The sequence below is a fragment of the Pinus tabuliformis genome, chromosome 9, assembly GCF_031772625.1.
Source record: "Pinus tabuliformis cultivar Carrire ecotype Pingquan chromosome 9, CPIR1, whole genome shotgun sequence".
Classification (NCBI taxonomy): Eukaryota; Viridiplantae; Streptophyta; class Pinopsida; order Pinales; family Pinaceae; genus Pinus; species Pinus tabuliformis.
The window spans coordinates 1,504,502,940-1,504,575,028 of record NC_142307.1 but is presented as its reverse complement, the minus strand read 5'-3'; the positions used below and the strand labels follow the sequence as shown (position 1 = coordinate 1,504,575,028).

The window sequence follows — 72,089 nt, the reverse complement described above, 5'->3', positions numbered from 1 at the left end:
TGGAGGTATGTGCCCATACATAGTTCCCCTCCAGCCTTGTTTCCAAGAATTTCCTTGTAATGATTGGGGTCCCCATTGAGAATTAGGCATATAAGGGGCCCATTATTGTTGAGTGAACAACATGTAAGGATGTTGGTACATGGAGGGGTTTTGTTGCCTCTATGGTCTCCTAAAGGGATAGGATGAATATTGTGGTTCTATCCCCCCTTTGTATATAGCTTGTAGTCCTCCTAACGAAGAAAATTATTCGCTTCATTTCTTATCGGTGCAAATTCTACAAACCTCTAGGATATTAAGGGGACATTATTTTTCAGGATGTTTCTTCCTACAATGAGGAAAAAATATAGCTAAAGAAACATTTCTCTTTTCTTTCTTCCTTTTTCCATTAAGGGAATCTAGATGGTTACTAATGGTACTAAGGATATCACTTTTAAACTTGTCCAACAGATTCCCCAATTTTATTTTTGTTACCCCACTTGTGGTTGGTTGGGCAACTCTACTTGTAAGTTCTCTAGGGCGTTTTCTAGCTTTGGCTTGACTGTGGGAGTACTTTTTACAATATTCAACAATCTCGACAAATAATTTTTGATAAAAATCCCCTGAAATCATAAGGTTAAGTACTTCTATGCAGTCATCCAGTAATCCTTTCATAAAAATGGTCTTAACTATGGCTAGGTCAAAAGAAACTTTTTTTGATTTTTGGTAGTTGTAAAAGAACCCTTCTAAATAGTCTTCTAGGATTTCATCTTCATCTTACTGCATTCTAAAGATATCATTCCAGGCATCCCTAAGTCTATAGTAGTCTTTGTATTTTTGCAGAAAGGTTGATTGCATATCATCCCAAGATGTAATATTATGTTCCCCTAGACTCATGGACCATCTTAATGTAGTGTTTTTTATGGTGGCTAGGGAAAGTTTCCGTTTTTGAGAATTATATGTATAATTATAAATTCTACACAATATATAAAATTAAAATAAAAATGAATCCGGATCTTCAGATGTCATACCATTGAAATGAGGTAATGCTAACAAGGGAATGTTCCTCATATTGACATTCCTAGTAATGTCAAGGACTGGAAATCCAAATGTTTCTAGTTCAATGTTTTTCGGGTTGTCGAATATTTCTCCTTCTCCTTCCATTATTCCTTCCCACACTTTAATATTTGTGGCAGTTGGAGATGTATCATGTTGGGTGTGGAGCCTGATTATCTTCTATAGTACCGGCATATTGGACCCCAATTCAAAATGGGGCGGCAACGCCGCCCGTAAAATAATCACTGCCATGGGGGGTCACTTTTGGGAGTCCCCCCTGGCGGGGGGTTTCGGGGGCAGCGCCCCCGAAGCTAAAAACAACTGTAAAATTGCCTTTTAAAAGTATAGTAATTTCTAGTCAATCTGGGCCATTCATTAGGCGGATGATCTGACGGTAGAACTTATGTTTAGTTTAGGGTTTTTTGCCCTAGAAGGCAACCCCTCTCTTTATATGAGGGCATTGTATTTGAGGCTGTGAGATAGATGTGTATTCGGTGAGCGAGAAACATAGAGGTGAGACTGTGAGAGAAAACAGAGGATATTACAGCGGTTTTGCTGTAGGTTGTATCTCTTCATTTTGCTGGATAATAGAAAGGAAGGATTGGCTGTTCGGGGTGGACGTAGCCCAAACTGGGTGAACCATGTATATCTGTGTCTCTCTTGTTTTGTGTGTTTTCTGTGTTTATATTTCTGCAATATTTTATGTGTTCCATTGCTCCGTAATATATAATTTTTCTAACATATCACTTGCAGGAGATGATGGTTTAGTCACTACATTATCTGTAATGTTCTAAGGTATTGTCCCCATTGCAGTCTGAACTTCCTCTACCACTTGTTGATTTCTGTTGATGTCTCCTCTCCTACTATCCCCAAACTTTCCTCCTTTAGTGTTTTCCTTGCATAATTATTAACAAAATTAGTCAGGGTTAAAATTTTAGGATCGTCTATATTTTCTACGGTTTTAGATGAAATGATTTTACCTTTCCTATCTCTAATTCCTTTCATAAAAACAAAATCATCAAACTCTAACTACATACCAAAAGAGAGGAAAAATTAACTTTGGAGCGACCCCACCAAAGTGGAGGCATAGGTTCTTACCTCTTGTCTTACCGTCTTATCTCCACCCTTAGGTCATCCTCAATATTACTCATAATCCATCAACAAATCCATCACCGTTTACAACTCCCTGACAACGCAACCAAAAGTAATGTGGTAACTATATGGGTATATGTGTGTGTGTGTGTGTGTGTGTGTGTGTGTGTGTGTGTGTATGTATAAATATTTTATTCAATACTTAATTATCGACAAGGGAATTGTAATTAGTAGATATGATTCACTATATGTGCTGACAATAGATAAGTTGCGTTGTCTACTGCGTATACTATAGATAGTGAGTACTTCAAATGAACAATTCATTGTACAAGATTTAATTCATTCCATTGCACAATTAATGAAAAGCCACACAATTATCAAACACTGTAAACTAAATATTTTAAATCAGGTAATGAGTTCCTCCATTTATAGGCTCATGAACTAACAAGATGGACTTAACTTTGTTTCTTGCAAGTATTAATTTGAACCAAATCAATTCAATGCATTCAAGTATTAAACAAGGAAATCAAACCTCGTACAAGAAATAGTTGATAAGAATCTTTACTATTGGTCCATGTAGGCGAGTGGTGAGATCTCAAGTATTATCCTTCCTGTTCTTCAAACAATCAATCATTAAATTTGTAACTCAAATACAATTTAAACTAAGAAACTATCACTCATAAAGAAAAACTAGAAACACTAAACTATTTAATAACTTAAAAAAAAATAAAACTTTCCTTAATGGCTTCAGTGGGCCCTTTTCAAGCTACCATGGTAGGCTTGAAAACTTACAGAGCTAATAAGTAAGTTAACACACTGATCTTAACAACTGCTGCTCATATTATTAATCAAAAGGAAGGACTACAACTTAACAGTTCATCAACATTACAAATCGCAGAGTGTTAGTGCTCGGTTTCTAATTCTTTGATTCTATAACCTAATCTCTCTCTGAGCACTAAAATATTTAAAGAATAAGAGATTAAAATATTAACATAATCATTCGACGAACCTTTTTTTTATAAATAATATGATTGTTACAATCAAAGTTACAAGAGATAATCATCAAATCTGTATAGTTAAATTTAATTTACATTTTTAACTTCGTCCTCATGACATGAATTGTATGAGGAGGAAGTGAATCCCAACTGACTAAGTAAGGGAGATGTCTTCAACAAATTTCTTTGTTCCATCATAGATTATTTGATGAAGTACAAAGTTTGGTACCAGAATTAGACAATAGAACATTGGTACTGAAATAGAACAAAGGAATAGCTAGTACTTGAATCGAATAGGGGAACACTGGTACTGGAACAAAACAATATAACATGGTTACCAGAGTTAAATGGTAGAAGAGATGGTACTAGAATTCAATAGTGGAACAACTTGTACCAGAATAGAACAATATGATGAGCGCAATAGCCAAGAGATCGGGCCACTGGTCAAGTGCCAGATGGGTGCACGCATGTGGTGATCATGGTTGTTGAGAACATGACTATTGGCCAAGTACGGGATGGGTGCACGTAAATTTACAAAAACCCGATTGCCAGGTTGTTGAAGAGGCTGGACAAATAAGAACATAGGTACCATATCATTGAGCTACTCGAGTACCAGAATGATGAACTACCCAAGTGTTTGAATGTTGAATGTGTACTAGATGAATAGGAGTGGAGATCCAAAGATCAATAGGAACCAATCAGAGAAATTAGAGAGTAAAAGATCACATAATGTTATTTTTACTACAAGAAAACATAGAAATTGAATTTTGAAATATATATTACCTCATATAGACATCATAAGGCTAAAAGGGCATATACTTGAAGAAAATAGCTGAATAGTACATATATTCGAGGCAAAATAGGTAAAAAAGAGACATCAATTAGGGCAATATAAGTATCAAAAGGGAGACCCGACGTGGATGTTGATAGTAATGATAGTATATGTATAAGTTGCAATTGTGATATATATATATCTATATATATATATATATATATATATATATATATATATATATATATATATATATATATATATATATATATATATATATATATATATATATATATATATATATATATATATATATATATATATATATATATATATATATATATATATATATATATATATATATATATATATATATATATATATATATATATAATCTCCCAAGATGCATACTTTGTTTCATTTTTGTTTTCATTCTAAAGCTAGCATGTCAAGAGAGTTGGTTCCCTCTTGGCTCTTTCTAAATCCATGTCTATAATGAATCATACTAGTTTATTATTTTGAAAATATAATTTGTCAACTAGATAATAATGCGTTCTTTATTTTCCTAAATATATTTCTTTATAAAAGGGAATATTTATGTCTAGAAAATAACATATTCTTAAAAATTATTTTGCAATAGTAATTTCTAAAACATTTATCCATATATTTTGGTTTCAGGGATCTTTCTTATAAATATTAATATAAGTATTTTCCTACATTCACATTTCCCTACAATTTAGAAGGAGTCTTATTTAGAGCAATTATATTTTTAACAAGTAGTCAATTTATATTGGGTAATCTATTTATAAAATATCATTTTAAAACATGTCTATTTTTAATGGGTGTTCTATCTATAATAGGTCCATTTTTAGCAAATCAAGTCATTAATGCATGAGTTGCACACCAGTTCAGTTCTATGTACATGAGTTATCACTTATGCATGGCTAACTCCATTTATTGCTAGCTTTAATCATGACTAGTTACATTGTAAGGCATTTCTTTTTTAAAGAAACTCCCTTAGCTTCCACCATGTACTGGTCTGTTGTGTAGGATCAAATTGTAGAAGATTAAATAATCCTCTGTTATTAGATTGAAATGGTTATAGAAAAATTCCTGAGTTGGATAAAATGATTAACGATTAAAGCATCCTCTACCATCGAATTGAAATGGTTATAGAGACCATCTGCAGTTAGAGAGAATGTTTAGCAAGAGATATGCATCACACAAGAACCCACATGAGCCATACTAACAACGAGAAATCATTATTCTCGGTTTGACACAATAGGCATTGAACCTGAACACTGAAGGGATCTTACGAAAGTGTGATGAGTCACAGAGCTGCGCCATCCCTATTCGATTGGTAGCTTCACCATTTTCCTCTTCCTCGATTCTTCGCTGGTCTTTCTCTTTTCTGGTTTCTCTTTTTCTATTTCTAACCAAATAGAATAACATGTATTCATTTATTTATGTGGTTATTATTGTAAGAATTATTGCTGATGCGCCAATATAGGTAGGTGTGTTCCAATAACCAGCATGGGTTATTTGCCAAGTTGACCTCTTCCTTTTACCGATGTTTAAAGGATCAAATATGGATGGAAGGTGATAGGGGTAGCCCCTCATTATAACTAAAAGGGTGGAACCTATCTCTAAGGCATACACCTATCTTTTCCATTCATCTATACAAATGATGATATACATTAACACCTTGTATAAAAGTTCCCTCTTTTTGAAAATTTGACATTTCAACACTATACAGAGCTAAGCAATGTGAAAATTTTTGTGGCCAATCTCTAGTGTATGGATTTCAATGGAGTTGAGTGTGAAAGCTCAATGACAGTTAACTACCTAAAGCTGGTAAATGTCATAGTGCATAATTGTCTTTGGATGTGAATGTTTTAGCTCAAGCCTTATCTGTATCTGCATCTGTGCAAGATGAAGCTTGTTGTATTTAAAGGATTTATTGTAATAAACTCATTGAAGAAATTTTCCCTTCATGGGATTGGTAGAAAAGCCCCTTTTCTTGTAGTTCTCGAAAGTTTGGTCTCTCTTGAAGAACTCTCAATAGAAAGTAAATGTTTTAAGGTTAGTAATTGTCTTACTTTTAGCATCATGTTAATAGTGTTTTGAACACCATAATTTTATTATATAGGGAGATTTATCATACCAAGTTTGGATTGCAGAACCACACAGTAAGCCTCGAGGCATTAAGTTTAACCCTTTCACTCAATAATTTGAAAGTTGTTTGCATGAAAGTTTCCAATTTCTCTAATAGGTTTCATGTTCAGAAGTTTTCCTTTGTTGCAAACAATGACACTTACCCTGCCAAGATGATCCCTATTTACTCATGAGAAGAGCTTCTTAAAACAACTTCTCAGTTTGAAGAGAACTAGTGAAGCATGTGTGTATATATCAGAAGAACATGGAGACTACTGCCAGACATGTATTGGAGATGATTTACAAATGATTCCTGATTGAGTTTTTAATTGATTGAAATATGCCATACAAAGAATGAATTGATTTTTGAGGTCAAGATACATTCTCATCTTTTGTTAAAATTTTATGGAAAATGAATTCTCCCATTTTGTCCTTCACCTACATATACCATACCGACCTTATATGGCCAATGTTGTTAGTTATTAAGAATCATAGGTGATGTCTTGTTGGGGCTAGTTTATTTTGTCATGGCTTCATCGTTGTAAGTTTTGATCACTTTAAATCATATTTTCCTTCTCGTCTTGTTCATGTGAAAGCCCACTTCATTCATGTAAGGCATCTGAATTGTTCTAAAATTACATGAATTTGATTTCTTCTAAAATATTAATTTATTTCAAATGTACAAGCTCACTTGGCTCCAGATAGCAAGTTTGATTTTCAAGAATATATCAAGAGATATTTGGATGCTGACTTCAATAGTCGGGTTGGAATCAGGTTAGTAACATTTTCTGTGGTCACAAAAACTTTTGGTTTGTGAAAGAATTATGTATATAGAATTTCCCTTGTCTCACCTTGCTCTGTCATCCTCCAGTTTCTTTTGAAATCCTATTCTTGAATTTTAACTAACACAGACCCTTGATGCATTATTTGCAGTCCTCCTATGCGACATTTTTCTATAATCTTTATGCTTCGTAATGTGAATGGTAAAACTTCAACACTCTACCCTTCTTCTAAAGTCTTCATTCTACATATCCACAATTATTTAAACTATCATTCTCCTTGTGATTGGATGGACTCCTTTGAGAAGGGTGGTATACACTCTTTTGGTCCTATGTAATGCTAGAGTAGTGACTCCCCATAAATTGAAATAAGAAGCAATGTTTTTCTTTAGAATTCAAGTGCCATTTCATAAGCTTAGGCCCTAAATTAGAAATAAATTATTTGTTTTTACTATACAACTATAGGTATCAAAATAAATTAACATAAGTAATAAATTCATTACTTCGAATGAGGGACAAGAGGAATTAGTACAACTCACCTCGTGAGTTGTCCTATATAACTACAAGTATGGAAATCAGTAAATATATATGGAAATTAGTGAATGTAAATCATCAATTATTTCTAATAGAAATCACCATGGGCAAGACAAAATAGTTTCCAGAATATTCTCCTTTCACTAAATCTTTGAAACAATTGTGATCTATGTTAGTGGAAAATGCTTACGGGTATGGATACTCGATCCGGACCTATCAAACCATTGACAAATATTACTGCAGCATGAAATAGGTAGTTGTCTGTAGGCTGTAGGTTGACTTTTGTAAAATATTCTCTCGAAGCAATTCCTATTTATTTTTGCTCTATGTCCTATATCCTTGCTGGAATGTTGGAAGAGAAGATTTTTTATCTTTATTTTCATGGAAATGAAGGAGAGAAAAATATGGAATTGCTCGTCAATTGGGAGAAATAACCAAGATCAACGTTGTTGGTGGGTGGGGTTTAAAAATATACATTAGTTTGGAAAATAATTAACTACTAAGATCTTTGGCATAATGTCATATTGCAAAAATATCTTGACCCACTGACTTTTGATCAAATTTTGATCCCAAACACTCATTAAATCTATTGCTTTGATTATCTGGAAAGCACTAGTCCTATCCTTCTCTCTTGGGAATTAGCCTGCATGGAGAATGTGGGATGAAGAGAAGGTAATACTAGGGATAGATCCCTGGATGGGATGTGTGGGGAAACATCATCTCTTGGAGCACATGTTAAATAAATTGAATGAACAAGGCATACTAGTACTAGCTGATGTTGCAAATCCAACTATTACTAATATTTGGCCAACCGAAAGAAGGATTGTTGGATTCTTAGTCTTTAGGATTGGAAGGTTTAGATGCAGACCCATAAGGACTACACTCAAAGGTTGGATGAAAATTCTATAAAATTGAAGGTGGAGGGTGATACCTTAGTATGCTCCAACAATCCTGCCATATGACTGTTGATAGCTAGCTTGCGGTACAAGGATATCTTTGATGATGAAGCAGTAGTAGTAGCTTAGTGGTGGGGAAGATTTGGAAAGTTAAATCTTCAACGAAATCCAAGATTTTTATGTGTTTTACCCTAATGAATAGTTTTTTGATGTGAGAAGTTATACAAAATAGGGCAAGGTAGGGTCCTAGAATTTTCACTCTATACAAATGTGAAGGGGAAAGAGTATAGCATGTGTTGGTTCATTTGTATTTTTGCTAAGGAGTTATGTGGTGCTATTACTGCTTACGATATTTGGGTTTTTTAATTTTATTTTCAAATGTCTAGTGCTTTGATTTCATCAAAATTTTGGATATTGATATGCATGCGGACATGAATTGAAGAATTTGGATCCTTTCCTTCTTTTGGACAAATTTGCAATTAAATTGAACCTAATTCACTTAGCAAGCAGATCATGAGATTCAAACTCTTTCCCTTCTCATCTAAGAAAATCCTTTGAGCTTGCTTGGGCTACAGTTAGGTTATGATAAACATGATTGGTCTTGATCAGACTAGAACATAAGTTTTCAATTTTGAGTTGAATGTTTGTCATTTTTCTAATGTGGTTTGTCAAGGGAACTGTTTGTTTAATGCTAAATTTAATTTGGCTTGCAATTTGTCCTCCTGCTAGCTTTCTGAACCATCCTCATAGAGGTACAATCTTTTTCCTTTTTAAAAACTCAATAGAACTTTGATTTTTCCATTGTGTGTGTGGTATCTGCTATGGAAGCCTAGATACTTTTATTTTTCTTTTACGGAAAACTAATTGTATTGTCCTTCCTTTTGTTTTTCAGGTTTTGAGACTATCACATACATGCTCAAGGTAAACCCATCCTAGAGAAGCTTCATCTGCCAATACTTGGGCCTTTCATCGATTCATCTATTCATTTACCAGACATGGATATATTTTCTTCTATATATTTTAGAAGAGGAAATGTTTGCCTTCTGCGTTGAGAAGATGGAGTAAGCACCAATACATTTTGTTGGTGAATGCATTATTTGAATAATCATGCTTACTATCATGCTCTACTTAAATTTCTTAATGGGCAGGGAATTTTTAGCATCACAGTTGACTAAAAGTTCCTTTTATAATGTAGGATGGTTTGTGTGGGACCTTGAGCCAGTTATTTGTTTATTTGAGAACCAATTTCATCAAATAACTTACAGGACATGGCTTGTCTGCATGGAGCTTTTACACATCAATATTTTGTAGGACATAAGGGTACTAACGAAGCTAGTGATCTACAAGTTGGAAAATTTTCATTCTCTTGTGGTTTTGATGAACTTTCTTTTAAGGTCAACAAGGATTGATCTAAGCATTGAGTATTAGACCTAGGTCATTGGAAGTTGTGATAACGTTCTAAGTAAAAGTTTATTATGTTTTTTAGTGCTTGAAAACTGGAAGAGGTATAGTCCACTGTGAAATTCCAGCAAGAAAAGGGGTCCATATTGGCTCCCAACTTTTGGTAAATATTTCATCAAAAGACAAAATGTATGTACCTTTGCTTATAACAAGATAATTTATTTAAGGTTCTCTATTTCCATTTCAGTTAACGACTTACAAGACATTGGTTTTTTGTATATGATTGAACCTACATATAAAGAATTGGAAGGTAAAGACATACCAAAGGTTGAGAAATAATGTGTTAGAGCAGTTGTTATAATTGGATAAGCTTTGGGCATTAAGTCCCTTGCATACACCCAAACTCCAACAATGTTCTTGGATTTCACAATGAAGCCATGAGTTGCTCTTCATCAACCTGTTCGAGAGTGTTTGAATGCATTTTTCTATGTTTGAGAAGGTGAGGCAATTTTTGGAGATCTTAGATCATCAGCTATTGGTGCTCACCAAACTATTCAATAAAGCCATGGCAATGGATTGAGTGTTTGGAACAAGTCAAATATTCCTTGCAGATTCTTCCTAATTGCGGGGAAGCCACTGAATGAACCAATCATTCAATATGGTCCCAACTTTTATGAATAATAAACAAGAAATAATTTAGGCTCTTGAACATTATCAATGTTCTAGAAATGGATTTGAGAGAGCTGTTGGATGGCGTCGTGACACTATTGCACATGGTGATGCTGAATAGACAACATATTGAATTCAAAACTACGATACCAAAATTACTGTTGTTGACATGCCTTCGAGAGCATAAGAGATAATGCTTTAGAAGTACATTCACAAAGTTGCTTCCCTATATTTTTTTGTCTGAGTTCATTGAGTTATGTTCTATTACTCCTTCCCTACATGTTATAGACATTTTTGTGCCTTACACCTATAAGCATGAAATGTCCATAATCCAAGGGATCCAAAGTCCCTAAACATGTTGTTCCTACCCCTAGAGGGACAAGGCCAGCAAACCACAGCAATTCACAGAAGTTCTCCACCAGAAACTGCTCAAAAACAAGTCAAATCAGGATCATTTCAGTGGCTCCACTCGCCACCTGCGTTGCAAAGCACCCCAGTACACTATCTAGGTGCATTGCAATGCACCCAGATGCACTACCAGGGTGCGTTGAGCGGGAAATGACAAATGGCAGGGTCCTTTGTGCGGGGTGTAAAAACTGTGGAAGCTTCCAGAATCTTCCTCCATGACACTTGCCTTGCTGAGTTCGACTAAGTGATGAGTAAGAGGCTCTTAGTCTCCAAGTGGAAGCAAGAACTGACAGAGAGAGAGGACACTAGTCAGATCAAAAGCTGACTCATCCTCTCTCCAAACATGTATGCATGGATCTCTTCTCCATGAGATCCAAAGGCTGGAATTTTGTTGTTGCAAAGAATTGCTGTTGGTTTGAGATTGAGATCATTGGGTGATTTATGCTTTGAAGGGAGGTGAAGAGAGGAATTTCATTTGCCGAGAGGTAGATGCTGGATTGGAACTCTCTTGGTTGTATCTCCTCCTGAACCTTGTTATTTCATCAATAAAGCTATTTGAGTTTCTCCTACATGCTGATGTGTCTTTGATGTATGATTGCATTAGTATGTTTAGTTTATTTCTAATCCTGAACTAGTTATGAATATGAATCTATGTCTTTGTGTAGTGTTCCCCTCTTGTGATCTTGCAGGAACTTGGTGAAGCTGGGCGAGCGAGAAGGAAAGTAGCTGGGAGCTCTCAAAGAGAAGAGAAACCGGATCGAGGGACAAACGGAAGACACCGGTTGGTCCATCTATCTCTCTTCATTCTTAATTCATAAATGAAGAATACTAGAGCATCTGTTTTTGTTTGTTGCTAAGGCACTATCACACCTTAGGTGGATAGGATCATCCTGCATAGGCATTTTTCCCCACAACAAATTGGCCACTCCGCTGGGGAGATCTGCTTAATCATTTTATTTGTGTTTCTATCATTGTTTGTTTCATAGACTCAAGAGCAGCAATCGAACTGCATCTGCTATTTTCAGATGCAAAGTAGACAACTTCTGCTTTGATCCAATCACTAGATTTGTCTATGATCTGAGAAATGGACTCACAAATGATTTGATGATCCTTTGTGATAGATCTTAGCCCTCCTTCAAATCATCCCTTTGATTGTACCTTGCTTGTTGCTTTTATTTGGCCTGAAACCGTAGATTAATCAGCAAACCGTGACCCAGAACCCGGAGAAGAACTCTCGTTTCTGCTCCAGCACAGGCTCTGTGAAGAGACTCTGCATTTCAACGTAGTTCCCAAGAGGGCTACCTGCGTTGTAATTCAGTTTCTCTATTATACAGGTGTGCTGATCAGCTTATGCCTTGTGCAGCTGGGGTTCTCTGCTCTGTTTTGCCTTGTTTTGATCTCTGATTTTTGCAGCCTGTAACCAGCATAGGTCCTGTCTGAAAACCCCTTTTCTCTGCCTTGATTCCGCCTCCTTTGTACAAAAAGACTGTGAGTGTTTTTATGTGTTTGTGGCATCATTTACAGTTTTCCTTTGCAAGAGTGAAATAGTCATCATGTAGCCCTTGATTCAGATCTGTTGATTTTGATCTTAGGAGAGAGTTCATTGGCTGATTGACAGTTGATTATACATTTGCTTTTGCTTTTGGTTTGAGTTTGTCTCTTTTAAGTGTCGAAACAGATGTTTATTTCGAAAATCGTTAAGTGTTGTAATTTCTTCTACCCTTTTTGATTTCGAAAAAGTGAACTTGTTTGTATTAGTCATTTAAAAGCAAATTCAAAGTTGTACAAGAACTTTCTTTTTAGGCATCAATATTAAGAAAGCAAAAAACAAACACATGCATTGTGCATTTGCATATTGATAGTTTGTATGCTTGATTTAGGAAACGTGCATTTAGAGTGTGCTGCTTACTCTTTGAGAAAATATGGTGTCTTTCTTTTCCCCATGTAGCTAGGATTTTCATTGTTGAGAAAGAGATAAAGATTTTCTTATCATCTTTTAGATTGCATTTAGGATTTGTATCTACATCTCGTGGTGAACCTCAAAAGGCAAACTTCTAAGAAATATCAACATAAAATAAACTGAATGAACTTAATAATGCTTTGTAACATAACGCACAACATAGAGGTCTAGGCTAGAGACGTGTTCAGGCGTCGTAAAACCTGGTATCTATTGGCCTCGCTGATGGTTGGGTGATTCCTCCTGAGAGACCAAAAGTGCCAGTACGGATTGTGCTCCCACGTACCATCGCGTATATATTGGGATACCCCTATAGGCTTAAAACCTTTATCCTTAGGAAGTTGTGTCGACTGCCCTACTGATCGCAATGCATCGAACACAACATTCGGGAAGATTGACTGCCGTACCGTAAAACGTATTCTGCAGTTTTGTGATTGGTTTGGCACACCCTGTACCTAGATCTCCAGAGCAGTTCCTTTTGGCCTTTTTCAGACTCTATAACAGAAAAAGTCCATCCGAGCATTTGTCACTTCGGGCTCGTTAAAACATCGAAGGAGACTAGATTCATCTTTTGTTTTTTATCGACTCTTTAAAATTGAAAAAACAAGTTGTGTCTAAAGCGTCGTTAAAATTTATTTTAAACGGAATAATAAATCACCCTTATTCACGCGTTGATCTTTCAGTTGAGAAAATGGAGCCCTCCAACCAAGGAATTCCCTTTGGTGGAAATCCTAGTCCCTTCTCCTCTTGGGGAGATGTTGGAGCGCCCCATATGGCCACCTTGTCGCTTCCAGGACTGTAAATTGGCCTGCCTGTCTGGCTCTTCTCAACCAATGTTGTTCAAAACACCACCGTTCCTGAACAATCGAATCAGCAGTTAGACCGGTCTAGAGTTGCCCACCAACCTTCCACTTCTTCTAATTCTTCCTCTCCTCCTTCCTCTTCGCTTGATGGAGCTGGCAAAGCCAAAAGCCAAGCTCCTAAGGAGAAGAAGGAAAAGAAGAAGAAAGAGAAGAAGAAGAAGGAGCCAAAGGCGACTGGGGGCAAATGAATGTCGTCTAACGAAAATCCACACACTGCACTGACCAGGCCTAAATCGCCATGTGTCATATGCAAGGGAGACCACTTTCACAGACATTGTCCTTGCATCCCTCGAATACTAAGGGACTGGTCTTCCCGCTTGCACAATCCGGTAGCATCAACCTCTGATAGCCATGTTGATAGCTCACCATCAACTAGTGAAAGTGAAGCCGCAGGACAGAGAGGGAAATCTAGATTTCCCTGCAAACTGTGTGAAGGCGACCATGCCATCCATCATTGTCCCTTCTTAGACGAGGCTAAAAGAGTTTTGAAAGATCGCCTGGTTTTACCAGTGTGACTTCCTCCTGGATATCAAAAACTCCTGCCAAGTCCTTCACCAGTTGAAAACCCGGCTGGCCCGCTCAGGTGGTCAGCCGAAGCACCTATCATTGAGGATAAACCGTCTGAATCCATACCTAACGAAAGTGAAAAGGTCGAGGCGGCAGTTGACCCGGTCTTGCCTTCAGAGGTTCCATCTTCGAATGATATCATCACAGAAGGGATAAAGATGACACCGTCCAAATTCTCTTCATCAACACAGACTCTGACGAACATGGGGGTAGTTTGCCCATTCCTTTATCGCAGGAAGGAACTCCATCGGAGCCATACCCGGCCATCTACTCGGTCCCACCTCCAAGAAACCTAGTTGTATGCTTTGACTGGAATCAACTAGGCAGACCCCGCTTACCAGCAAGCATACCATCCAGAATTATCGTCCAAATATATAGAATGGTCATGGCTGGTACCATCATTGATGAGGGGGCTTCTGTGAGTATCCTTTCCTCTACTGCGTGGAAAGCGCTTGGTTCGCCATCGCTTTTGCCTAAAATGAGAAATCTGACAGGCTTTGATAAAGAAACCAGTCGACATTTAGGGATTCTTCCCAATGTGCCCATAACATTGAAAAGGAAGACCATTCAAATGAACGTGATGGTCGTTCAAGGACCCTTGGATTACAACTTACTCCTTGGACGAGACTATATTTATTGCATGGGAGCCATCGTCTCATCACTCTTTAGAGTAATGTGTTTTCCGCATGAAGGAAGAATAGTCAAGCTCGTGGACCAACTTTCATTCCCCGGATCGCGCATCGCAAATAGTCATATACCATCCCTAAATGGTCTCTTCACTCAAGAAATGTCTCAACCCATGGTCCGTCCTCCCGATGAGTGCGAGTAATCCAGAAGGATATGACTGGAACCTAGGGGACATGCGTCCTGGTCTGCTTCGGCAGGAAAACTTTGGGTATAGGGTAGGTTTCCGCGGGAGAATATGACTAGTCTGTACCCCGTCCATGGATTGGAAGATGGGTTATTCTAGAATAGGATTCTCTTGTCAAAGTTACGTGTTTGGCACTAAGGTCATTCACCTTTGTCTATCTCGGTAGACACCGCCGAAGAAGTGTTTTGTTTGAAAGATTAACAGGACAATCTTTGGGTAACCTGAAAGAGGTAGGCCCCTCTCGGTAAAACAAATGTTTTGGCGGAAGTGAAGTAGAGGTAACCTTGAAACTCTATTTTATACTTGGGGGCATGCAAACCTTTTGGAGTGCAAGCAAAGGGCGACTATTTATTTTTTAAATTTTTAGGTCCTCCCTTTAAACCTGTAGGTCTAACCCTTTAAACTCGTAGGATTAGTCGTTTCCGAACTTGCATAACGAAAGGATGCGGAGCAAAGCTTTGTAAGATCTAAGCTCCATAAAAAATATCATCTTCAATGAGACATTCTTAACATATGACTGGATTAATCAAGCAGTTTTAGCACACAGTTCATGCTCATTAAAAAATAAACGCAAGACCTGAGCAGTTTTAGCACATAGTTCATGCTCGTTAAAAAATAAACATAAGACCGAGCAAATGTTTCCACCCGTGTTTAAGCTCGTTAAAAAATGAACTATTCCGGTAAATAACCACCGTTAATGCACCATTATCAGCCATTAAAGCCTTGGTCGTGTTTTCCCATCACCTCCACTTTTCTATCGGCCGATCATTCACCTCCATTTGATTGTTTACACATTTTGAGGAAGAGCTGCGAAGAGTGATTTCACTAGCCATCCTTGTGACACTGCCGTGATTTGGAAATTACGATCCTTCCCTGGAATCAGCTGCTACCCATTTTATCACTCGTTCCTCAGAAGACGAGTCTTCTTTAATCTCTTTTCATCTGACTCGTAAAATATGAAAAGATTGCCGAGTTTTGGCCTTCCAGCTCGTTAAAGTGATCGGAAGAGCTATCCCTCCTCCAGATTTTAATCTTTTTGGACCTGAGGGATTATTCCACAAAAAGATCGAGTGCTTGTTTTATTCGGCTCGTTAAAGATATCGAAGATTCATCCCTTCTGTATTGTTTTATACTTTTTCGGACTTAAGGGATTAGATGACGAAAAAGGACTTTTGGAGTTAACTTTACGTACCTTTTTAGACCCTCTAAAAATGAAAAGGACCAAGTTGTCTTTGTCGCTAGACTCGTTAAATGCATTAAATAGCGACAAACTTGTCTTTAGACGAGAATGAGTTTCACTATCGCTAGGCTCATTAAAACATAGCGATGGGTTTGCCTGAAGGACGAATTATAGAAAAAGCATATGTTATCCTCCTCAAGCTTAAAAAAAATAAAGAGGTACTGGTCAGCAATGACTGGGGAAAATTTGGGAGAAACTCAAAGAAACTTTGATGGTAGCAAGTCGCTCTTGAACATGACACTTTTCCTCCGTACCACAATCAAGTTGGGTTGTTTCATTCACCGGTCATCTCACCATGGTCTCGCCATACCATCCATATTTGGGGTAAATGCTACCAATCCATCTCATAAGTGTCGCCACATGTTCAAGAGAAGTCATTCAAAGAAGTCACCTGTGTCCCATCCACTACTATACATTATACTCTTTCATGACCGCCACCCTGAATCATATATCATCAGATCGCTTTCACCTCCATCAAAATCATTAGCTCCGTTCCGTGTCATTGATGTGGGATTCATCAAGGCCCTCCTTTGACGGATCGCTTCTTGTCGACCTCAGCTCATTATCCAAGAAGTTGATCTAGGAACACCCCCTTCAGTACTTTGAAGCTTGCATGCCTCAATGGCAAGTTTCTCACTTCCGGCGACAGGTATACATCAATGACCTTCGACCGAAAGATTTTGCGTGGTGTTCGACGCCAAGTCCTCTATTCACACCACGTGAATTGTACTGCAGTACCTTGAGGGTCACCATCATTATCGGTGATTCCTCTCGCGCTTGTTAACAGTTTACATCATTGACTGGTAAGCAAGCGATGTCTTTCCATGTTCGACTTCAAGACAATTCTCACATGGATCGACTTGTACATAGAGTGAAGATCGGACGAGATTGAAGACCCCGGATCTAGTTTCATCCATCCGGGATGCGATATATATTCAGGAAAATAAAGACATGGAAATGTACAGCTTTGCAGCACAGATAATCATCCTACCAAAAGGATGATGGCTCTATCAGAATCATCAGTCTGTCATCAGACGATTGTGTGTACTATGTACATGAAAATGAATTTATAAAGCTGAACATGGGAATGCCCGCCTCAGCTAGATCATGAAAAAGTATGAAAATAATGTACTGTATTGTATTTATTACAGGTCTCCTCCCGGCATTTAAAGAACTTCTGATCCTCCTAATAAAACATTTCACCCGATAAACGGCCTCATACTTTAGGGGGCAACTGTTATAGACATTTTTGTGCCTTACAGCTATAAGCATGAAATGTCCATAATCCAAGGGATCCAAAGTCCCTAAACATGTTGTTCCTACCCCTAGAGGAACAAGGCCAGCAAACCACAACAATTCACAAAAGTTCTCCACCAGAAACGGCTCAAAAACAAGTCAAATCAGGATCATTTCAGTGGCTCCACTGGCCACCTGCGTTGCAAAGCACCCCAGTACACTATCTAGGTGCATTGCAACGCACCCAGATGCACTACCAGGGTGCGTTGAGCGGGAAATGACAAATGGCAGGGTCCTTTGTGCGAGGTGTAAAGACTGTGGAAGCTTCCAGAATCTTCCTCCATGACACTTGCCTTGCTGAGTTCGACTAAGTGATGAGTAAGAGGCTCTTAGTCTCCAAGTGGAAGCAAGAACTGACAGAGAGAGAGGACACTAGTCAGATCACAAGCTGACTCATCCTCTCTCCAAACATCTATATATGGATCTCTTCTCCTTGAGATCCAGAGGCTGAAATTTTGTTATTGCAAAGATTTGCTGTTGGTTTGAGATTGAGATCATTGGGTTCTTTATGCTTTGAAGGGAGGTGAAGAGAGGAATTTCATTTGCCGGGAGGTAGATGCTGGATTGGAACTCTCTTGGTTGTATCTCCTCCTGAACCTTGTTATTTCATCAATAAAGCTATTTGAGTTTCTCCTACATGTTGATGTGTCTTTGATGTATGATTGCATTAGTATGTTTAGTTTATTTCTAATCCTGAACTAGTTATGAATATGAATCTATGTCTTTGTGTAGTGTTCCCCTCTTGTGATCTTGCAGGAACTTGGTGAAGTTGGGCGAGCGAGAAGACAAGTAGCTGGGAGCTCTCAAAGAGAAGAGAAACCCGATCGAGGGACAAACGGAAGACACCGGTTAGTCCATCTATCTCTCTTCATTCTTAATTCATAAAGGAAGAGTACTAGAATAGCTACTTCTGTTTGTTGCTAAGGCACTATCACACCTTAGGTGGAGAGGATCGTCCTGCATAGGCATTTTTCCCCACAACACTACAGTGCCAACATAGTGGAAACTTTAGAAATGTCCTTTGAAAGGTAAACCTTGGATTCTAGAATGAATCTATTCGACTCTTCAAACTCCATGACCAACGACTTTGGAATGAATTCTCTCAACCACTCAAAATCCATAGCCACCAACTTCGGCCTTGATAGCAACCTTAGCATATATAAAGAAAGAAGTTATAATTGGTAATCAAGATAGCTATGCTTTCCTTGAAACCCTCATAAAAGATTTATGTAATGGAACAAATTTTAAGGCATTGTTTACTACAACAATAAATCAATCGAAGGTATATTTTGCAACTACTTGATCTTGCATAGCTCTAGTATATTTACATTTTTGAGTAAATCAGGTACGGCACAAATGAGTTTCTAAAGGATACAAATATCTACATATGTCTCAATTAGATTCCATTATTAATCTTCTCTTTTCTTATTATCTAGCAAGAGAATACACAATACATATTATTGATTTTCCACACCTTAATTGGCATGAGCTGCACATATGCGAATTTAAAGGTCAACTAGATAGGCAATAATAAGTTCAACTAAACTATAACATGGTCATGACAAATAAAATAAATTTGCACAGACTTTTCAAACGCTTCAACTAAAAAGAGTTTGATTTGTTTTAGAAGTGTCCTACCTAGTCATCCGTGCTAGACCCATATTCAAATTAAATAATACATTTTGAGAAACGCCTATGACGAGGCATTTGGTTCTGAATAAAAAGACATAATTTGATCCAATATGACAGGATAGTTGACACATAAGGTTACATCAGAGATAATATTCTTACAGTAAAAGAATATATGGACTGAAAGAACCCTGTTACTAATTTACTGTAGAAACTATGATGGCTAAGAAATGTGAAAATTTTTGTGGCCAATCTCTAGTGTATGGATTTCACTGGAGTTGAGTGTGAAAGCTCAGTGATAGTTAACTACCCAAAGCTAGTAAATGTCATAGTGCATAATTGTCTTTGGATGTCAATGTTTGAGCTGAACCCTTATCTGTATCTATATCTGCATCTATTCCAGATGAAGCTTGTTGTATTTAAAGGATTTATTGTTACAAACTCTCTAAGGAAAGTTTCCCTTCATCGGCTTTGTAGCAAAGTGCCTTTTCTTGCAGTTCTCCAATGTTTCGTCTCTCTTGAATAAATCTCAATAGAATGTAAATGTTTTACGGTTAGTAATTCTCTTAATTATAGCATCATGTTAATAGTTTCTTGAAGACAATAATTTTATTATATAGGGAGACTTATCATACCAAGCTTGGATTGTAGAACCACACAGTAAGCCTTGAGGCATTAAGTTTAACCCTTTCATTCGATAGTTTGAAAGGTTTTTGCATGAAAGTTTCCAAAATTGATAAGCAGAAAATTTCTCTAATAGGTTTCATGTTCAGATGTTTTCCTTTGTTGCAAACAATGACACTTACCCAACCAAGATGATCCCTATTTACTCATGAGAAGAGCTTCTTAAACCAACTTCTGGGTTTGAAAAGACCTAGTGAAGCATGTGTGTATATATCAGAAGAACATGAAGACTGTTGTGAGACATGTATTGGAGATGATTTACAAATGATTCATGACTGAATTTGTAAGTGATTGAAATATTCCATACAAAGAATGAATTGATTTTTGAGGTCAAGATACATTCTCCTCCTTTGTTAAAATTTTATGGAAAATGAATTCTTCCATTTTGTCCTTCACCTACATATACCATACCGAGCTTATATGGAAAGTGTTGTTAATTATTAAGAATCATAGGTGATGTCTTGTTGGGGCTAGTTTATTTTTTCATGCCTTCATCATTGTAAGTTTTGATCACTTTAAATCATATTTTCCTTCTCATCTTGTTCATGTGAAAGCCCACTTCATTCATGTAAGGCATTTGATTTGTTCTAAAATTACATGAATCTGATTTGTTCTAAAATATTAATATTTTTCAAATGTACAAGCTCACTTGGATCCAGATAACAAGTTCGTATTTTTTGGAGTTTCTTTTTCTTTTTAGATGTCTAGTGTTTCGATTTCATCAAAATTTTGGATATTGATATGCATGCAGGCCTGAATTGAAGAATTTGGATCCTTTCCTTCTTTTGGACAAATTTTCAATTAAATTGAACCTAGTTCACTTAGCAAGCAGATCATGAGATTCAAACTCTTTCCCTTCTCATGTAAGAAAATAATTTGAGCTTGCTTGGGCTACTGTTGGGTTATGATAAACACTATCGATCTTGATTAGACTAGAACATAAGTTTTCAATTTTGAGTTGAATGTTTGTCATTTTGCTAATGTGGTTTGTCAAGGGAAGTATTTTTTTAATGCTAAATTTAATTTGGCTTGCAATTTCTCCTCCTGCTAGCTTTTCGAACCATCCTCACAGAGGTACAATCTTTTTCCTTTTTAAAAACTCAATAACACTTCGATTTTTCCATTGTGTGTGTGGTATCTACTATGGAAGCCTAGGTACAATTCTTTTTCTTTTACGGAAAACTAATTGTATTGTCCTTCCTTTTGTTGTTCAGGTTTTGACACTATCACATACATGCTCAAGGTAAACCCATCCTATAGAAGCTTCATCTGCCAATACTTGGGCCTTTAATGGAATCATATATTTATTTACCAGACATGGATATATTTTCTTCTGTATATTTTAGAAGAGGAAATGGTTGCCTTCTGCATTGAGAAGATGGGGTAAGCACCAATACATTTCGTTGGTGACTGGATTATTTCGAGAATCATGCTTACTGTCATGCTCTGCTTAAATTTCTTAATGGGAAGGGAATTTATAGCATGACAGTTGACTAAAATAAGTTCCATTTATAATGTTTGATCATTTGTGTGGGGCCTTCAACCCGTTATTTGTCTATTTGAGAGCCAATTTCGTCAAATAACTTACAGGACATGTCTTGTCTACATGGAGCTTTTACACATCAATATTTTGCAGGACATCAGGGTACTGATGAAGCTAGTGATCTGCAGGTTGGACAATTTTCATTCTCTTGTGGTTTTGATGAACTTTCTTTTAAGGTCAAGAAGGATTGATCTAAGCATTGAGTATTAGACCTAGGTCATTGGAAGTTGTGATAACATTCTAAGTAAAAGTTTATTATGTTTTTTAGTGCATGAAAACTGGAAGAGGTATAGTCCACTGTGAAATTCCAGCAAGAAAAGGGGTCCATATTGGCTCCCAACTTTTGGTAAATATTTCATCAAAAGACAAAATGTATCTACCTTTGTTTCTAACAAGATAATTTATTTAAGGTTCTCTATTTCCAATTCAGTTAACGACTTACAAGACATTGGTTTTTTGTATATGATTGAACCTACATATAAAGAATTGGAAGGTAAAGATATACCAAAGGTTGAGAAATATGGTGTTAGAGCAGTTTTTATAATTGGAGAAGCTTTGGGCATTATGTCCCTTGCATACACCCAAACTCCAACAATGTTCTTGGATTTCACAATGAAGCCAGGAGTTGTTCTTCATCAACCTATTCTAGAGTGTTTGAATGCATTTGTCTATGTTGGAGAAGGTGAGGTAATTTTTGGAGATCTTAGTTCATGAGATATTGGTGCTCACCAAACTACTCAATAAAGCTATGGCAATGGATTGAGTGTTTAGAACAAGTCAAATATTCCCTGAAGATTCTTCCTAATTGCGGGGAATCCACTGAATGAACCAGTCATTCAATATTGTCCCTTTTTTATGAATAATCAACAAGAAATAATGCAGGCTCTTGAATATTATCAATGTTCTAGAAATGGATTTGAGAGAGCTGTTGGATGGCGTCGTGAGACTCTTGGGCTCAGTGATGCCGAATAGACAACATATTGAATTCAAAACTATGACACCTAAATTACTTTTGCTGACACGCCTTCAAGAGCATAAGAGATAATGCTTTATAAGTACATTCACAAAGTTGCTTCCCTATATTTTTTTGTCTGAGTTCATTGAGTTATGTTCTATTACTCCTTCCCTAGAGTGCCAACATAGTGCAAACTTTAGAAATTTCCCTTTCAATGGTAAACCTTGGATTCTGGAATGAACCTATTTGACTCTTCAAACTCCATGACCAACGACTTTGGAATGAATTTTCTCAACCACTCAAAATCCATAGCCACCAACTTGGGCCTCGATAGCAACCTTAGCATATATAAAGAAAGAAGTTATAATTCTTTCCTTGTAACCCTCATCAAAGATTTATGTAATGGAACAAATTTTAAGGAATTATTTACTATAACAATAAATCAATCCAAAGTATATTTTGCAACTACCTTATCTTGCATAGCTCTAGTAGATTTACATTTTTAGAGTAAATAAGGTATGGCACAAATGACTTTCTAAAGGATACAAATATCTACATATTTCTCAATTAGATTCCATTATTAATCTTCCCTTTTCTTATTATCTAGCAAGAGAATACACAATACATATTATTGATTTTCCCACACCTTAATTGGCACGAGGCACACATATGCTAACTTAAAGGTGAACTAGATAGGCAATACTAAGTTCAACTAAACTATAACATGGTCATGACAAATAAAATAAATTTGCACACACTTGTCAAGTGCTTCAACTAAAGAGACTTTGATTTATTTTAGAAGTGTCCTACCTAGTCATCCGTTGTAGATCCATATTCCAATTAAATAATACATTTTGACAAATGCCTACGACGAGGTATTTGGTTCTGAATAAAAAGACATAATTTGATCCAATATGATAGGATAGTTGACACATAAGGTTACATCGGAGATAATATTCTTATAGTAAAAGAATATATGGACTGAAAGAACCCTGTTACTAATTTACTGTAAAAACCAAGAGGTCTATACGAGACAAATGGTTTCTAAAGCCTTCACCTACAAACATGAAATTTTTAGCACTCAAATTTGTTCCATCCAAGTGCCTCTTGAACATGAACTTGAAGAAAGAATTAATCACTGACATACCTGAACAGAAAGTCGTAAAGAAAAATTCTCAATTATCATAAGTCAAGGTTATTAGAACATTAGCAATGCCGGAAATAGTAAAAGTAATATTAATGATGGTTGGAAGTTTTTGGAGTGCTTGGAAATGATAATATCTTAGTTGATTAAGATATGAAGAAATTCTTGTTGAAGATTTAGTTTGTTATTTTGATGAGTTGGAGACTACTTTTGAAAAATACATGGGGTATAAGTTACGTATTCAGAAGTAAAATTAAATTGGGCATGGGAAATTAATAGCATAATGGTTTCTATTGAAAGAGGAAAAATAATGATCAAGCTAGAGAATAGGGCAAGGAAATTACATTCTATGAACACGAATTTCAACAAGCAAATATAGAATAGGATTATGAAATCTAAGAACACAGTAAAATTTAATGATTCAAGTTTGATTTTTTTTTTTTTAATTAAGATTTACTCTACATCTAATTTGTTCTAAAATATTAATTTATTTTAAATGTACAGGCTCACTTGGCTCCAAATAGCCAGTTTGATTTCAGAAATATATCAAGAGACCTTTGGATGATGACTTGAACAACGTGGTTGGAATCCGATTAGTAACATTTTCTATGTGCACAACAACTTTGGTCTCAAAAAGAATTATGTATGCAATATTTCCCTTGGTCTGACCTTGCTTTGTCATCCTCTGTCTTTTTTTAAAACCTATTCTTGAATTATAACTGATACACACCCCTGATGCATTATCTGCTATCCTATTTTGTGGTATTTTGCTATAGGATTTATGATTCTTAATGTGAATGGTAAATCTTTAGTACTCTACGCTTCTTCCAAAGTCATCATTCTACATATCCATTGTTGTTTAAGCTAATATTCTCCTTCTGATTTGATGTATTTGTCTGAGCAGGGTGGTATACATAAGTAGGACATGGAGACTGTTTTGAGAGATGTATTGGAAATGCTTTACAATTGATTGATGTTTCACTTTGTAATTGATTGAAATATTCCATATGAAAAATGAATTGATTTTTGAGGTCAAGATACATTCTCCTATATCTTTGTTGTGATCCAAAGATATAAGATACCAATTATAATCTAGTACTGTGTTGTGTGAAAATCTATCGCTAAGGAGATAGAATCTCCCAATACTTAATTCTTTGGGGGAATATTAGATAAGATCAATGAGAGGAAAACCTTAGGATGAGCATATTTTGAAAAATAGAACAAGTGCTCCAAGGTTTCATTTTTGCTACATGGTAGGCATTTAAGGTGTATAATTAGTAGGTGTTCAAACTCAAGTTATTCTTCTTGAATTCAGGCCTTACTGCATTTCCTTTGCAACATCTGGTGCAATTGATAATTAACTCATAGTAAGTGGCTAATTATTCTTAGTTTTACATGTAAATAAATAATAAACTACGACATAATGTGTAATGTCTCTCTCCTATAGGGTATAATAAATATCTACTAAAGACTTTAATTCCTTATTGACATAGTGTTATTCTCAAACTAAGCAATAGCGAATCATTTTTATCTTTGTCTACAGTGGCTCCCGTAACTGCAGTGGATCTATGTCATCTAAAACGAGCGAGTAGTTTACTCTCTTCAAGTGACGGGATGTAATAATTGCGCTCCCAGACTTCATGGTATCCAAAGATGATGTTTAAGAGATTTGCATTTTGATGAGAAATCCTTGCTCCCTCTGCTTGCGTTCTTTATTTCTGTTTAATTGTAATTATTATTTTTTTATATTTAAGTTCACTAAATTCTTTATTTGTATTTTGTTTTTTAAGTTCATCAAATTCTTTTTGTTTTCTTTAAAAGCTACATTTTCAATTTTTATTTTTCTTTGTGTTTTTAGCTTTTAAACTTTCCGTTTACTTTTGTTGAGTTTTACCCCAACACTCGATGGTAAGCCAGCTATTTGATAGAACACGCATCTCAGGGAAAACGTAACCTCATCTATGTTATTCTCTCTATACATGAATGAATATTAATATCTCAAAGTTGTGTTTTATGAGGATTCGATATTAGCCTGGATTGAAGTAGATATTATACAGACAAACGTATGTTGAAAGCGGAAAGGTAGCTGTTTTATTGTTTCTTGATGTAGTTCAAAGCGATAGGAGGACCACAATGTTAAGCTCCATTAATTTAACAAAAAATCTGACTTGATTTATGGAGTTGCGGCTTTTCTTAACTTATGGAAACCAGTTTCCTTAAGTTAAGAAAATCAACTGCAATTACTAAATTAATAATTGGGAGCTACTAAAGTGGTCCATTACTTTGATCTCATCTCTACATCGATTTGTGTTTTTTCTAACACATAGTATTTAGAAGCTTGATGGAAGCTTAGCTATATGTTTATCTGTTGGTCCCCAAGCTCATATCTCAACCCCCTTCAGTTCTACACCATCTAGCTGAGATAGCAGAGCTCAGAAGTGCCTTCAGAATTTTGTGTTTTTTTGCTTGGACAGAAGCTGAAGTGCTGAAGGAGAAGCTTGTGGACTGTGGCCTGCATCAATACATCACCAATGGCTGGAGGTAACTCGTATACCTGGGCAATAAGGTTTAATGATTCTTTGAGTTTTTTCTGCATGCAGAATCATTGTTAAAACTGCAGAATGTCTAACATTTGGTATCAGAGCCTTTTTGCCTCTGCCTTGGTGTGCGATTCGAATAGCATTAGAAATTTTATTTATCCTGAAGATTGCGCAACCCTGTGTGTAGTTGGCCAATCGGCAAATGAAATTTGCGTCAAAACAATGATTGTTTCCAGCATCCCTGTCCATAGTTACGTGGTCTCCGAGGATCATACATTTTATTTTCATTTTACTACAGACCCCTTCAAATATTTTCACATTATTGTTCACGCATGCATGTAAATGAGACAAGCAATTATTCAGGAATAGGGATGTGGTATTTAAATGCAATATTATAGCATAATACTCATTTGAACATGAATTTAGAGTTAGGAATTATATCATACGGCCAGAGCCAATCTTCGTAACATCTCCTCTATCATATCAAAAATTATTAGATAACGTCCTTGATGTTGGATTTGGTTGGTATACCATACTGGTTACTATGTCCATCGAACAGTAATGGTTTTATTCCAATGGGTTGGTTGGATAATAATACAATATTGTTAAGTTAGCGGTGGCAAACAATCCTTTGTTGTGCAGATAACTTGGGTTCACATACATAATGTTGAATGCATAGAGTCCTGTTATATGTGTTTGCAATTTGTCGTGAGTTCAATTTCCATAAAATGTTATCTGCGTTTGCAGTGTCAACCAGTCGTCATGAGTTTAAGTTCCCAGTGTCATATAATATGACTTTGCAACTGGCTAACCAGAAGTCATGAAGTCGAGTCCCATAGAGTCAAAATCCACCATTGCAATGCGTTAATTGGTGGTCATTAGTTTGATTCCTGTAGAGTCATAAAATATAATTTTGCAGTTGGTTAATTCGTAGTCATGAGTTCAATTCCCAGAGGGTCATAGTCTAGATGGCGTGGTTTTGTTTAGAAGCTTGATATGGAGTTTCCAGGTAGCTTGAATTTGTGAGATCGTGAATTGGCCGGTAGTTGCTTAACTTATGATCAGGGCGAAGTTGTTGGGTTTGCCTAAAGAAATTGCCTATGATGGAACTATAAGAGGGGTGTTAATTGCTCAGATCTCATTCCTCAGGGTGTTAGTGATATCTCAGGCTGAGCTACCGTTTTGACTTCCTCCTGGAAGAGCATAATATTGCATAAAGTAATAAATTATGTGCTAAAAGGAGCATTCAGGTAGCAACTATTAGAGGCACACTAGTGACAACGACGTTTACTTTAGTTACCCTTGTCGATTTGTCAAGATTATATGGGTTAATCGCCTTCCTGAACTATGTGAAGGTAAGATCCTGAAATCTCTTGCCTGAGCAGGGTTCAATTAGGTGATTTTCCTTGGCCCTTGACATGGCAAGGGATAACATTACCTTCTGGCAAAAGTAATAGTGGCTCTGGCAGGAATTTACCTGAGTGATTCTTGTGCCTTGTACTGGGTGCCTATCTTCGGCTACTTTCTCATCTGCTCCGGATTTTGTCGTAAATACACCTAGTGGTATTTACAGAATGCTGTTGTTATGTTGCCTATAAAATTTATACAAATGACTATAAAATTTAAGAGTTCAATGGACCTATATTAATGTCCATATTCCCTGAGACAGAATACTGTTGTAATGGCACCTAGTTTTTGCAAAAAATAAATCAATACCGTAACTTTGAAAGGAATTATAGTGATTGGTTGTTTTTCAATTGGTTGGCATATCCAATATTGGAACTCAGATATGCAACGCAAGGGATTTTCAACCTCGAGCTGTATATTGGATCTGATCACAGATGGGCCTGCGTGGCTGTTATTTATTTCCAATGCTCCCATGAATGGATTTTAGGTCATGTCTATGACAATGCAGTGCTCATTTGTTTAACTTGTTGTAGACTCCAAGTTTCCTTTTGATAGACAGAAGGCCATAATATATATATAAAATAAAAATTTCAAATTTGCAGTTTTCTAATTTATAATTGGAACTGTTTAATGGTAAGCTCAAATGGATTTTTTCAATTGTAAATAGTTTTGATGTGCAAAGTAGTTCTGATCATGTTTTAAGAGCAAGCGTCCAACTCTTATTGGGATTATAGCCTAAGGGGTTTCCTGTTGATATAAATAAACACGAGATATTTAAAAGTGTTATATGAAGTTTTTTAATTATATCACTTTTTAAAGAACAAAGTTTTTTTTTTTGATCATATGGTAAGAGCCAGTGCCCCTTAATTTTTAAGGTAATCCAACATTTTTATTATTTGATAATTATTTTTATGGAAGAGTAAACTTGGCCATATTTTCAAATGGATGTATTTATGTAGCAAGGCTTCTAGCTGACACATCTAGTGGTGCAGTTAGTAGCCTTAAAGACTTGCACAATTTGTGTGTTAGCGTGTGCCATGCTATTCAATATATGTTTATATGATGGTTCTTGAATTCGTTAGCCGCGTCTCCTGATCCCATCATTATCGAATAATGGCACTCTGTAAATTTTATAATTGATTACATATTCATTGTAAAATTTACGCTGAACTTAAGGACGGAGGCTGAAGTCAAGCCAGCAAGCCTTCGAACTGCATTTGCTATGCAAGTGCAAAGTAGATCAACGCTGCTTCAGTTTTTCTCTCTGGTTAAGTTTTGTTTATGCAACAAAATTAATGTCTAGTGATCCATGTAATTTTAATTAATTAGAGAGTAGCCACAGCATCTTTAATTAAATAAAATTATATATTGATTGGCAAGATCACATAAAGATTATTTAGACATTAAATTGTAATTAATTACACTGAATATAATAAATTTTATCCCACAGGAATTTTTATTATATTTATGTGATTAATTAGGATAAAATTTCATAACCTACCCACAGGAGTTATGAATTAATAAGTTTTATCATAAAGTTTCATTGAATCTGCTTGAATTGAAAATTTAGCCCACAGGCAATTTTCATGTCATTTGATTCAATTCTTTTTAGCATGTTTTACATTGGTAAAACATGAAAGTTCATAAAGTTTTATTGAATTTGCTTGAATTGAAAATTTAGCCCACAGGCAATTTTCATGTCATTTGATTCAATTCCTTTTAGCATGTTTTACATTGGTAAAACATGAAAGTTCATAAAGTTTATTGAATCTGCTTGAATTGAAAATTTAGCCCACAGGCAATTTTCATGTCATTTGATTCAATTCTTTTTAGCATGTTTTACATTGGTAAAACATGAAAGTTCATAAAGTTTTATTGAATCTGCTTGAATTGAAAATTTAGCCCACAGGCAATTTTCATGTCATTTGATTCAATTCTTTTTACCATGTTTTACATTGGTAGAACATGAAGGTTTATTAAGCCTCAACATAAGCATGTGATTTTTATTTTGATGCAGTAGTAGAACCTGCAAATTTCTCTGAAATTCGTTCTGACATTCCCGAACTTGAGGAAGTAATCTCGTTTGTCTGTTATGAATCTAATATGGTTAATGTTAATATTAACACATGGTGGATTGATTCTGGATCACCAATTCACATTTCGAATTCCTTGCAAAGTTTTGCAAAACCTAAGGAAGCCAGTGGGAAGTGAGCAAAGCATCTTATCAGGAAACAAGATGGGCTCGCATGTAGAAGCTATAGGAACATGTTATTTAACTTTAAGTATTGGTTTGTTTTGGAGTTAGAAAAGACCTTTTATGTTCCAAGTTTTTCTAGAAACTTGATTTCAGTTTCAAGGCTTGTACCTTTTGGATATTCCTTAAACTTTTCAGAAAAATCTTTCAGTCTATTCTATAAATCTGATTATGTTGGGAATGGTATTTTGTCTAATGGTCTTTACTGCATTAATTTACAAAACAATGTCACATATGATTCACTGCATGTTCACACTGGTACTAAAAGACGATGGTTATTAACACTTCTTCATTAATAACACTTCGTCATTAATGATTGACAACACTTCTTCATTAATAACACATCTTCATTGATTCCCCTCTAGTCATGGTGAGCAATTGGTTTGCAAGCTCAAGAAGTCATTGTATGGTTTAAAACAAGCATCCCGCCAATGGTATTTGAAATTCCATAGTGTAATTTCTTCTTTTGGTTTTGTAGAAAACATTATGGATCAATGTATATACCTGAAGGTTAGTGGGAGTAAAATTTGTTTTCTTGTTTTACATATGGATGACCTTTTTGCTAGCGACCAATGATAAGGGTTTGCTACATGAGGTGAGACAATTCCTCTCTAAAAATTTTGATATGAAGGATATAGGTGAGGCATCTTATGTCATTGGCAGATTTCGAGGCATCTTGGGTGTGTCACAGGAAACCTATATTAATAAAATTTTAGAGAGATTTCGGATGAAGGATTGTTCACCAAGTGTAGCTCCCATTGGGAATGTTGGGACGATGTCAGAGTGATCCAGGTTTAGACCACTGGAGAGCTGCAAAGAAAGTAATGAGGTACCTTTAAGGGACCAAAGACTACATGCTTATGTATATCCTGTTTGAGGCTGCTTTACATGGTGTATGGCTTAAGAATTTCATTTCTCGGCTTAGAATTATGGATTCTATCTCTAAGCCATTAAGAATATATTGTGATAATTCAGCTGCTGGTTTTATGGCTAAAAAAGTGGGAGTCGAAATAAACACATCGGCATTAAGTTTTTAGCTATAAGGGAATGTGTTAAAGAAAATAAAGTGGTCATTGAGCACGTCAGCACTGATTTAATGATCAATAATCCTTTGATTAAGGGCATGCCACAGTTAATTTCAAGGATCATGTATTGAATATGGGACTTGGTTCCATTATGCAGTTTTGTCATTGTATGGACAATGTTAATGAAATTCTTAATAATTGTGATGTTTTTTCTCATATTTATATGCACCTTAAGTTGATTTGAGAAAATTCATTTAAGAAGGACCAAGAATAAACATAGGGTTTATTCATTAAGATATTATTGCCAGATAAATTATAATAAGAATAAATGCATAGTAATACATGGAAGGTAATACTCGTCATTAGAGGACTTATCGCCATGATTCATGTACCTATTACTTAATACAGATTATCAATGGTTTTTAAGTTAAGACATTAAGTTTGGAAGTATGGACCAAGTGGGAGAATGTTAAGCTCCATTAATTTAACACAAAAGCTACCTTGATTTATGGAGTTGCGGCTTTTCTTAACTTATGGAAACAAACTGCAGTAGTTTCCTTAAGTTAAGAAAATCAACTGCAATTACTAAATTAATAATTGGGAGATACTAAAGTGGTCCATTACTTTGATCTCATCTCTACCTTGATTTGTGGTTTTTCTAACACATAGCATTTAGAAGCTTGATGGAAGGTTAGCTATATGTTTATCTGTTGGTCCCCAAGCTCATATCTCAACCCCCTTCAGTTCTACACCATCTAGCTGAGATAGCAGAGCTCGGAAGTGCCTTCAGAATTTTGTGTTTTTTTGCTTGGACAGAAGCTGGAGTGCTGAAGGAGAAGCTTGTGGACTATGGCCTGCATCAATACATCACCAATGGCTGGAGGTAACTCGTATCCCTGGGCAATAAGGTTTAATGATTCTTTGAGTTTTTTCCGCATGCAGAATCATTGTTAAAACTGCAGAATGTCTAACACACAATTCATACTCTCGATGATTCCGATAGTGGGATGCTTCAATTAGCTAGACATCTTGTTAATGCAACACAATGCACTGCTAGAGAGTGTGTTCAATCCTACCTTCATTTACACAATCGAAGCAACAAATAATTAAAACTGACATTTTCATATATTTAAAACTATGGAAGAAATTCTGGCTAATAAGTTCTGCGACAGAAACTCAGATCGAATCACAATGTTCACAATCTGGAGCTTTAGCTGGCAGCGACCCAAATAAAGACAACAACAAAGTTCAGAGTTCGAAGCATAATCATATTTTTCCATCAGTGAGGAGATTAGTCTCAACGGAAGAGGGTAGACAAGGAAATATCACTAGTTTTGCCTTATTGACATAGTGTTATTCTCAAACTAAGCAATAGCGATCATTTTTATTTATGTCTACAGTGGCTCCCATAACTGCAGTGGATCTATGTCGTCTAAAACGAGCGAGCAGTATTCACTCTCTTCAAGTGGCGGGATGTAATAATTGCGCTCCCAAACTTCATGGTATCCAGAGATGATGTTTAAGAGATTTGCATTTTCCTGAGAAATCCTTGCTCCCTCTGCTTGCTCGAAAGCCAATTGTGATTGCAGCTCTAAAATTTTATTCTGGAGATCATTGATTACTCCTGCCAAAGACAGGATCGTGAGCTCTCTCGCTCGCCTCGTACACCATGCTTCTCGCACCATCATTTCTCTTGTCGACCGGAAGATCTTGTAACACCGTGAAAACTTAATAAATATAAATTAAAAAACTTAATAAATATAAATTTAATTATAAAGAGATAGAAATTAATATTTACAATAAATAATTTCCTCTAAATTATATACCGGTGTTTTTTTCTAATGCATATCACATTAAAAAATATGCATTAAAACGTTAAATTAAAAAAAAAGTTAGAAATTATGTTAAACAAAAATGTCACATATATATATAAATATATATATATATATATATATATATATATATATATATATATATATATATATATATATATATATATATATATATATACAAAAGAGTAAAATTCAAGTAAATATAAATAATATTATTATGAATTAGTATAGAGGAATCAAATTTTTACATGTGTAAATCTTTTTTAAAGTTTTGCATTAAAAAAGAAGTTGAGAGATTTGATCATCTCTCTAAGTGCTTTATAGATAAAGAGTTAACATGGATTTATGTTGGTCTCTCAATGGCTGATGATCATCCAAGCTCTTATGTGATGATACATCCTATATTGCCAATATGAAAACATATCATAGCAATTAACTTTTATAAGTTTATTTTAAATCATTATTAATTATAAAAGGTATTAATGTATGAGTTAAATATATATAAATTTAAGAAACATGTAACAAAGAACATGTAACGAAAAAACTATAGTAAAAGTATAATAAGAAATAAGAGATATTTGTCTTTCTTTTCAATTAAATTGTAAGTAAAATGCTTATAACTACTTTTGCGATAAATCTCAACATTTTATCTTAATTATAACAATTACATGGAGTCTTAATCCTTACCATCCACTTATTTATTTTTTTATAGCTTAATTATTATTATTGTAGACATGCTATCCAATCAAAAAAATGCATTTTTTTATAGATTAATTATTATTCTAAAAACATATTCTAAAATAAACATGCTATCCAATCACAAAATGCAATATCTATTTGTATCATATATGATGTTATTTTTGTTAAAAACATATAAAGCTTATAATTATCTTCTTTATAAATAATCATAATGATAATAATAGTTTATTAAAACTTATAATTATTTTATTTATAATTAATCATAATTATAATAATAATTTATTATAAAATTATAAATTAGTTAATTGTTATAATTTTTTAAATATTAACTAAATAAGATGCATCACAAAATAAGTTTATCAATGTTTATTTTCTTTTACTAACCACTTAACTGATATAATAAGAGAAAATATTAAATATAATAATCACATAGGTAAAATAGATAAAAGATAAAGGATTGTGATTCCTAAAAAGAAAGTATTGCAATGTAAGGAACAATATTGTACAAAAGAATAATGATGTACAATATAGAGTGGTAGATGCCTTTAAAAAGATCTTGGAAAGAAAATTATTAAAGAAATAAGATTTATGTGACGATTACAATAGTTTAATTGAAAAAATATAATTAAAAAAATTATATAAATAATTAATTTTCAAATATTTTTTAGGAAATTAAAAAAATTATAAAAAAAATTTGAAAAATGAATGTGAGAAAATGAGATTTTATCTATGGTAAACATCATTATCTTAGTGTAGTCTATATTTTCTAAATTGAGGATAAAATGAGTATGATGGGACACTGCAATATATTAACAAGTGAGTAAAAGTAATAAGTTACATTATTCGTCCATTTTAATAATAAAATAAAAAATACGGCTACTAAAGAATGGTTTAAAACATCACCATCATTTAAGGACATTTAAGGAGATTTTATGCTAGTGAAAAAGTGAGTGCACAAATTCATAATTGTTTATATATTTTATAATCTTTAAAATAAAATAAAAAATAATTAAAATTAAGATGTTAAATTCAAAAGAGAAGTTTAATTATATGTTTATATGTTTAATTGGATTAAAAGTTTAACAAAAGCTTATGTATTAATCTTTTAAGAAAATGTATACGTGGACGTTGTGCTTAATATGGAGTTGATAAGTGATATTTAAAAAAAAACTATATTTATTATAAATAGAATATTTTAATTACCATTTTGAGAAAACGTTTGTCATTTTTAATAGGCTTATTAAAAGGAATTATGATAACACAAAGACTTGATTTTTGATAAAAATAAAGTTAGTATTTTTTAAATAATTTAAATAATGAATAAACTATCTCATGTCAAACCATTAATATATTTGCATTATAGCTAAGAATTTGAAATCCCATTAGAAGTCCAAGAGACTTTTGAATATGAATCCCATAGTCATAAATAAAATGGTTTTATATGTGTATTATTTGAATAATATGAATTTTAATCTTATATTTATTTTTATGTACACTATACAAATAGTATCAAAGCGATGGACTTACGCTTCTACACATGGGTGCTCTCTAGAGCATATCAGACATGTATCCTTTCATGTCTACCATTTGATAATTTTTTTCTCTATCTACACCAATTCCCTCAAGATGTGTATGTTCCATTTGTAAGAGGTTTCCCCCCGTGTGGCTTTTCTTATGTATCTTCACACTTGGGGATTTTAATATTTCTTTTCTCAAACAATGTACTGCTTGTCCAATGGACTATTTCAATTCACTAGGTGAGATAACAATATATTGTTCTAAGAAGCATCACAACACATACTTCTCCCTCCTCCCTAATTTGTGCTTACATTTCATGAACAATCATCTATCTCTTCATTTCCATCGGCTATGACATTTAGAGAATGAGTATGCTTAGTTGTTGTGATAGATCCTATAAGGGTTGAAGGGACTTTTTGTTTGTAGATTGCTGAAGTATGGACATCCTTATTGATTTATAAGCAAGAAAGGATGGATCAAATGACACTTCATACATGTAGATATATGCCCAAACAAATTTAGCTTCATTAATTCTCCACTTAATGATTATGTGTCCTAGCACCTGCATTTGTTGGATAATAAAGTATACCACTAATCTCACTAGATATCGATAAGAATCTCCAAATATCCTTTTATTTGGCTCCCTCCCAATACATATTTAGAATAAAAATAAGCCCTATTTTTAATACATATCCTCTATTTTTAACAAATACCACTTTTCATACTCTGAAATATGTATCATTCCTCCTTACCATACATCCCCACCCAAACACTCATATATATTGACTTTATTTTTTAGAATTCAAAGACCCAATTATGAATGGAAGTTTTATGGTATTTATCAATGACGTGAACGTAAAGACCCAATTATGAATGGAAGTTTTATGGTATTTATCAATGATGTGAACGCCCTATGTTTAGCTTATGCTTGATATGTATTTACTGTACACCTATATATTGAAATATAGTTAATTTCCCAAAGGGTTGCAATCGTAATTGAAGTTGTATTTCATAGTTTATTGAGCTTCAAAGTTAGTTGCATTATTCTTTACTTTCTACAAACATATTAAAAATTGCATTTTTCTTTTACTTTCTACCAACATATTAAAAATTCGAGTGATGAGGATATTTGAAGAAAGAAACGCAATATTCATTTTATATTTTATGTAAATGTGTTAATTTGAAATTTCATAGTAAACCATGATGCCTCGAAATATCGACATGTAACCATGATTTCAGTTCCTTATGTGACCGTAGATCCATTTACCTTAGTCTTGTAACAAAGCATGCTATTTAACGAATTTCTTTAACTAAAATGTTTGTGGAAGTATCAATTGTTTGTTGCATAATCTATTTTTTTTTACAACTTTTACCTTGATATGGGTTATTTTTGAGGCGGAATTCTTAGCATCAAAAAGATAGGTTAACTATTGTATGGACGATATGTAGATTTGGAGCTTTCCAATAAACTAGATATTTACAGAGTCAATTTCTTTGTTTAGGAATTGCTTTGACAATGAAGGAAGAATTGAGGTTCTATAATTGTAGATCTATGTCTCAAAACCTTTATGTTTACGAAGTCTCTATTTAGTGATCATGTGTCATAGCACATTTATTTGTTGGATATTGAATAATACCACTAGTCTCGCTAGATATTGATATGAATCTCGCAAAATTCTTTCTTATAGCACCCTCCCAATACATGTTTCCAATAAAAAAACCCGTATTTTTAGTAGATATCCTTATTTCTTCTAAATACCCCTTTTTATACCACATGCCTCTCCCTTCTTGCTACTTTGTGCTTACATTTCACAGCAAACCATCTCTATCTTAATCTCCGCCTCCCATGACATCTAGGGAATATGATTGTTCTCTTGTTTTTATAGATTTTACAAAGGTTCTAGGGAATTTTTGCTTTAATACAGTGGAGGTATGGATATCCTTGGAGGAATATTTAAGGTTTTATACATCTATATATATGTCCCAATAATTATAGTTTCATGAAGTCTCCACTTAGTCATCACGTGTCATAGCACTAATCTTAATAGATATTGATAAGAATCTCCTTAAATACTTTTGTTTATCCCGCTCCAAATACATATTTCCAATAAAAATAATCCCTAATTTTAATAAATATCCCCTTTCATTAAGTAACACCCCTTTTTATACCACAAAATTCCTATACTTTATCCCTACTCCACATCCCCACCCATGTTCCTACAATATATTGACTTTATTTTTCACAATTTAGAAAGTGTTTTTATTAATAAATATGGTACGATATTGTTCAATAATGTGAAGTACCTATGTTTATCTAAATTCCAAATTAATCCATCACTTTTATCTCAATTTTCTACCAACATATAAAAAATATTGATTGATGAATATTAAGTGTAAAGAATATCGAATGATGGGGTTATTTAATTAAAAAGAAGAAGAAGGGGATTACTCATTTTAAAGTTTGTGTAAATGTGAGTTGATTTGAATCTTCCCTCTTTTTCTTGTCTAATAAGCCAAGGTGCCTCTAAATATCGACATGTAATGATGATTTTAGTTCCATGTGTGGCTCTAAAGTGAATTTGTTTAACTAAAATGTTCGCGGAGGTTGTCATGGTATTCCACGATCTATCTTTTTTTACACACGAAAACCAGATATGGCTCAGGTTTTGAGGTGGACTTCATTTTACCAAAAAAAATAGGGTAGCTAATATAGGGATCGCACGTAAATTTGGAGCTTTTTAGCTATATGTTACACTAGATATTTGTAAAGTCAATTTTGTTGTTTAGAAATTGCTTTGACAATGAGATTATATTGAATTTAAAATCACTTATGAGAGAATATTTCAATCATGTCTCTTCTTAAATTGGAGATATTGAGTTCCCGTTGAGAAGTCTTTGTTACTTATTAAATCTAAGTTCGTTAGATTTTCAATCCGTAACACCATTAACTTTTATATATTTTTCCTCTACGTTTTTGTATATGTTCATGAATGGAATGGATGCATTTTTGGTAGACATGTTTATATAGTTGGCCGTTGGCCACATGAAGTATCATATTTTTTTTGGCCTTTATCTTCGTAAGCAAGTATCATATTTTTTTGGCCTTTATCTTCGTAAGTATTCTGTAAAGAATTCCGTTTTCTCACTTGAAGTAATTTAAGTGATTGATACAGATAGAATTTCTAGTTTTGAAATTCTATCGCCAAAAAAAAATAATTAAATTAGAGCTACAATAAAAGTCTACATCATGAGTTATCTAGATCAAATAGTTGTATTTAAAGTGAGAGTCACAAGTGTGGTTTGGTTTATGGTCTTCTTCAAACAACCATTTAGTAGAAAAATCATAACTTTTGCTATAGGTTAGTTTACAATCATCTTCAAGTCAACATTTGTGAGCACATATATTTAGCAGAAGACATCGACTTGGATATAAGTTATGAAATCATCCAACAACCGTTGAACCTTAGAGTGAAGTTCCATTATTTGTTGTCATCTTAAAACCACCTTAAATTTGTCTGATACATTGTCATAACAATGCACATGGAATGAAGAAAAAAAATTCTAATGTTGATACAAGAGTGTAATTTAATGTAAAAGTATAGTTTGGCATAGAGATCCAATGAAATCAATTAAAAAATAAAGAAATGAAAGGAAGTTTTTCAAATAAGTAACTAGCACAACCACATTAATGAATGTGGTAGATATACGCTCATAGGCGTCAATGATATACTTTTAATAGTAATAATAATAATAATAATTATTATTATTATTATTATTATATTACAAATCCAATAATTATTGTAACAATTTCAGTGACACATTATAATAATATAACCATAATATTAATATTATCAAAAATATAATAAATCCAAAGGTTTATTGATATTATTAATGAAAACGATTATTAATATTATAAACCCAAGGCATTATAAACTTCGAGGAATAATATTAAGCCAAAAAGGTTAAAATAAAACTAAGGTATTTATATTAAACCATCAGATTAATATTATAAATTATATGAATAATATTATACCCTAGGAATATGAATGTTTAGATTAATAAACCCAAGAGATTGATACTATAAAGCCAAGGGATTAATAGTAAAAGCCTCAGACATTCTAAGAATAATATTAAACCCAAGATATATTATAAAACAGAGGGATATAAATACGTAATACATTATAATATGATCGACCATGGTTGACCATGGTTGGCCATGGTTCATCATGGTTCATTGTGATTGACCATAGTTGAGCATCAATGACCATCGTTGATTTTCATATTGAGACAATATTTGTCACAATAACATGCTGAACCATGATTGACCATAATTGACCATGGTTTACCATGATTGACCATGGCTGACCATGGTTGATTTTCATACTGATATAATCTTTGTCACAAACCTAATGGATTTATACTATAAACCCAAGGGAAATAAACCCTAAGATAAATATTATAAACCCTAAAATTAACATTAAACCCTAATTATTGACCGTTATTGACCACAGTTTATTTTCATATTGAGCCAATATTTGTCATAATGTGACGTTGGACCATGTTTGATGATGATTGACCATAGATGGCCATCGTAGACCATGATTGATTTTCATATTGAGACAATCTTTGTCACTATGTGGCATTGGGCAATGAATGACTATTATTGATTTTCATATTGAGATAGCATTTGTCACAAAACCAACCAATTAATATTATTAAACAAAGGGATATAACCGAGAAGATAAATATTATAAAACCTAAAATAAATATTAAACCCTAACTTTAATAATATAAACCTTCGGATTAATGTTACAAATGGAAGGGATTAATAAACCCAAGGGATTGATATTGTAAACGCAAGGAATTAATATTAAAAGCAAAAGGGATTAAACTGTAAGAATAACCTTATAAACTCAAAGTAATAATAAAAATAAGGAACTAATAAACTCTAGGATTAATATTATAAACCTCATGAATAATATTATACCCTAGGATCATAAACCTTTAGAATAATATTATAAGCCCTAAGATTAATATTATAAGACAAAAAGATTAAGAAACCCTATGAATAATATTATAAACTATATGAATAATAATATATAACATAAGAATATAAATCCTTCGATTCAAAGTATAAATTGACATAGAGATCCAACAAAATAAATTAAAAAATAAGAATTTGAAAGGAAGCTTTTGTGGTAACTAATTAACTTTGAAATACATACGATAAAATAGAAAGACAGTAGAAAGTGTAATAATGCAAAAGTGGAGTTCTTGATGAAATCAATTAAAAATAAAAATATTGAAAAAAAATCCTTCTAGGATAAGTAATTAAGTTTTAAAGACTTCTTATAAAATAAATAGACAATATAGAAATCCACGTAAGAATATTCATGAAAACATTTGATTATATATGTATTTAGTTTTAATCGGTTTATATTTATTATTTATATAATGAAAAATAATGAGTCCGGAAAAAATGTGGATAGAATATTTGTTAAAGAATGACAACAATTAATGTTAATAATGTAATTATTTCAGTAAATATGGTTTTACTGGTGAGGCAGTTGTGTAACCATAGGGAGTTATGTAACAAAGTCTTTGTATTAAAATTATGATTTCCCAAGAGGTTTGATGTAACTTTGGAGAATCATTTTTTCACCTGGAGCAATAAAAATTCCAATCCCTTGCCCCATTGAGGTTTAGATGACACACTGTTAGGGTTTAGCATGTAAATTCACGTGTTCGTTTTTGTGATTCATTTTCTATTTTTTTTGCATTTATTTCATATTTAAATGTTAACAGGCTCAAAATATGAACAGGTGGTATTAGAGAAAGGAGTGTGATGTCCATGGTCTGCTAGCAAAATAAATTTTAAGCAAGTTTCAAAACAAGCCATTATTCAAAGAAAACCGATCTTGGCGCAAATGGGATAGTCACATTCTTGGAGGCCACATTCTTCGAGTAAGAGAAAGTAGCAGAAAACACGTAAAATAAAGTGTAGAGCCAAACCCTACTGCTATAATAATAGTTGACGTTGGAAGAAGTCAAGCAAGTCGTTGGAAGTTGAGAAGAGAAGTGTTGTAGGGAGCCAACCCTATCTTGAGCCTGGTAAATGAAACAATTGTTGTTGACTGAAACGATTCCTAGACTAGTCAAGGCATGTCGTTGTTTAATCTTGAAGTGCATAAGAGGACTAGACAACCTGCTCAGGGGTAGATTCTTTGTACTGTTGTTTACTTTGAGGGTTGATTTAAAGCTGTGTATGAGATCCACATTACCGTATTTCATTTTTTCTTGCATTGTCGCTGAGTGTAAAAGTAAGACTCGTAAAAGGAGTCAGGAAAGCTTGAAAAGAGATTGCTGACTAGAAGGTGCCATCTACTTTGTCCTAGTAATTTTTATTTTGGAAGTAAAAAAAATTATTTGTTGAAGAATTCATTTATGAAAGTAAATAAAATTTTGAAGAGTTAAACATTATTGTTGGGTTTCTTTACAAATAACAGTAAAGTTCTGAAAAATTCTCTCAATTTTTTTTTGGTTTCTTCAATCAAAATTGGAGTAGGGGTTTGAAGTTTTTTTCTAGTGGAATATGTTATTAAAAAGAGAAAACCTAGTGGATATGTGAAAATGATCCAAAAACACATTCTCGGATGCTTCTCGACTGGCTGCGCCGTCCTGGCTGCTGCGCCCCAGCGCACAGCTCCCTGCCTCCCTCTGCTGTCAGATGGAGGCCCCTGAGGGCCCTTCTCCCCCTGCGGATCCGCCCCCTGAAGTTTCAGCATTTATGAACCTGATAGCGAATGGATCAATTCGGCGACCTTCAGTGACCCAGCAAAAATTCATAAAAAGATTGGAATCTATCCCTTCTGTTGCCCTGCTAGAGGAGGATACCTGCAAAGCTGCTCTGAACCTGGCTGAAAAAGGCCTTATTGGCCAGTTTACAGGCCTATGGCCCTCTCCCAAATCTGTGGAGGAATGGACCCAAAGAAACTGGCAATCTCTCATAAAAAATGGAGTGAAGAGTTACTTCGTGGGCAAAGGGTACTTCGTCTTTGTCTTTGAATGCTCAGAAGACAGAAGCCTAATATTCAGAAATGGCCCCTACTTCATGGGGCCGCAGGGACTCTATCTAAATCAATGGAATCCAGACTTTGATCCCTCTCAAGATGTTCCATCCGCGGTGCCGGTGTGGGTAAGACTTCCCCATCTGCCCCTCCACTGTTGGAACCAAAAATCGTTTCAGACCATTGGGAACGCTCTAGGCAAGTATATAGACCAGGCAGTAAGAAGAGATCAATACTCTTGTGCGCGCATCTGCGTCGAAGTGGATCTCGAAGAAGGATTGCCGGAAGCGATCAAGCTCACGGTGGCAGGATGGTCGCACATCCAAGAGCTTGATTACGAACAGCTCCCATTTAAATGCAGACACTGTCATGGCTACGGCCACTTCGCCAAAAACTGTAAGAAGAAAGCAGAGGAACAGGCTGAGAAACAGAATGGAGAACAATGGACCTTAGTCCAAAGATCAGTCCAAGAAAAGAAAAACACAGGAAAAAGCGCTCCAACAAGTGACAGGAACAATGATACCCCAACTCAGGAAACAGGAGATAATGAAAAAGAATCTGAGGAGGCACAACCAGATCCGCCGACCAAAGTTCAGGCTAATGAGAATCCTGAGGAAACCCCACCAAAAAATAAAGAGGTAGGAGGTGACATCCACATTGAAGCCAATCAAGGCAGCCCCTCAAGCCCCACGTATGCTGACATCGCGAAGAAAAAGCCAGCTATAAGCTCTGAGTCTTCAGAAGAAGAACTCTTTGAGAGGCCATTAAAAAGACCAGGAAGGAAATCCCGTAAAGAAAAAAGAGAAGAAGAAGCAGAAAGGCTCAAAACCCAAGGGAGCCAATCCACGATAGAAATGACAATCGGGAGAAGTAACAGGCCCAGGACTTCCAAGGGCGGTTCCACCCCAAGCATAGGTAAATAATGAAATTAGTCTCTTGGAATTGCAGAGGACTGGGGAGCCCCGCAAAAGTCGAAGCAGTTAAGGACCTCTTAAAATCGGAACCTGCAGATATCCTCATGCTCCAAGAGACTAAGATAGCAGGACAAGCCCTGCTAGAAACCGGAAACTCAAAATGGAAGAAAAACTCAGGCATAGCTGTCAGCGCTCGGGGATCCTCGGGAGGCCTGGCAACGCTCTGGAATGGAGAACTATTCCAGCTGATCAGCACTCATGAGACCTTGCATTGGATCTATACAGAAATCACCCACACTCCAAGTAAGTTAACTATCTCTTTGGTCAATCTTTATGTTCCAGTCAACTATTCAGAAAAAAGAGACTGTTGGAAGTCTTTGGCAGATTTCCTCGAACAGGAAGCCCCTAACAACATCATCCTCGCTGGTGATCTCAATATTGTTCTGAAAGCCAAAGAAAAAAGAGGAGGCACTGACCATAAGGACCCCATGGTGGGTGTCGTGGAGGAACTCGCTCAGATTTGGGATCTACAAGACTTCAATCCAATTCACGGCTTATACACCTGGTCAAATAATAGATCTGGAACAGATCATATTTCTGCTCGGCTCGACCGCTTCCTAGTGCAATCTCTCCTCATGAACAAGAAAATCATAACATCAAAAATTCTGCCCAAATTGTCCTCGGACCACAAGCCTATACAGCTCTGTCTAGAAGATGAAGAAGACTTGGGCCCCATCCCCTTTCGATTCTCTCCTCAGTGGATTGAAAGAGAAGGCTTTATGGACACGGTGAAAGCATCCTGGAACATCTCCATCGCAGGATCCCCAAGCTTTGTTTGGGAGCAAAAACTGAAGCTCACTAAAAAAGCTTTGAAAGAATGGATCAAGAAACCAGCGCCCAACCCCACCTCTCTAAGAGTTGCAACAGTCCAGGCCTTGCATTCCCTGCAAAATAATATGGAAAGCAAAATCATTAATGAAAACCTCTTGGAAAAGGAAATTAGAGCGCAGAGAGCAGCCTATAAATCTTTCAGAAACGAGGAAGAATATTGGAGACTAAAATCAAGGAGCCTGTGGCTAAAAGGAGGGGACCGCAACACTTCTTTCTTCCATCGGCAGTACAGGGCCAGATTGTCAAGGAATCACATAACAGAAATAAAGACTATGACGGGCCAAATCTGCAAGGGCAATCAACAAGTCAAAGAAGCTGCAGAACAACACTTTCAGAATCTCTACAACTCGGATGATCAAGGTGAAGAAATGGAGGAAACAGAATTTCTCAACCACATCCCCTCCTTAATTTCGCCTGAGGACAATGCAGAGTTATGTAAACCTGTCACAAAGGAAGAAATTATCAAAACCATCTGGTCCATGGACTCCGACAAGGCCCCCGGACCGGACGGTTTTTCCATTCACTTCTACAAAGTCTGCTGGGACACAATAAAATATGACCTCCAAAGGATGGTAAGGGGATTCATGTCAAAAGCCAAAGTAGGTGGTAGCACCAACTCAACCTACCTAGCTCTGATCCCTAAGGACTCTAATCCGGAAACTTTTGCCAGATTCAGGCCAATTTCTTTATGTAATGCTTCCTATAAGATCTTGGCAAAGTTGATGGCCAATAGAATGAAGCCCTTGCTCCCTAGAATCATCTCCACATCTCAAGGAGGTTTTGTGAAGGGTAGACACATCCTTGACAATGTCATCCAAGTTCAGGAGACCATTCACACAAGCCAGCAGAGAAAAGAGAAAGGTATGTTAATAAAGATAGATATGGCAAACGCGTTTGACAGAGTTAATAGAGCATTTCTCAGCAAAGTCTTGCTTTCCTTTGGCTTCTCCAATCAGTTTGTTAATCTTCTAAAAGCCTGCATGAACAATCCATGGATAGCTCCACTCATAAATGGCAGACCTGCAAACTTCTTTAAAGCGAAGAGAGGCATCAGGCAGGGATGCCCGCTCTCTCCCTATCTTTACATCATAATGGCAGAAGCATTAAGCCGAAAACTTGAAGATGAAAGACTGTCAGGCTCCATCCCGGGCCTCAAAACCTCCAACAGATTAAGCCCCATTAATCATGCTTTATTTGCAGATGACTCGATTCTTCTGGGGGGTGCCTCAATCAGAATTGCAAAAGCCTTCGGCAAGGTCATTAGGAACTACTGCAAAGTCTCAGGAGCATTGGTAAATGAAGGCAAAAGCGAAGTCTTCAGCTGGAATACAAATCATCAGGATCTCATTAATATTGCCAACACTCTTGGATTCAAAGGGCATTCACAATGGGAGAGCATCAGATACCTCGGTCTTCCCATAATCTCAGGAGTGAACAAAAGATCGCTGTGGAGTGACATAATCTGCAAATTCAAAGCCAAAATCTCGAAATGGGGAGGCCATTGGTTGACAAAAGGAGGTAAGGTCGTTTTAATCAAATCACAGCTCTCTTCTTTAATAATTTACCAAGCTGCCTTTCTGCTTGCTCCCAGAAATATCATGGACCAAATCTCCTCACTGCTTAGGAATTTCCTCTGGCAAGGGGGCAGGGGCAATGACAAGAAGCTGCACCTGGTCAACTGGGAAACAGTCAAGAAGCCCTTCGATGAAGGAGGTCTGCAAATCAAAGATCCTTCCCTGGTCAACCTTGCTCTAGGCAGCAAGATCCTGTGGAAAATGTACAAAGAGCCAAGTCACCCTGTCAGCGCCATTCTTTGCTCAAAATACACTACCAGCGATGAGTTGAGAAACCTTCGATTGGACCACACAGCCAACAACACTCTTTTGTGGAAGCTCTGTCTCAAGAGCAGCAAAATATTCAATTGTAAAATCTATAGAATACCGGGGAATGGCAAGAAAACCAGCATCTGGAACGACAGGATTATGGGGCGAGATGCCATAAGGGATAATGAAGAAATCACAGGTTTTAAGGAGTGGTTAACCTCTGCCGGGAAGTCAAGTCTCTATGACATATCAGAATGGGACCAGCGAGGCGACTGGGCAGGTTGGGCAATCCCTGCTCCTCCAGCCCATTTACAGCATCAACTGAACATTTTTATGGAGCAGCTCGAAGAGGCCGCCCCGATCCACAGAACAATACAAGATCGATGGGGCTGGGGCCATACTGGCGATTACACTGCAGCGGAAGGATATAAAGCATATCAAATAAAAGGAAACAACAAATACAGCCCAGCGTTTTGGAAAAACATTTGGGATCCCTCTGCTCTTCCAAAAATCAATTTTTTTGTCTGGTCTCTGATCCATAACAAGATCCTTACAGGCGATAATCTTGCAAAAAGAAGTTTCGCTGGCCCTCATTGGTGCGCCCTCTGCAGAAGCAACGCCGAGACTGTGCAACACCTATTCATTGACTGTCAATTCGCAAAGGCAGTCTGGGATCATACGCTTCATGATTTACATATAACCTCTCCGGCTCACATAACAATTCCAAACCTCTTTTCTGAATGGAGCCGTCGGTACTCTCGACACATACCGCAAAAGTCGATTTGGAATAAAATCTGGAATGCTCTGCCCAAGTTTGTCTGCTGGAAAATCTGGTTGGCCCGCAATCAGAAGGTCTTCAAGGAACACCAGTTAACTTCTTTGCAGGTAGCAGCCAAGGCTAGATCTCTTCTCCTAGAGACGGTGCAGCAACAGTACTATAAAGAAGATGCAACTCTTCAGCAGGTAGAGAAGCGTTGGATTGGAAAGCTTACTCTGCAAAATAGGAAAACTCTCTTTGCACCTAATCTAGAACACCCAACCTGGAAGAAAAGAGATGCAGATGAAACATTCCAAGAATGGTGGAGAGCTCAAAACACTCATACAATATTCTTTGACGGGGCTTCTAAAGGAAACCCTGGCCCCTCGGGTGCCGGTGGGATCATCTTCTCCCCAGAAGGGCGCTCCAGAGATATTTTCTACTGGGGCCTCGGCGTGAAGACCAACAACCAAGCAGAACTTCTCAGCCTCCTTAAAGCCTGCCAAATTGCCAGAGGAGAAGGGATCAAGGATATTCAGATTTTTGGAGACTCAGAGATTCTCATAAAGAAGTTGAGGTATGGAGAGGTATTCCGAAATGCAGGTCTCAACAGAAATCTGGAAAGATTAAAAAGAGTTCTTTCATACTTTGCATCCACCAAATTATATCATATTCTCAGAACTTCAAACACCGAAGCGGACTTGATGGCAAACAAAGGTAGCGCACTGGACAGAGGGCGGCTCTTCATCAATGAGGATAGCTTCATAGAAACTCCTCCATAATAGTTAGTTATAGCAGCTGTATTAGAAGCACAAGCAAGTTGTAAGCAGGGCTGCCTCGGCAAAGCCCCTCTCCTTTTCCACCAGATTCAATAAAATCCCATATCCGTTACAGTTAAAAAAAAAAAGAGAGAAAACCTAGTGAAAGAAACCAAAAATAAAGAAATTCATAAAAAATCCTAGTTGAAGGAAAAATTAAAAAGGGAAAACCCTAGTTGGAAGTGGAGAAGTTCACTAGTAAGAACAATTTTACATTATGTAAACTGAAGGTATGGGATTTGCTAGTGCAACAAGGGTTTCACAAAGCATTAGATGGGGCTAGAAAGAAATCTATTGGCATGAAAAACTTGGATTGGGAAGACATGGATGCTCGAGCTCTCAGTGCCATCGGGTTGTGCCTAGAGGATGAAGCTCTCTTCAACATTATTGAAGAAACCTTAGTAGAAGGTATGTGGGGAAAATTGGAAACAATGAACATGACTAAGTATTTAACCAACATAATCGATTTGAAGAGTCAGTTGTATAGTCTCCGGATGAAAGAGGGTACTAAACTTGTAGAACACTTAAAATGTATTTAATACACTTATTTGCGAGTTTTTAGATATGAATGTTAAATTTGAAGAAGAAGATAAAGCTATCCCTTTCTTATGTTCCTTTCCCAAGTCTTAGGATCACTTTGTGACTTCTATTAGTTTGAGCACCATCGAATCTTTAGAACCTGATTCTCTTGTGGGAGCTCTATTATCTGAAGAAGTACGAAGGAAGTATAGCATTGAAACTTCCATGCGACAAGCCATGGTAGATAGAGGCTAGTGTAAGGAAACAAGGGAGAAAGAAAGAAGTTCTTCGAGATCAAAATCAAAAGGCAAGAAGTGTAAAGTCAAACATTGGTATTTCAACAAAAATGGGCATATCAAAAAAGATTGTTGGAAATGAAAGGAAACCATTGAAAACCCAAAGAAGGAAGAAAATCAAGTTGACTTAGGTATGATTGATGAAGTTTTATCTACTAAATTAGGTATGGTAGATGAAGTTATGTATGTTTGCAATGTTTATCAGCATTATGAAAATTGTTTGTTAGATTCTGGTGCTTCTCGTTACTTGAGTTCGCACAGAAGTTGGTTTACTTCATATCAAGCTATGAATGGTAGTTTTATGTTTATAAGTAATAATGTATCTTGTCAAATGATTTGGATAAAAAATGCCAGAATTAAAATGTATGATGATACAATTAGAACATTGACTAATGTTAGAAATTTGCCTGAGTTGAGAAAGAATTTGATTTCTTTTAGAGTATTGGACACGAAAGGTTACAAATTTACAAGTCATAATGGAGTGTTAAAAGTTTCAAAGGAAGCTCTAGTTGTTATGAAAGCAAAGAAGATCGAAAACCAATACAGAATCAAAGGAAGTACTCAGGTCAGTGAGGCAGTGATTGTATCTGAGAAGGAAAATTAAGATATGCTCCCATGGCATCAGCAAATCGACCACATGAGTGAAAAGGTGCTTCAGGTACTAATGAATCATAAATTACTTCCTATCTTGAAATCATTGAGATTGGATTTTTGTAAACATTGTTTATATGGAAAACAATGTAAAAGAAAATTAAAACCAAAAGTCTTAATAGTAAATAATTTTTTGACTATATTCATTTTGATCTTTGGGGACCATCTACTACAATATCTTATGGAGGTGAATATTAATTTGAAACATTTACTCATGATTAGTTCAGGAAAGTATGAGTCTATATGTGAAAAAGAAAAAATCATGTATTTAATCTCTTTAAACAGTTAAAGCTATGGTTGGAGAGAAAATAGACAAATTAATTAAATGTTTAAGAATTGACAATGGCTATGAATTTACTTCCCTAGAATTTGAACAATATTGCAAGGATGAAGGGATTGTTAGACATACAAATTTTTTCTATACTCCTCAGCAAAATGGCGTTGTTGGACATATGAATTAGACTCTTATGGAGAGAGGTAGAATCATTATCAACAATGTTAACTTGCAAAAGGAGTTGTGGGAAGAAGTAATATATATTGCTTGTTATTTGGTAAAAGAATCACTTTCAATTGACATTAATTGTAAAGTTCCTGAAGAAGTTTGTTCGGGCCAGTATTGTGATTATTCATATTTAACAATTTTTGGTTGTGATGCCTACACTCTTATTCCAAAGAATCATTTTTCTATGTTAGAACCAAAAGAAAAATGTTATGTATTTTTTGGGTATGACTATGCGGTGAAATGATAATGGTTTTGGGATCCTTCTTCACATAATATAGTCATTAGTAGAGATGTAACAATTGATGAATATTCTCTTCTAAAATCCAATGTTGGAAAAGTTGAATAGGAACAAGTGTTGCCAAATCAACAAATTTAGTTGGAGACCGAACCTTTTTTCGGAAAGTCAAAAGGAAGAAGATACTTCTGAAGAAAAAGGAGAAGAAGATGTAAATGAAATTATAGAAGTTTAGGAACCAGTTGAACAACGAGCCACTCTCAGGAGGTCTATAAGTGAATGAATAACACCCAAAATGTATGAATATTTTGCTTCATCTATTGCATTGATTACTGAAGATGGGGAGCCTTCTTATTATCAGGAAGAAATCTATGATGTGGATAGTGAAAAATGGAATAATGCTATGGATGAGGGAATGGATTCCTTAGCCAAAAAAGGACCTGGGATCTTGTAGAAATTCATAAAGGGAGAAGTGTTGTCAAATGAAAATGGGTCTTTAAACTGAAGTGGAATATTGATGGATGTATTGAAAGATATAAGGTGATACTGGTAGGAAAACGGTATTCTTCGGTAGAAGCTATTGACATTCATGATATTTTTTCACGAGTCGTAAACCTTGTTTCTTTTCCTACTGTGTTAGCACTAGCTACATTACTTGATCTTGAGTTAGAACAGTTTGATGTTAAAACGACTTTTCTTCATGGAGATTTGAATGAAGAGATTTATATGGAACAACCAAAATTCTTTGTACAAGGTCACAACAAAGCATTATTTTGCAATCTTGAAAAATCATTGTATGACCTGAAGCAGTCTCCGAGGCAGTGGTACAAGAATTTTGACTCCTTCATGGTGAAAGAGAACTACACTAGAAGTGAGTATGATCATTATGCATACCTTAAAAGTTTCAATGGAATATTCATTATCTTGGTTTTGTATGTTAATGATATTCTTATTCCAAGAAAGGAATGGAAGAAATCAGCAAGTTAAAGGCTTAGCTTTATAGGAAGTTTGATACGAAGGATCTTGGAACTGCAAATCTATCTTAGGCATCGAAATACACAAATATAGGAAAAAAGGAATTCTCTGGTTATCACAACATAAGTATGTGGAGAAAACACTTGCAAAGTTTGATATGGAAAATGTGAAACTTGGTAGTGTTCCTTTAGCTACCCATTTTAAGCTTTCTTTGGGTCTGAGTCTGAGAACTAATGAAGAAAAGAAGTATATGTCTCATTTACCATATGGAAATATGGTAGGAAATTTAATGTTTGTGATGGTATCTACAAGACCTGACATTTCAGATGTACTTAGAGTTGTCACCAGGTTCATGGAAAATCCAGGTGAAGAACATTGGAGAGTACTTCGATATTTGAGTTGAACAAGTGCCCAGTGTATGATCTTTAATGATAGTGAAGGTTCAGTCTGCAGATATATGGATACTGATTATGTAGATGACTTGGAAAAAAAGCAGATCTAATACATAACATGTCTTTACTCTTGCAGGTGGAGCAATTACTTGGTTGTTAAAGCTTCAAGATGCATTTGTTTTGTCCACTACTAAAGAAGAGTATATAGCTACTTCAAATGGCTGTAAAGAGACAATCACGTTGAAAGGTCTACCTGATGAGATTGAAAGGAGGAAAGAGAAAGTGAATGTATTCTGTGAGAGCCAAAGTGTTATTACTTTGGCTACAAATCTGGCTTATCACAGCAAGACTAAGCATATTGATGTTAGATACCACTTTGTCAGACATAGGATCAATGGCGGCAAGGTATCTCTGAAGAATGTCTATACACAGGAGAATCGTGCATACATGTTCACGAAGCTAGTTTTAGTAGAGAAGTTGTGACGGTGTTTGGCTTCTCTTGGCTTGCAAAAGAGATGAGGAATGGGCATGGGCAAGATATTAAGAAAATTGTTGTCAAGGTGGAGATTGATAAAGAAACAACATAGATCCATTTTAAGCACAAATCTAACATGAGCGAAAAGGGATCAAATTTCTTCAGGTGCAAACTTATTTTAAAGCGCAAAAAAAAATGTGTAATTATTCCATGTTTAAATTGTATTTTTGATACAACTAATTAAACATGTATAGCATATTGTTTGTTGCTATAGTTAATATCTCTTTTCGATTTAGACAATATTTTATTTCTATTTTAAGAAGTACATGTGTGAAGTCCAAATTGAACATGGACATATCACATTCACACAGGGTTGTATAATTATCCTTTGGACTGAATCACAACAATTAATGTTAATAATGTAATTATTTTATTAAATATGGTAATTGTGTAAAGAAATTGTGCACCATAAAGAGTTATGAGTGAAGATTCCCTTAGGAGTGAAGATTTCTTTGACATATTGTTAATGTTTTACAATTTAAATTCTTATGTTGATTTTTGTGATTCACTTTCTATTTCTTATACATTTCTTTCATATTGAAATATTAACCGACTCAAAATACCAAAAAAAAAAATTGATTTTAACCTTATTCTCATAATTCTTTCTCTACCTTTATAAATCATCCAACCTCTCAAATTAATAAAAATAATCAAATTCAATAATTCTTTCTGTACCTTTATAAATATTCCAACTGCTCGAATTAAATAAAATAATCAAATTCAATAATCCTTCATATACACATATAAATTCTACAGCCTTTCGAATTATATAAAAGTAATAAAATTCGGTATATCAGATCTCAAGATATCTAACCTAAGGGATAGAAACTCATTCAGCGGCCGTTTATTACTTGATGTGTAGGCTGAGCTGAGATTTTGTGAATTATTCTCTGTGAAATTAGGATTTATCTATTGCTTGGTGTAGTAATAATAAATATACGTTAAGCAGCAGGGCCTAAATAATAGAATTGCATTAGGGCTATCGAAGCAACCTTGACTAGTTCGATGACGTGGCTATTTCCGAAAACACCGCGTACCAGCCAGAACTTGGCGATATCGTCCAGTGGAAAATATGGTGCCAGCATGCTTTTTTCTGAGCAGCGCATGTAGATGTGTTCAGTCCTTGTGAAGTGGATGAAGTGGCGTAGCTCATCTTCACAAAAAAAAGGAAAGAAATTTGTTGTATTGCTTACCTTTGGATTTTATAATGGAATTAGTGGAAAAAGAAAGTTAGAGTTCAACCCTAATACGGGGAACATGACGAATTCTCTGAATCAATAAGAACCGCTAATTTTTATTAGTCCCTGCCTTCGACATAGCAGGGACTATAGTGTTCGATACAGTGTTGACTGACAATTAAACAATTCTTTGAACAAACATTTCGCTTGCGTACAAATATTTAACCAAAGTTTTTGCTGACAATTTGCCTGCACCAAAATTTTAAGCAATGTTTTCAAATCGACCTCTTATTGGGAACTTCATGTTTCCCGAGGCAACTTTAGATGTACAAAGCGTTTTTATCCAAAGTTCGCATTGCATTTCTTCTTTGTCTATTTTGTGATATCCAAAGTAACTTTCGCTTCCTGTATGCAAAATTTGGATAAATAGTAAGAGACATGCATCAGATAACCATCACCACTGATGCTGCATGTACAGCTGCCATGGCTTCTTCCAAGTGTCCTAATGCATTGAAGTTCTGACCTTCAGAAGACAGGATAAATTGATTCTAGAGCAAGCACATGGAAGACTTTCATGAACTAATCTGCATCGAAGTTCTGAAGATGTACTCGTAATATTCAACAGACTAGATAAATTCATTCCAGAAACCTCGCCGAAGTTTTCCATTCATTCTGAAAACGTCATCGAAGTCTGCAATGGCAGGAGTGGCAGCAACGGAGGAGTGGTAGAAATGGAGACTCCTTTCATCTACACCTGCACCACAGAAGACAAGGTAAGCAAGGTAAGCAACACAAGAACCAGTGGCATAGTAGTTGTTTAAGCAGTGTAGCAGTGATTTTGTTTGAAATGTTTTTCTTACATTTCTATTCTTCTCTGGAAACGATTTTCTTTCTGGTATCATATTCTTCTTTGGCAATGATTTTTCTTTCTGGTATTTTCTTGCTGCATTATTTTGCAATACACATATCATTAGCATGGCGTGCCAAAATATCTAGAAGGGCGCATGCAGATAAGTTCCCGAAATTATTTCAACAAAATTACATGAATGACTGTATGCTCTATTTTTCATCTTGCAAGGAAAATATAGAACAATGTTGTATCTATCTAGAAACTGTACACAAATTATAACTAGGACAATGCATCGGAATATCAGAATGGGGAAGATGGTAAGCATCCAATTAATATTGCAACAACTTACAGTATTCGGATTTCCTCAACAGAAAACATAACAGATTGTGTGAAAGTATCCCTAAGCCCAGACAACGAATTCAATAACACCTCCACGCAGAAATACGAATAATTTCAATTGGTATCAGAAATTTAAAGACATTTAATGACGAATTTTGCAGGCATCCACAACTTTTACATGTAAAGGATCATTTGAATGCTAAAATACATTGAACTGTCTAAAAGAACATAGACGTGATTTATGTTTTAAAGTCGCCATACCTTCGATTTCATCGACAAGCCCAACCGCGATTGTTCTCTGAATTCGAACAAGCCCAAACCACTACACAGACCCGAAGCAATGAGGGATAAAAGGTAGTGTCGACAATAATGAAGTTCTGTCAGGATTACCCCTCTACACGTAGACTTGACCTTATCTTCAAACCCTGGCAATGGCCGTCAACATTAGTGATGAGGATTTTACGAAGTGAAAAAAAAACTGGTATGAACATTCTTCTCGCAGTTGACATCATGAGAGCAATGCAATTAACTTTCATTTTCCACAGCATGAATGTGCTAGAGTTTCAAGTTTACTTCGCTGATGTGCACTCAAATCACCATCATAGTCACAGACTCTACTGGAATTTCAGGCACCAAAATTGATAGGTACATTCAGGTTTCATTGAAGAAGTACCTCTTTAATTGCTAGAATCAATCCCACAGTTATAAAGATCCTCTGTTGAAGTTCTCGCAAGCTAAAGGTTATCGTTGATAAGGCACCCAGCGGAATTCGAATAGTTAATATGAAAAAGGGGGATACAAGTGTAATACATGCATAGGATGTCACAGCTGGCTCACTACATGATCCATCATCACCACAAGTAAAGATAATAATATAAATTTAATCTTCGGTGTTTTCAGCTATAATACGCCTAATGGGATGTAAAAATAATAATCTAAATTTAATGTTCAGCGTTGAGAAATCTTGATCTATACTCACTAAAATATAATCCAAATTATGGTGGTTTTTATGAAGTGAAAAAAAAACTGGTATGAACACTCTTCTCGCAGTTGACATCGTGAGAGCAGTGCAATTAACTTTGATTTCCACAGCATGAACGTGCCAGTGTTTCAAGTTTACTTCGCTGATGTGCAATCAAATCACCATCATAGCCATAGATTGTAGGCACCAGAATTGATAGGTACAGTTAGGTTTCATCGAACAAATACACTTTAATTTCTAGAATCAATCCCACAGTTTTCAAGATCCTCTGTTGAAGTTCTCGCAAGCTAAAGCTTATTGTTGATAAGGCACCTAACAGAATTCAAATAGTTAATATCAAAAAGGGGGATACAAGTGTAATACATGCATATTGAGATAGAGCTTGCACACTACATGATCCATCCTCGCCAGAGTAAAGATAATAATATAAATTTAATCTTCAGTGTTGTCAGCTATAATACGCCTAATGGGATGTAAAAATAATAATCTAAATTTAAGGTTCCACGTTGAGAAATCTTATCTATACTCACTAAAATATAATCCAAATTATGCATCTACAAAACACTTTAATTTTGCTTATTATTACTCTCTTTATGGAACTTTTGACTACCTGAGTTGTTAGCTTGTTACATGCTCTTGGGAATTTGGTTCATGACAATTTGGATTGACTCTAATTTCTTACAATGTCACAATCTAGGTAATTGTGGATCAAAATTTGGACTGTCGCTAATTTCTTATTGTGTCATGGATTTAATGGTGGATAGGTTGTGTAAATAGTTTAGACTTTATTGTGCACGATCTTTACGTTTTAGTGGTTGGTTCTCATATAGTTCAATTGATTAAGAGATATATTAGGCCTGTAATGCGGGTGCAAATACAAGATATTTTGCTTGGAAAGCGTTTTGTAATAGTTGATACAGAGCTTACACCCCAAGTCTTTGACATTGGACATCTAAAATGTACTAACTCGTTTTTGGGATAAGATAGGTTAAAAAAAATGAAAACAAAGAAAAGGAAAAAAAAATGGCCATAAAGGGGTCATTGTTTCAGCATATAAATAAAATACATTATATTTGCCTTTATTTTTCTATAATTTCACCATTTTTTCGGATAAATTTGTCATCAGCGAGAGTTTTATATTTTAATGTTGGTTGAGATGTGGCTTAGTAATGGCAAGTGACCCTCAGGTTTTCATGCAGAAAATGGATAGGGTTTCAACATTGGTAGATGTTGTTGATTAAATGGAGGAGTTTCCACAGTGTATTAATAATCTCTATTTCAAGCTCGTGTCTATCTTCTTCAACTTGAGTTCCTTGTACTTAGACTACCCCGAATTTCTTAACGAGGTTTGTTGCTTAGTCCTGAATTAAAGACAGCCAAGCAAACACTACCATCACGCTGATTCCGTCGAGTGAAAACAAAAAATAATTATCTGTAAGTGGCACATAAGGCTTGTAATGGCATCATGTGACATGTACAGTCCTTGAGGCGGTGCACTTGGGATCTGCAAGTTGAACAGAAAATTGTTGAAATATAATTTCAACTGTAGCGTTGCCGGAAGCCGCCAGTAAACAGCGATCGCAAAACAACCAATGTTCCCTGCACCTCCTTTTGCCTAAAGCTGTTTTTCCTCCATGGGCAGCGAGCATATTGAATGGTTGACATGTGGTTTGCAAAACAACCATTCCTCGGCACGTAAAGCTCGGTTGAAAGGTACCTCCGGGGAATTTTTGACAGTCGTTCGATTCACATCAATGGTTGATGTACAAGCCTGCTCCATATGACGTGACGTGAAGTGTAATGTTTGCTTGACCGCCAGGTTTATCCGTAAAGCAATTAAATGTAATTAATATAAATTTACTGTGGTCAGAAAAGTTAGGTAAAAGCTTTTAATTTTGTTTTTGTTTTACGGACAAGTGAAAGGTAAAGTCAAGTTATGTTTTTTGTTGTTCGTTCAATTTGAAAGAGGGAAACACGCAGGCCAAAAAGAAAAAGGGGAACATACGCAGCGTGCGAATGAAGGAAATTTTACACAGCAGTGTAAATTTTTTTTTAAGCTGAGACAGAGGATGAAATGCGGAGCAGTGCAGTCACAGGAGTGTTTTCAGCAGTGTTAATTTTTGAAGAAACAGAGTATTGCTCTTTGTTGCAGAGACAGAGTAATTTCCCAGGAAGAGAGTGAAGTTTTCTTTAACTGCATCCGAAGCAGGCTTGATGAAATCCCTCTATGAGAGGAAGAATTTTGTAATAGTTATCTTATTAATGAATACAAGTTTTTGTGTATGTGAAACTCCGTGTTCTGGAAACATTTTTTTTTGTTCCGCTGTGCCAAAGAAACATAGCATTATTCTCGGTTCTGTTCAGTCATTTTGTTTGGAATTATCAGAAATTCCCAACATGGTATCGGAGCTTGTCCAGGCTCTTTGAAGGTGTCAAATAAGCTGAAGGAAGGATTTCTTGTTGCAGCATCTTCTCTAGCAGAGTGAAGACTCAGTCAAAAGAAAAATCCAAGGTATTTCTTATGTTAGTTTTTGTGTTACTATTGAGGACAGTCTGTCATTTAAAAAAAAAACGCACATTCAAGTATTTTGAAGCACAGTTAAGAGTGCAAGAATGGTTGGAGCGAACACTATCATGGGTATCTGTAATACCCAGCTCCCACAATTTAATGGGAAAACTATGACTATTGGGCAATAAGCATGAGAGCTTGGCTTGCTTCCCAAGACTTATGGGAATTTGTTGAGGATGGTTTTGAAGAGTCAGCAAATGAAAATGAGTTTGATAATTTAACTCAGGCAGAGAAGGATCTGTTGAAGAGCAATAAGAAGAAGGATTCTAAAGCCCTCTACTTTTTGTATCAAGCAGTGCATGAGAGTGTGTTTCCAAGGATAGCAACAGCTAAGAGATCCAAAGAAGCATGGCAAACTCTCAAGATAGCCTATCAAGGCATGGAGAAAGTGAAGACAGTAAAACTACAGTTGCTGAGGAGAGATTTTCAGAATCTTTGCATGAAAGAGTCAGATAATATTGACTCATTCTTCACACATGTGATTGGTCTGGTCACACAGATAAGGTCTCATGGAGAGATTCTTGAAGAAAGAAGGATTGTGGAGAAACTATTAAGGATCCTACCCTCAAGGTTCGATGTGATTGTTACCCCCATAGAAGAGACAAAGGATCTCACAAACTTTTTAGTTGATGAACTACATGCATCACTGATAACACATGAGCAGAGATTGAGTAGAAATGAAAACTCATCTCTAGAACATGCCTTTAAGACCCATATGTTCTTTGGAAGAGGAAGAGGTCAAGGCAGAGTAAACAAGAAAGGAGGAGGCAGTAATCCAAATCAGAACCAAGGCCAAGGCAACAGTCAACAAAGTGGACAACATCATGCTCAAGATCAAAGGTATGATAAATCCAATGTCCAATGTCACTATTGTAAAAAATATGGGCATTATGCAAATGAATGTGGGAAGAAGCAGCATGATATGAGTAATAGAACTAGTGCAAATTTCAATAGAGAAAATATCAGCCAAAATAATTTGTTTTTAGCTTGTAATATGGTTGAAGAAAAGTGTGAAGATGTATGGTTTCTAGACTCCAGTTGCAGCAACCATATGTCAGGAAACATAGCCCTGTTTTCTATGTTAGATCAGAGTGTGAAGTCACAAGTCACACTAGGGACTGATAATAAAGTTTCTGTTATGGGAAAAGGAGAAGTAAATGTCTTAACAAGGAAAAGTGAAAAGAAAACCATAACATATGTTTATTATGTTCCTGGAATAAAATGTAACCTCTTAAGTATTGGACAGCTTGTTCAAAAGGGGTACAGTGTTTTCTTTGTGGATGATGTATGCACCATCATGGATAAAAGACCCAGCAAACAATGTATTGTTCAAGTGAAGATGACAAGGAACAGGATGATCCCTCTTAGAATGAAAGCAGATTTAAAAAATGGAGAAGAAATAGCAGCAGTGACTCAAGAGGCTTTCCAAAGAAAACCAAAAGATGAAAATTGGTTGTGGCACTTGAAATTTCGACATCTCAAATTTGGAGGTCTTAACTTGTTGAAAAGAAAAGGAATGGTAAGAGGATTACCATTGATAGAGAAACTAGACAGTCTTTGCAAAGGTTGTATCTTGGGGAAACAACACAAAGAAAGTTTTCCATCTGGAAAAAGCATAAGGGCAAAAGCACCCTTAGAGATTGTCCACTCAGATTTATGTGGACCGATGCAAACTCCATCACTTGCAGGCAACCACTATATACTAACATTTATTGATGATTTTACTAGAAAAACTTGGGTTTATTTCCTGACGAACAAAAGTGAAGTGTTTGAAATATTTTGCAATTTCAAAGCACTTGTAGAAGACCAAAGCGCGTTGCATATAAAAGTTCTAAGAACTGATAGAGGAGGTGAGTATATCTCCAAAGAATTTCTATGTTTTTGTAGAGAAAATAGAATTCATAAGCAATTTACCACTAGGAACACCCCGCAGCAAAATGGAGTTGCCGAAAGGAAGAATAGGACAATCATGGATATGGCGAGGAGTATGTTAAAGGCAAAGCATTTTCCAAATGATTATTGGGCTGAAGCTGTACACTGTGCAACGTACATTTTGAATAGATGCCCTACAAAAGTAGTCATGAACAGAGTGCCAGAAGAAGCATGGAGTTGGAAAGCAAGGAGTCACCTGCATGAAATTTTTTGTATGTGTGGCCTATGCACACATTCCAGATCAACTAAGGAAGAAATTGGACAGCAAAGGGAAGAAATATATTTTCATTGGATACAGTGAGGAATCCAGAGCTTACAGGTTGCATAACCCATCCACCAAGAAGCTTATTGTGAGTAGAGATGTTCAGTTCATTGAGGAGGAAGCTTGGGATGGAAGCATAGAGAAAACAGTGAATGTTAAAAACTGTTTGTCACATGATGAAGATGATGATGAGATGTCTGAAATACATCCCCAAATAGTAGCACCAACACAAGGGCAGCAAAATACACCGTTGAGGAGAAATGAAAGTGCTTCTCCAAGCACACCATAAGGAGGAAATTCAAGTGCTTCTTCAAGCACTTGCACACCAAATGAAAGAGGTAAGAAGTTCAGAAATTTAAGTGACATTTATGAACAAGAGGCAGCAAATGAAGCTGTGAATTCTTTGTTTGCTTTATATTGTCATGTTGATGAACCTATTCATTTCGAAGAGGCAGAAGCCAAAATAGAGATGGAAGAAACAATCCAGCAAATGCTCAAGCAAGAGGCAGAATATGTAGCAGCTACATCAGCATCATGTCAAGCAATTTGGATGAGAAGAATGCTAAGGAGTTTATGCCCAGAGCAAACAAAAGGAACTGTGATTTTTTGTGACAATAGCTCAGCTATTGCATTATCCAAGAATGTTCTGTTTCATAAGAGAATGAAACACATTGACACAAAGTTTAATTACATCAGGGAATTGGTAAACAATGGAGAAATTGTTTTACAACACTGCAGAACTCAGGAGCAGGTTGCAGACATTCTGACCAAACCATTGGGGTAGAAAAGTTTTGAATTTTTGAGGAAATGTCTGGGTATGACTCATAACCGAGCAGTTGAAATTAAAGGGGAGCGTTGAAATATAATTTGAACTGCAGCGTTGCCGAAAGTCGCCAGTGAACAACGACAATAAAACAGCCAACGTTTCCCCGCACCGCCTTTTTCCTAAAGATGTTTTTCCTTCGAGGGCAGCGAGCATATTCAACGGTTGACACGTGGTTTGCAAAACCGCCATTCCCCGGCGCATAAAGCTTAGTTGAAAGGGACCTCCGGGGAATTGCCGACAGCCATTCGATTGACATCAATGGTTGATGTACAGGCCTGCTCCATATGACATGACGTGAAGTGAAATGTTTCCTTCACCGCCAGGTTTATCTGTAAAGCAATTAAATGTAATTAATATAAATTTACTGTGGTCAGAAAAGTTAGGTAAAATCTTTTAATTTTATTTTTGTTTTACGGGACAAGTGAAAGGTAAAGTCAAGTTATGTTTTTTTTTGTTCGTTGAATTTGAAAGTGGGCAACATGCAGGCCAAAAAGAAAATGGGGAACATACGCAACATGCAAATGAAGGAAATTTTACACAGCATTGTAAATTTTTTTTAAGTTGAGACAAAGAATGAAGTGCAGAGCAGTGCAGTCACAAGAGTGTTTTCAGCAGTGTTAATTTTTGAAGAAACGGAGTATTGCTCTTTGTTGCAGAGACAGAGTAATTTCCCAGGAAGACAGTGAAGTTTTTTTTAACTGCATCTGAAGTAGGCTTGGTGAAATCCCTCTGTGAGAGGAAGAATTTTGTAATAGTTATCTTATTAATGAATACAAGTTTTTGTGTATGTGAAACTATGTGTTCTCGAAACAATTTTTTTGTTTCACTGTGCGAAAGAAACAGAGCATTATTCTCTGTTTTGTTCAGTCATTTTGTTTGGAATTATGAGAAATCTCCAACAAAAATACCAAAATACATAAGATAAATACAAAAATAAGAGCAATTAGACACCACATCTAGCATAAAGCCTTTTTGTATTAAGTCGCATACAGCTCCCAATGATTGTCTTCCCCAAAATTCTATGGATCCTCTTTTGTTTATCACAGTGAAATGTCACATGTTCCTTTAAATCTCTGTCTTTACACAAGTTTCAATGGTTTTGTGTGATCATCTCTAGTTTTTGGATTGCTTGTAATCTCTTTTAGGTATGAATGTAATCACTGAGGAAGAGAATTGCTTCTGATATCCTCTGTGATAGAAATTCAGGGGGACGTGAGGGCAAGAGAAGGGAAGGCGCTGAACATCCACATGTTCTGTTGTAAAAGCCCGGGTTACTTCTATCCACAATCAGGGTTCTGGATCTACTTCATTGTGCGCCTAATAAAGAAGCTATAAGCTGTCTCAATGGATTTGCACTAAATGTATATCAAGCTGACGTGACTAAATATTTCAATTGATTTTGGATTACACTTTACTAGCTAACGCTCTAACTCTGTTGTTTTACACAAGTCATGAGCAATCCATATGGGGCAATGTTACAGCCGAGCAGATCAAAACCTTGTTGCTTGATACTAAAGGATATCAAGGCAGACTGTGGCAAAAGAGAGTAGATGTGCTTCTTCAACTTTATTTTTGGGTGAAAACTGTAATATACTTTCACTAACGTTTCATGTCATAATCCGTCTGATTCCCATAACGTTAGATTTTCCGAGGGGCCACTGTTATACAAGATTCCAAGAAGGTTAGATTTAACTTTTGGGATTTCAAACCATTTTAATTTTTTTGTTTTTATATTTGAATTTTGATCATCCAACTTATTGCATTGTTTTAGAGATCCTATAAAGTGCTGTGAGACTGATAACGGCGATCGTTCTGTTATATTTAAATATTTATGTAAAGTTCGACCGAAACAACGCAAAACAAGCGGCCCGAGGTTCTCAACCTCGGCAGAGACTACAGCTATGACAGTGGCTCCCTAAGACTGAGATAGTGCGTCGGTAAGAAGGTTCTGACATTAGTTTGCGTCTAAATGTCGGACTAGTTTTTCGATGATGGTTTTTTTCAAAACAATGGGAAGACTTATATGATCATAACGATTCAATGAATTTATTAAAAGTTTAAAATATAGAACACAATTTGAAATGAATATATTTTTTTCTAAACATTAATGACTTGATACATATAGTCAAGATTGAGGTTTTAAACAATAAAGTTTTTCTCGATGATGGTTTTTCAAAACAATGTGAAGACTTAATAATGATTCCATGAATTTATTAAAATATAGAACACAATTTGAAATGAATATACTTTTTTCTAAACTTTAATGACTTGATACATATCATCAAGATTGCGGGAAGTTTAGTGTAGTTTAAATACCACTTACGATAGTTCAGAATAAAATTTAATATAAATCAATGGTTAAATTTATTAAATTTCTAAATTTTGGTCGAAATTTTAACTATCCCAGTCCATCTAAATAGAGGAAAATCATCAAAATATTCATACAAATGTATTCAGAATTTAAACTGTAATGAAATTTTAGCATATTTGAACTAGCTCTTTAATTTTATTAAATTTGAGATTTTAAATTTTGTCCATCACATTTATAATTAAAAACAACTTTAGGGTCCATTCTATTAACTCTAAAAAGGACCACTGAAATCTCACGGAAGTAACCTTTGTGTTTGGCCATCTATGAAACGTTTCCGTTGACTGCCGCAAATTGAATGTGCTTTCCGACTCCATATTTGAAAGTTTGAAACTAGATAGAGAAAAATTGGGAGAGTAACCATAAAATATTCAACGCGTCATACTGTTTAAACATATTGTCGTCCACTTGATTTCGATTCACTGATGATTATTTTTCCTTTTTCCATTCATTGGGTGACGGTGAAGGCCCTCAATTTCGCGGGATGCCCAAGGCCCTTTAATCCATAGCCCAGAAGCGCTGTTCGAAATCATTTTGTTTCCCAATCCTCGCTGCTGGGATATAGCTCACCTCCATGAAAGCTCGTGATCCGAGGGAATCTTCCTCAACAATTGATTCTATTGTGCTAATGATTCAACGAAAGCTCAAAAGCATGTTCTATTTATACCCTTTCTGCTTTTCTAAGAAACCGCTTGAATCGAATCCGGGGTGAATCATCGAGGCAAAATCAATAGCTACAGCTCTGCACCATTGATTGTATAAAGGCTGGCGCAGCCGATTGTATTGATGAGCGCTTACTCGGATCCTCAAAAATGATCGCGTCTATCGCATTGCCAATCAATTCATCCCGGTTGATGCATTTGAATCGAATTACTTTCATGCATGCCCCGCACTGGCATTGAATGCACTATTACGACCAGCGGATCAACTCCATAGATGGGAAGGGGGGACAATAGATCGAAACCAACTCGTGAAACCAGGAAGGAAGGCAGTCAGACGCACGCAAGCAAGCAGATAAACGGGTTTGGAGGTAGATATGGGAAATATTCTAACAATTCAGTAAATAAAAAAATACAGTACTTGCTATATAAAAATTAAATAAATAGCCAGATGTCAAACAGAAATAAATAGCCAGATGTCAAACAGAAAAGCAAATTAAATAAATAGGCAGATGTCAAACAGAAACAAAATCTATTTGTAAATCTGGATAAGAAGTTGGCTTTTGACAGCCTCATGCTTAGAAATCAATGGTTGAAAATGTCCCACCTGATCCAACTGAGCAAAGTATAACTGTTCACAAAGGAGTTGATGAATCAGCCTAATTATTGGTAATAGCCATAGAAAATAGGTTAATTTCAGGTAATAGTCAAATAATTCAATTACAGCAATTATCCACATCACATCGTTTTCCGGACGAAAAATGCGATGAATATGATCGAGCAACAACGAGGAAGTGTTCTACTAGTGTTCACATTTTATGCGGGATGCCCATGCATAGAAAGATAGACCTATTTCAACATGCTGAAGGGGAAGAGGGATTACGAAAAGGAGTTGCGTTGTCGTGACGCCATAAAGGAATATCTCCTAGTCTTAAAGATTTTTTTGGTTCATCTCTAATATTGAAGTTGCACCATCATATTCATTATCTAAATGAAGAGGCCAACAAACCCACACTACACAGCTTGAGGCTAGCTCCTAGATCTCACTGCACAGGTTGAGGCTAGCTCCTAGATCTCTTTATATACAAATATATTTTGCTCAAATACTTGTAAATTTTTATACTATTTAGGTATTAATATGTTTTGGTCTTACCAACAATGTCCTAGCTCACTCCAAGTTTCGTTGAAGCCCTATACGATGCCCAATCTATATCCTTCAAAGCTAGTAATTTTTGGAGGCAATTTTTTACCTTTTTAGCCATCAATTATAATTGGTGAAGTTGAGCTTATGTATAATGAGAATATAAATATATAATCTAATTTTTCATTAGTTTATATAGTTTAACCAAATTTTCTTTAGTAATGAATTATTAGTCGATCAATCTCAATCTACAAATGCATAATATTTGAATAGATTTTCTCTAGTACCTTGCCCTGCAGTGTTCATCAATCTTGTATGCTTTTGCGTACATCTATTTTTTACAATGCTAATTAGTTGATGGACCAAATAATTGCAGTGAGAAGGTTGAATTACTCATTTTAAATGTCAATGAGTAGTGCATACAAACATTCCATGTACCTCAATATATGTGAAAAATATTTTGAAACTACTATGTTTGAAAAATGAGGAATGTTATTTCTAAAAATATAATAACTAATGAAAAAGTTGACATAAATTAAATACTAATTTTATTACAAGAAAACTTTTGAACTAAAAACTACATCAAAGAAAATGACAATAAAATAAATCTGCATAAGGCAAATAAACTAGAAGTAGATTTTTAGAAAAAATAAACTATTCTAACATTAAGATATAACAAACCAAACTATTGTAATGGAAAACCATAAAGAACACTATTCTAATTGCAAATCATAAAGACAGGGGAATAAAGGAGATATAAGAAAATAAACGCAACACTATTTTTAGCAGTAAACTTCAAAGAAGACTTTGTATTACTTCGAAATTTGAATTGACAAAAGTAATGGTGATTCAATCTTCTAGAGGAGACTTCATATTCTATTTGAAAAAAAATAATCCTATTTAATTTTTATTAATCTCTTCATTGCAAATTTGTCCTAGAATATCTTAAAATCATGCATCCAATTTTGTGAGATTACTCTAGTCTTCAATAAATGGTACAGGTAGAGAATCCCTTAAAAGCTTGGACAATCTTCAAGTTTGTCTAGAATAATGAATGAGAGAAATCAGTCTTGTCTTCTTAGTTGATTTCTTTTACTTGACACCTGGATATTATATTAATCTTCATATATATAGCATATGCAATAATAAAATTTATAAATCACACTAAGATCAAGAGTATGCCACATTTCAACTTAAATTGAATTGATTATATATAATTTGGAAACCATAAGTCATATTGGTCATCAAAAGCATGATTTTTTCTTGAAGGTTATGACCAATAATGTATTTAATGTAGATAGTGAATGGTGCATAAAATTAGACAATTTGGAGACCCGTCATGAATTTTGTACAATCGTCTGCAACAAAATAATTTTTGCAAAACTGATCTTGACCAAGCTCAATCCTTTTGTAATCTTAGCCTTTGATTTTCATTATTTGCAGATGTTGGAGTTCAGACAAAATCATTATAGTATTTACAATCCATTTTTATCTATTTTAGTGTCTCCTTCAATAGTGATGTGCAATTGAATTATTTTAGAAAATATCTTCTAATTCGAGCTGGATGAAATTTACATTGGAAATAGATAAGGATATTATTTGTATCTTGTAAAAATTTTAAGATCTGGTTAGATGGAAAGAGTGAGGAGTAATCAAAACATTTGAAAGACTTAATTCTAAAACATATGAAATACTTAGTGATGTGCAATTGAATTATTTGAGAAAATATCTTCTAATTCGATCTCGATGAAATTTACATTGGAAATAGATAAGGATCTTATTTGTATCTTGTAAAAATTTTAAGATCCCGCTAGACAAAAAGAGTGAGGAGCAATCAAAACATTTGAAAGACTTAATTCTAAAACATATGAAATACTTAGTTTTTTTTGGGTTTAGTAGAGTGTTCTAAAATTATTTAAACCACTTATGATGAATAAATTAATTGAAAATTTTATAGAATATAGGGAAGGATTTCCATCAAATCTTGATTCCAAGGAAAAAGTGAGAATCAATAAGAATACTAGAGAACTTTATTTTTTCTATTTTTATTACAATTCTTTTGTTGTGGTTTATAATTAAATTTTTAGAAGCACTTTAATTAAATAATTTTTCAAGTTTTATGTAGGATATATAAATATGTTATATAACTTCTCTTAAAAAATTAAAATTCTTATTCAGAATATTCAATGAGTACCGATCAAAAGATGAGACTCTTGTCATTAAAGAAAAAATTCAAAGAACGTGAACAATTGGAGCGTTTTTTTTCTTCTTTATTAAGAAAGCCTTTAACCAAATATTCTTGATGTGAAAATTTCATTAACACAAAGGTCTTTGTGTAGCTTTATTATCAATCACCATGTGGATGAAACATATTGGTGGATTGGAAACTTAACCTAGGTTTCAGCGTTGATGACTATGGAATATGACATGCAAATATGATCTATACATAACTAACTTAAAATAGGATTATTGCAACATGATTTATTTTCTTGTAATATTCATTTTTTTTTTTGCATGTTACGAATTGTTCATGCATGTTAGCTATAGCCCATGTTTCCATAGTTTTACATTTCTAGCGATTTTTTTCTTGTGGAGACCGTTGTAGATGCTTCATGTGGAGCTCTTTGAGTCACACTAGCTTTTGTTGTGACATTCCTGCTTCTACTATTGAATTTTTCAAGTTGATTCTTTTGTTTTATATGCAAGTACATATTGCTTGCTACTATTCATTTTAAATATTGTAAACCCACCTTGGGACTTGGAAATTTTGTTGGTTTCATGTGTGGTGAGATAGGAATATTTTTTTTGTATCATTGATGTCTCATCGTACTGTTTTATTTTTATATTTACAATCAAGGATCATGTTGAAATACACGACACTCTATAGAAACCCTAGAAAAAATATTTTATTTATGTTGTGTGTGAATGGTATAATAAGGATACCTTATTCAAAAGCAAGAGCTCTAGAAATGGATATGTCTATGAGATGTAGTATTTTAGGTTTCCTACAAGTTCTTACAAAAATACACGAATTCTACATGGAACCCTATAGGTGGATACTTGGATCCATATTAAAATGGTTATGGATACCTCTCATACTAATTTTATTGATTTGTTCAAAATATGAAGATAAATTAGGGATATCATGTTAATGGGCTCTTAAGTTGTCCCATGGTCCATACTCATAACATGGAAACCAACGGGGGCCAACATATTATGTACTGATATCATTCAAAACTACTTTAGTTCATTAGGTATATATGAGTAACTGAAGTATTGAAATACATTCACATGTTTCTGAACAAATTACCAAGAAAGATAAGTATTTTAAATAAGGGATAGGATTGATACCAACATCTAGAAAAACTAACAACATACATGCATCGATGGGATAATATTTAAGAGGTTGAAGAGAGGCACCCTAGTACACTCTTTCTATTTAAACATAGTAATCACACAACCTTTCAAGATCACAATTCATGGCATTAGTTTCTAAAATTTAATGTGAACCAATTTTATAGTTCTTATGAATTTTCATAGTTCTGATGAAATGGAATGCTATTTCTCTCTCCATTTATTATCGATGAACCATTGAAGCTCAAATTAGGGATATTGTATTTGGATTTAAAAGATTATAAATGGTGGAAACCTTACAAATTTTTTTACGGAGGTTACGTTGATTCCACTCAGCATGTCAAGTCCACTTATGTCATTTTGAATGTTACACTCACTATCTAGGATGACTAAAAAATTTGTGTCAAGTGATGCAGGTGCATAAGTGGAGCACAAAGTTCGATGAATATTAGACCAGGGCTTGCCCATGTGATGGGATCGTAACATGTTGATGCTGGGAGAGATTTTAAATGTTTTGTATATATTTGCATTAGGATGTGATTTTTGTTTTTATAATAATTTGGAGGAAATATTTCCTAATGTAAATGTAATTTCAGTTTCCCCTATTTTGTGAGAAGTGGAAATGAACCATAACTTGTGACTCTTGGTTACCATGTCAGTTTGTTTTATAAAGAAATGATTGTTTGAGAAGAAGAGCAGAGTGTGCAGCAGAGGAGAAGCGCAGTTGTAGAAGAAAGGAAGAGCTCCAGCATTAGGAGAATAGGCAAAGCATGAGAGAAATGGTTTTCATAGACAAACTTTGTATATTCTATATAGTTTAATGTATGTATGAATTTGATTAATGAGTACTTTGGTTATATGCCTTTATACATGTTTATTTCTCTATCTGTACAATGTTAACTTGATTTGTTGAGGGTTGCACTTGTTGAGTCAATTTGTACTAATAATTTGAATGTGTCAAGAGTGTGGTGATCGTATGCTTTAGGAACAATTTGATTTATTTTTCAACTAAAAATTTGGGCTAAATATATTTATCTGTTTGTATGGGTCAGAGATTGTATGATGAAGAATTGTTTCCATTGTTGTATTCTTATGGGTTGTGTGTAATTTTGGGTTGATTCCTATGTATTTATTACCTTTGCAGTTGTATTCTTGTTCCATAAAGTTATATTAAGAATTTGAGCTTTGAAGCCTCCACCATTGTGTTTAGTCCCTTTGTGCCTTGACTCTTGTTGTGTCAGCTAAAAGATGAGAAAGAAAGTTTTTATGCATTATGGATATTAGTGAGTGTTTGGGTTTTGTGTTGTGAAACCCATCAACAAAACAAAGCACCATTGTTCAGATTCAATCACTCCGTATTGATTGGAATACAATGTGTTTGTCTGGTTATGTATTCCCCTCGGTTAGAAATAATGGGCTTGAGGATGGAGAAAACCTACAAGTAGCTTATAATTGTGCCATCATTTTTTGTTGAGTTATTGTAATTGTATAATTTCCCTATATGGAGGAAAACTCAAGCACCCTATTGTGTGAACGATGCCAAACCACTTTTTTGTCACTAATTTTGATGGAAAATATGTTAACTTTGCAATCCCGTTGAACAAGGGCATAATAATTCGATGGTTGAGATAAGAAACAAGTTAAGGCCATCTAGATTTGATTCAGAAGTTGACGAGAATGAGGATAAGTCATTTTGGATTCTTAGAATACCAAAAGATAGAGCTTTGAGGTGCTATGAAAATATTTGCACTACCTACAACAAATAGCTTTCAGGGCTACCTGTCCATTGTTGAAAGCCTGTGTTGGCTAGCATGTTGTGCCATATGATAGTTTGAAGCCTATCGAGTTTCATGGGGTTTGAATAAGGATTTCAAAATGGGAGTAATCTGTAGAATTTCCCACTATAGATGAACAGATTATGCAATATACTAAAGCAAAATATAAGATCTACTTCTACAAAAAACTTTGCGGAAGCTTAATTGAATATGAGAAAGATCAATAAGAACACATATAACTGAGAATGAGAAAGCAATAACACATGAACAAGAGAAGAATACTCTGGGGAAAGCCTCAACCTAAAACCCCGATGTCTGTAATATCATACAAGTGGAAAATAGTCTGGATTACACAAAGCATTAACTCACAAGCTATCCTGCTCTCAATACAATCCCTTTGTTGCTCATAGAGAGTCAAAGGATTCTCAAAAAGCTTCTCCTCTGCCCTCCAGGACTGCTATTTCCTTGCGTAGTTTTTCCTGGGGTCCAGTGCTTCCACGTGTGTGAATTCCCACCTCACGCTGCTCACTTCGCTGAGTAGTAATTGCGCAATCCTGAAGGAGATAATTCCTTCTGCATGGATGAGTTTCCTTTATAGGGAAATTCCTCCAACTGATAGTACATTGTCCCTTCCTCTAATTTCAACTCGGTCTCTGACTGAACTAACATGCATGAGTTATTTATGAGAGAATATTTAGTTATCTGGAGAGAAGAAATTACATGCATGCAAGAATTAACTAACTAAACTCACAATTAATTCTACAAACTGCTAAAACTAATCTAACTGGACTTGACTCAGTTAACTGAGCCAAATAATTACAACTCAATATTACAACTCATCCTTACCTCTTTAACTCATGGATAAATTCCTCAATCAATGGAGAAACTGTTGCATGTCCTCATATAGACTTCATGTTTGATTTTCCACAACTAATTAACTCAAGATGAATCAATTAATTGTTTTACAAACAGCTGCTAAGATCAAATTCGAATTTTACTTCTCAATTTTAGTCCAAGGACTCACTAAAATTGGAATCCATCCTGAAATTCTATTTATAGCAATGTTATTTTTAGCACTTCCATTTTTCATTCCTTGTTTCCATGTCCAACACTGGTACCCAAACTGCTATTTATAGCAGTGCTATTTTTAGCACTTCTATTTTTAGCATTTCTTGTTGCTATTTTCAACACTCCCTCTCAACAAGAAAGGCATTCAACTCAAACCAGATCCTGAACCTTTGGAATGTTCTGGATGCAACACTTCTCCCAAGTGTTATTGCTCCAGCAACTCTAGAATCAAAAAACTCCCAACTGACCTTCCTGTTGGGCTAGAAACATCCTCTGATGTTGAAGCTCCATTTGCCACTAACAAGTGCTCCCTCTCTGACCTCTAAGTTTCTGCAACACTCCATGCATCTCGCACCGTTGAACACCTCTCTGTGCCATCCTGCACTGGTGCAACACTCTTGTGCCTCTCGCGTTGTTGTAGCTTGCTAGCTCTGCACAATCTTGGGAATACTACATTGTAGCACTCTCTGTTGTTCCATCCGCATCTGTCTACCCAACAAGCCAATCCTGCTACTCTTTGTCGAGGCTCCCGTAGCAAGGTCTGATCAAAGAGGTTGGGTACCTCAATGATCCCGCCCCCATTCCAACCTTCTTGGGACTGTCGCTCGACATTGCCCCACCTCCTACCTGATGCATGTGATCCGTCTACCCACCTGGCTCAAAATTCTCCCCTACTGGAGGTCTCTGCATGAGTGGATGCCTCCACTCTATCTCCTCTCGGCTTCCCCAGTCATCGCTGCTCCACATCCTCCTGAAGCTGCTTCACCAATAATGGCTCCTCCATAATTGTCTAAGACTTTGTCTAGCACTGCATGTTGAGAGGTAATGTACTCTCCCTCTCAACCACCAAGTCTCCATTAGTTACCTTACTCCTCAAGGCTTTGCCTACATCTTCAACCTCAAGAGCATACAGGTTCTTGACCCATGAACCGATCTGCTTCACCTGGCTAGTGGTGATGTGTCGAAGGAAAACCTTTCCCTTACTAAAGACTACATCATAGCCTTTGTCTTCCAGAATTTCCATCGACACGAAATTTCTCTTCAGTCCCGGTATATACTTGACATCGGTCAAGGTAATTCGAGCTCTGTGCTCCCTCTGAAAAACAACCATGCCTACACCTGAGACACTATATTTTTCATCATTACTCATCGCTATGAATATCTAGAGATCTTTCTCCTCCAAGGTACTGAAAAAACTCTTGTCGCTAGTCATGTGGAAAGAAGCTCCACTATCAAGAAACCAACCACATCCCACCATGGATGAAACCATGCATGCGAAGAGAGTGAAATCCAACTCGAACTGTGGGGCCAATGCCTCACCTTCAGATCCTTCCTTGGATCCTGTCTTGGATTTCTTCAGTGGACAATTTGTAACAAAATGGCCGACCTCATGACAACGAAAGCATCACACTTCCAATTTGTTAAAATTCTTACCACCATGGGAAGAACTGGATTTGGACTGAGAATCCTTCTCCTTCCCCTTCTTCACCTTACTCGCTAAGGCACAGTTTTCTTCATGCTCCTTGGATGAAGAACCATCTGTGGTGCTTCTTCTTATCTCCTCCTGAATCAGATCCGACCAAAGTCATTCCCAATCTGGCAGTTTTTCTCTTCCATTTACTGAGTCTTGGTAGTTATGCCAGCTCTTAGGAAGA

At 35.4% G+C, this 72,089-nt stretch overlaps 1 protein-coding gene and 2 pseudogenes across 1 annotated transcript; all 3 read left to right on the top strand.

Annotated features, from left to right (window-relative positions):
• Positions 1-8,678: 8,678 nt before the first annotated feature.
• LOC149154310 (pirin-like protein) lies at positions 8,679-10,355 on the top strand (annotated as a pseudogene).
• An 8,866-nt stretch (positions 10,356-19,221) lies between these two features.
• On the top strand, positions 19,222-22,354 carry LOC149154309 (pirin-like protein; annotated as a pseudogene).
• A 19,129-nt stretch (positions 22,355-41,483) lies between these two features.
• On the top strand, positions 41,484-46,990 carry LOC149154308 (uncharacterized). Its single transcript, XM_089444108.1, has 2 exons — positions 41,484-42,583; positions 42,772-46,990. The coding sequence occupies exons 1-2, from the start codon at positions 41,484-41,486 to the stop codon at positions 46,988-46,990; spliced, it is 5,319 nt and encodes a 1,772-aa protein (XP_089300234.1).
• The last annotated feature ends 25,099 nt before the right edge of the window (positions 46,991-72,089 follow it).

Coding starts and splice junctions, on each gene's coding strand:
- LOC149154308 (XM_089444108.1), top strand. CDS start 41,484: ATGGAGGCCCCTGAGGGCCCTTCTCCCCCTGCGGATCCGCCCCCTGAA. Junction 42,584..42,771: donor GAAGAAGAACTCTTTGAGAG/GCCATTAAAAAG, acceptor TTGGAATTGCAG/AGGACTGGGGAGCCCCGCAA.